We start from the raw sequence: 72089 nt of genomic DNA on the forward strand, positions 1-72089 counted from the left end.
TTTCTCCTGTCAGGGGTTTTATCTGTCTTGTGGTGAAGTGTTGAGCCTCAGCACCCAATATTTCACAGTCATGTGTCTGTTCTTAGCTGTAGCCCTCCTTCTGGGCTGTTAGACGCCCAATTGTTTTTGATAGCTTTGTACGTTGCTCTTTGTCCCGTGGTGCCAGGGCTTACCATGTCATTACTAAGAAGAAGCAGTTCCAGCTTAGAATGCTGCACAAAATGAAAATGACCATATACAGGGCACAAATGATTAGTTACAGGAATGAAATAGCGATCACATTAAAATTACAACTATTCAACTAAAAAAAAGAGCAATATGCATCCTGCCGTAGGAAATTAAAAATTGAATGTGCCTGGTGAAAAGGATAGCCTTTCCAAGTTTTGAAATAAGATTACAAAGTGTGAAGCTGGATGAACACAGCAGGCCAAGCAGCATCTCAGGAGCAGAAGAGCTGACGTCTCGGGCCTAGGCCCTTCAAGTTTTGAAATGTGTATTTGCAATGAATGACAAGAAATTAGAGTAAGACCATTTTTATATACTTTAGTGAAAAATACAATTACAGGCTTTTTAACAGTTTAGAAAATCAAGTCACTTCTAAGATGTGTTTATATACATCAATAACATTATTGTTAAGAGATAGAAATTAAAATTATTTACAAGACACGTTAAAAATATTTTCTGCAAATAATATATCTTCAGATAGAATGTGTTAATAAATCACAGCTGCTGTTAATATTAATACTACAAAATTATTTGCCGAGGAAGTGGTCATGAAGAGTTCCCAAGTATATATAATAAATGCCCAAATTACAAATATGGCTCACAATTTTATCTTAAATGACAAAATCTGGTCATAGATTTGCTCCGTCATTAAAATGTAAGATTTCTCAACAGCATCCAGGAAATACAATGGCTCAGTTATGATCCTGGGATTAAATGCTTCTTGTACCAAGCTAATTTTTTTTCTCTTGAAGGTTCCAGTCATCTCCATGGATTCCTAAGTTAAAATAAGGAAAATACAAATGATTTTAGTTTATTTAAGTATTTGAGGAAAGTCTCAACATCTACCTTCCATTATGAAATATTTTGAACTGCTACTACATATATCTCACTGCCTTTTTTTACCACAGCCATCAAAATTAAGGCCTATGATTCCATATGTACCTGGGACATGCTGCAATAATACGAATGAGACCAGGTGAAGTCTCAGTTTGAGAATATAATTGCTTAATATAAAAAATGTTTATGTCAGAATATCTTTAACAAGCAAACTAAACTTCCACATTCCTAACAAATATCAAAGAATTACCATGTAAATCATTATTGATGCACTTCATTAATGGCTTCTTTAAAAACTTGACAAATCCATTTTATTTCCTTTGAGCATATTTTCACAATCCTTGTTTCTAAAGGAAAGTAGGAGTTTCTTGATCCTTTGATCTCGGAGCTCAAAATATTTTACTTAACTGCTTCTCTTCCCCGTCCCTGGGTTTCTGCACATCTTTCATTTACCCTCCCCTCAGATCACCCATCATTATCTGTTTCTGCCCACCTTGATCCAACTGCAGCAGTCACTTTGGTCAAACAGTCCATTACCTCCAAAGGTTAGGTTTAGCTTCCCTCCATTCCTACTGGATGTAGTCACATAGTGGTTACGGTGCTGGATTAGTCGTGTAGATGTTACTTTGAGCAAGTTATATTGTGGCTAGTTATGAAACTGAGATATATTACACTGCCACTTTATTTGCCGGCAATATGAATTAGCCCTGAAATTTTGTTCAAATGACTCTAATAGTCTTCAAGGAAGGGACCTTTCATGCTCAGAGATAATGGAATTCTCCAGCATCTGCAGTTCCCAAGATAATAAAAAATGTGAGGCTGGATGAACACAGCAGGCCAAGCAGCATCTCAGGAGCACAAAAGCTGACGTTTCGGGCCTAGACCCTTCATCAGAGAGGGGGATGGGGGGAGGGAACTGGAATAAATAGGGAGAGAGGGGGAGGCGGACCGAAGATGGAGAGAAAAGAAGATAGGTGGAGAGAGTATAGGCGGGGAGGTAGGGAGGGGATAGGTCAGTCCAGGGAAGACGGACAGGTCAAGGAGGTGGGATGAGGTTAGTAGGTAGATGGGGGTGTGGCTTGGGGTGGGAGGAAGGGATGGGTGAGAGGAAGAACAGGTTAGGGAGGCAGAGACAGGTTGGACTGGTTTTGGGATGCAGTGGGTGGGGGGGGGGGGAGAGAAGAGCTGGGCTGGTTGTGTGGTGCAGTGGGGGGAGGGGACGAACTGGGCTGGTTTAGGGATGCAGTAGGGGAAGGGGAGATTTTGAAACTGGTGAAGTCCACATTGATACCATTAGGCTGCAGGGTTCCCAGGTGGAATATGAGTTGCTGTTCCTGCAACCTTTGGGTGGCATCATTGTGGCACTGCAGGAGGCCCATGACGGACATGTCATCTAGAGAATGCGAGGGGGAGTGGAAGTGGTTTGCGACTGTGAGGTGCAGTTGTTTGTTGCGAACTGAGCGGAGGTGTTCTGCAAAGCGGTCTCCAAGCCTCCGCTTGGTTTCCCCAATGTAGAGGAAGCCACACCGGGTACAGTGGATGCAGTATACCACATTGGCAGATGTGCAGGTGAACCTCTGCTTAATGTGGAATGTCATCTTGGGGCCTGGGATAGGGGTGAGGGAGGTGGTGTGGGGGCAAGTGTAGCATTTCCTCATGCTCATTGGCTCAATTCTACCCATATTGTCTCAGTTTATGTGGTAGTGGTAGTCTTTTAATGCTATCAGAAGAGAGGCGGCAGTAAAATTAGTCATCAGGGGAAATGTCTCAAGAACGAACTATAAAAAATATAAGATCCCTCAGCAGTGGTTCAAGGTTCCATCCTTGGCCCTAACTATTCCTAGTGTGGACCGTGCTCCTCATTACATTGACAGTAACCATAGCATTTGCTTTCGTGTACATGTAATTAATACTCAGCTCTACATCCTTAGCAGCACCTTCTAATCCACGACAGGGTTAAATTGCTCGTAACTCAAAGATGAGTTTTCTCAAAATGAACAATGACAAGACAAAAACAACTCTGCCGATATTACTGTTTAATGTCTGTTATGTTTTGGAGTTGGTCATTCTTTGATGTAGTCCTTTGTTATCAGATGTTACTGGAATTGAATCTAACACCAATTTTGAAGCAGGTACATGCTCAGCAACATCTATTGAAGTACTAGAGTGATTGAGGGATGTAATATTAGAATACCTTACATCTAAAGAGAATCTTTCTGAAGGTGAATATAGTGAAACGAGGCTAGTTTTGAATTGTGAAACTGTTTTACTTTGAAGTTATTGCTTTAACAATCATGATTGGGCATACTTAATTGAATGGATATAACTTTCCATTATATATCATGTGGTAGTGCCTGTGTTGGACTGGGGTGGACAAAGTCAGAAGTCACATGACACCAGGTTATAGTCGAACAGGTTTATTTGAAATCTCACAAGCTTTCGGAGTGCAGCTCCTTCGTCAGGTGCAGTGAGAAAGCAGGGCACACAGACACAGAGTTTATAGACAGGGAGATCAAGGGCAGAGGGATCAAAAGATCAAACAACTGGTGTGAGTGGATTGTCAGATAATAATTCTCTGTAGGTTACCAAGAGTGTTAGACAGTCAGTAAGGTTTATGTCAGTGCTGTGATGTCTTGACAATCAGGCAGAGCCACTGGAATATACAAAGGTGACATCTCAGGTCAGATACTGAATTGGAGGTATGAGGTCTTGTCCAGAATCTGTCTCAGGGTTTTAACCTAGAATCAGGCTGGTTTTATTCCAAAATTTATAAATTCCAGCTTTTGGAATAAAACTAGCATAATCCTACCTTAGATAACAAGGTGTAGAGCTTGATGAACGCAGCAGGCCAAGCAGCATCAGAGGAGCAGAAAAGCTGATGTTTCAGTTCTGAAGAAGGGTCTAGGCCCGAAACGTCAGCTTTCCTGCTTTTCTGATGCTGCTTGGCCTGCTGTGTTCATCCAGCTCTACACCTTGTTATCTCAGATTCTCCAGCATCTGCAGTTCCTACTATCTTTAATCCTACCTTAATTGCCTTTGCTATGCATCTTTATTGGAAAAACATTTTTGAACTGAAGATGACAGATTACCTGTAATACTTTGCTTTGGCAAAGTGTATAATGTTCATGTTTACTAAATTTAATAACTATTTAATGAGAACCCCAAACTTGTGAAGTATTAAATTGATGCAGAAATTTGTTAAGTACTGACCTGGATTCTTAGGAAGCGTGGGTAAGCATAGCTTGGTAGATGTTTCACAACATGATTGTATACCTTTTTACCATCAAACTCTTGACCTTGTTTCAGGATGACAGCTGCCATTCCTATCCTGCCTTCATACCCTGCAGTGGGGACATGTAAATATTTAATGAAAACCTGTTTAAATTTAGAAATTTTTGAAAATTGTAACTATGCATTTTTTTATATGCATAACATAGGTACAGGTCAGAAAATACACTGATTTGCTCACATTTAATTTACAATAAATTTGAATTCATTATCTCCCAACCAATTTTCATTCATGAATATGAAAACAATCATAATCCTCAAAATCCCTGGATGTCATCCACCAGGATCCCATAAACAGGTGAAGAGCTGCCTAACTAACAAGAACCAGAGGGGGGATAAACAGGCCAATTTCACTTTGACAACTGGCACCTGGTGAGTGTCACAAGGGTCAGTACTGGGGCTTTGATGATCTGTACGCGATATTCATGACTTGGATGAGGGATTGAAATGACTATGTCCACATTTATGCCTTGGTAATATTACTGGAGACAAGCATGAAAGTGCAGTTAAACCTACAATCAGATCATAAATGATCTTATTGATTGGCAGAAATTGCTGGAGAAACTCAATCGATCTGAAGAAGTCACCAGACTCGAAACCTTTACTGTTTCTCTCTCCACAGATACTGCCATACCTGCTAAATTTCTCCAGCAATTTGTTTTTATTTCAGATTTCCAACATTCAGTTCATTGTTTAATAATTTTGAATGCAAAGCAGACTCAAGGGTGTCAAATCCTGTTCCTATTTCTTGTGCTGCTACGTACTTTCCTGAAGTATTGATTTCCTGAAGTATTGATTTCCTAAAGTGACCTACCCATACATTTCCAGAAGTTCCACTGGTTCTCCTAATGGAATTAGAAGCCTCTTGAAATTTTCAGCCCAGTTTTTAAAATGAATTTGCAAGTTTTGCTCTGCAAAAGGATGTCATCAAGGTTACTTTTGTCTCTTGGTGATGCCTATGACAGTTTAGGCAAGCAGTTGATGAGTTAATTTCAGGATCATAACCACAATTGGTTCAAAGAGCAGGAGTAAACAGACAAATAAGAAAAAAATAGTACTGCATTGAAATAGGCCATTTGGCCCATCGAGTCTACACCAATGCATGATGCCTTTTCTTTTCACTCACTGTATCCCTTTATTTCCTGCCTTGTTATGCATCTGTCATAATGTTTGTTAAACACTGCTATTGCACCCACTTCTACCATCTCCTCTGGCAGTTTAAAGCAATAAGCTGCAGGTCAAGTTTCCTCAATTGCCCACCAATCTACTTCTCACTTGACCTGCCTCTGTAGTTCTAATGTTAAACTTAGCAGGAATAGCTGAAAAAAGTGCCAATGAAATTTAACCCTATATTCTCTAAAATTTGGTCAGAACCTCACTAGAGTTCTACACATTTTGTACTTTCAGAACCCACAAAAAAAAAATTTCCTTCAGCTGTGCAATATGGGTTCCCCATTTCAATTTCTGTTTTCCTTTCACTCATGTCTCTTCATCCAGTGTACATTTGAAAAATACGATACAATTAGCTAAGTTTAAATTACACCTGAATGTCATTAACTTTTTTTTAAAATCTGAAATGAATTAAAGACATTTTACATAACCATCCTTCACCTTGGACAGCTACTCCATAGACATTAGCTTCTTCTACAATGTCCAACATTCCCATCATTTCGGCCACCTCTGTGGTCGCAACGTTTTCCCCCTTCCACCTATAAATAAGGATATTCAGATCAGTGGTTACATTGCTAACATGGGAAAGACTGAGTTCACTTAAAGAGAAATTTCATGGCTGATTTTATTTTTCTGTGTGAAGCATTGAGTACTCATTTAATGTAGCCATATTTCTTTGAATGGTAAAACTTTTATTATTCTTTAAATGTACTAATCTTTGTTGAAATAAAATGATTTTTGAAGAAAGTGTCTAAGCTTGTTTCTGCTTCATGTAATGAAAGTAGATAGAACCTATTTCTGAATCTGTTTGTAGTCTGATTTTGCATGCTGGTGGGTGTGTGGAACGTGCTGCTGGCAGTGGTAGTGGAGTCAGATAATTTAGATACCTTTAAGCGACTCTTGGATAGGCACATGGAGGATAGTAAAATGTAGGGTATGCAATGTAGTTTGATCCGAGTAGGATAATAGGTCAGCACAACATTGTGGGCCGAATGGCCTGCACTGTGCTGTACTGTTCTATGTTCTTCTGGAAGTTATTGCATGGTTAGTTTTCATGTTCATAAAGTGTCAAATACCAATTCTATTTAAGGTAAGTTAACAAGGTCACGTAATCAAAGTAAATTTGCCCAAACCTGACAAGAACAGAAACTAAGGTAAAATCACAAGTTCAACCTAAATCAACAACCTGATCCTGCAGATTTGAAATGAAAGCTAGAAACTTCTGTTTGGCTACAAATATTGAACTCAAATGAACCACATTTTTCATCCTCAATGGAGTAAAAGATCAAGAGCAGGTAAATATTTCAGAACCCCCTCCCCCTCCCCCATTTCTGATGAAGGGTCTAGGCCCAAACGTCAGCCTTCCTGCTCCTCTGATGCTGCTTGGCCTGCTGTGTTCATCCAGCTCCACACTTTGTTATTTTGGATTCTCCAGCAGCTGCAGTTCCCATTATCTCTGATACTGCGAAGCCTCTTCTAAGGATGCCTAACCTGAAGAAGTTACCCTCCTCCCTCTAGACAAACCTCAGGGGATCTCTCTCCCGCTGCAACTTCTCTTCACCTATCTTCTCCTCTATCCACTTTTGATCCGCCTCCCCCTCTCTCCTATTTATTTCAGAACCCTCTTCTCCTCCCCCATTTCTGATGAAGGCTCTGGGCCCGAAACATTAGCCTTCCTGCTCCTATGATGCTGCTTGGCCGCTGTGTTCATCCAGCTCTACACCTTGTTATCTCCGATTCTCCAGCATCTACAGTTCCTACTAATTCTAAATATTAATTTGTTTACCTAAAGGTATCCCCAATCCGATCACGGAAGTAAACGTAGCCGTCCTGACTCTCAGACATGAGATCCCCGGTGTTGAAATACAGATCCCCTTTTTTAAATACGTCTTCCAACAGCTTCTGCTGTGAGAATTTCTTGTTTCCAGCGTAACCACTGAATGGGTTCCATTTAGTCACTGGAGAAATGAGGAGTCCAGTCTCCCCTAGCGTAGGACAAGAATAAATTGATCATATTAGTTTGTAACGATATGGCTAAGATACGACTACAGTGGAAAACGTAGAGCCAGCAGTGCATACCATCTAAACTCCTCCTGTTTTTAGTTGCCACACACTTATTATCAGTTTCAGGATGCTCCAACACAATACCTTTTCACTGTAATTGCTGTTGTAATATTTTTAAAAAGCATCCAATTTTCTTGCACAGCAAAGCCCCACAAGTGGAAATAGAAAATACAGCCCATTCATTTGAAATTTAAAAATACCGACTCACAAGCCTCAGTTTACCCTCTTCATTCTCAAGTATAATAATGGGAACTGACAATCCACAAGGATTCCAACTCTACCTTTAGATCATGCGATCCTGTAACCATAAGGATGATGACTTTGCATTTGATAAGACAACATGCAAGATAAATAATGATAGAGTCTGCATTTGTGTAAGATAGTATCTTTTAAGATATATCTGGACATTCTTGGGCAGGGAGCAAAAGGATACAGACCCTTAGAAAATAGATGACAGCTTTAGACAGAGGATCTTGATTAGTGTGGGCTTGGAGAGCTGAAGGGCCTGGTCCTGTGCTATAATTTTCTTTTCTCTTTTCTCTGATTCTCATGAACAAACCTATGTTGTGGAATAGCACGATATAGAAATTGAGCAGAGATCTAATGAAGTTATTCCACATTGTTCACAAAGCGCAGGTTACATCTATGGGTAACCTATCCAGAGGTCTGACTAATGATCTGAAAGTGGGGGTTTAAATTCCAGTCAACAAGACATTGGAGGGAATTTAAACTCAATCATTTAAATAAATCTGGAATTAAAAAAAGCTTGTATCAATAATGATTTCAATAAATTTCAATGTCAGATTGCCATGAGATTGTCTGGATTGCTCATATTCTTCAGATCAAGGGGAGGAAATGTGCTGGCTTTAGCCGTTCTACCCTATTGGTGATTTCAGACCCATGAGAGATAGCAGCGCAGGCTGGAGGGTGTTGGGAATTTTCAACATTCTTCACTTTGGATTCCATAAGTGTCATGGCATTTGGTGGTTCATGGGCAAGGAATGCAAGATGGCTGTCGGTACTCTTCCTCATGAATTATATTCCTTAACACTGAACATGAGCTGCCCGTGGCAGAGAATGTACTGTATTCAGAGGACTTCCATATCCATCACAAAGAATGGTTGGGCGGCATCATTATAGATTGAGTTGGTTGAATCTGGACAAACGTATTTATCAAGCTGGACCATTAGTAGCCAATGAGCGAACTCCTGAAAGGGAAATAAAAACTGAAGGAACTGCAGATGTTGTAAATCAAAGAAAAAATAGAGATTGCTAGACATTTCAGGTTGAGTGACTCTTCCTGAGAAAGGGTGACCAGACCCAAAACCTTAAGAGTTAAGTGGAGAGAAATCAGAGTTAAGGTTTCGGGTCGGGCCACCCTTTGAGGAAGAGTCACTCAACCTGAAATGTTAACTCTGATTTCTCTCCATGGATGCTGCTAGACCTGCTGAGCTTTTCCAGAAATTCCTACTTTGTCTAGCGAGAGGGAAAAACCAAATTGTCCTTATGTCCACTGATGCACCTGTAAGAAATGTATCAGTTCAGAAAAGTGTTGGTAGGGGTGACCACTGGACGGTCCTTGTCGAGTTGAAGGCCACTGAGTCAAAAGGAATAGATTCAGAACCAATCTAAATGCTTGAAACTTGATAACCACGATGTGCTGCAAATCATCACCTATTGCTGAAATATTTCCACCACAGTCTCACCAACAAAATTGTCCACATCCACACCATTACCACTGAGGGAGGGGATCAGCTCTGATTCAGTAAGCCGTGTAAGACAGCATGACAGGAACGACGCTAAGGATCCATGAAAATTATGTGCCAACCTGGAGAAGCTACTGCACAGGACAACATGCATGCAGTAAAAGTAAAACCAGCATTCTACAGTCAGAGCTAAATGTTCCACAACTAACAGACTAGATCAAAATCCCACCACAATAATTAATGAGTGGTAGTGGGCAGTGGGATCAGTAGTTAATGTAAAACATAGCAAATGCTGGTGATCTGAAATTAGAACAGAAAGTGGCAGAGAAACTCAGCAGATCCGACAGTATTTGAGGACAGAGAAACCAAATTAATGTTTTGAGTCCAACGACACTTCTTTGGAACTGCAGCAGAGAAATTCAGACATCTAATGACTCAATGAAAGCAAGAGGAGCAGGCTCTGTGGATGTCTTCATCCTCAACAATGGCAGAGATCAACAAAAGCATGAAAGACAAGGCTGAAGTGTTTGCAACCATCTTCAGCCAGAAAAGGCAAGAGATGATTAGTTTCACTCTTGTGAAGCCCGCAGTACAGGAGCCTCAATTCCGTCAATTCACTTCACTCCTCCCAGATATCACTGACTATATTGGACCTGGCAAAAGGCCATGGTATTGTTTGCTACAAAGCTGAAAACGTGTACTTCAGGCTAGCCTAGTACCTGGTCAAACAGTTACAATAATGGCTTTAACCCAGATTGTAATTGAATATAATTCTTCTGCTGCTGATGGCTTAAAGTGTCTTGTGTATGCCCAATTTTGACATTGTTACATTTATTCAAGCTGTTTCATTTAGCATAATGGTTCTGTACACAACACAATGGAGGGTCTGCATAAGGACTGTGCTCTCCTACCAACGGTTATTCCGAACATTACTGGCTTGGATAGCTTCATCTGGGACACGGTTACACATCAAGTAGATGATTCTCTCCTTTTGGTTCCTTTATCATTTGTTGCAGACCCAGTCCAGCAGCTATGTCCTTTAAACTCAGCTAGCTACCCCCAAGCCATTTTTGGTAAAGGACAGATATATACTCTGTCCTTGCTGCCTCACTGCTTCCTCCAAGCATGATTTTCCAGTACTCATTCCTCAGTTGAGATAGAGACAGAGTACGGGATATGTGATAATCAGCAGGAAAATTCCTAATCATGTGTGACCTGATGCCATGAAATCTCATGATGCCCAGAGTCAGTATTGAGGACCCTCAGGACAACTACTCCCTGGCTGTGCCACCAATGTTCTCACAAAGCTCTGAGACTGCATGGCCACTAGGAGGTTCCTCGTACACAATATACCAATGCACTGGCTGTAGTGCATGGCCTTTGGAGGTCTTGGATATCATTTTTAACGGGAATGTTGCAAATAGCTCTGGTGCTTCCGGTGGAACAGGGCCGCACCAAAGAATGGGAATGGTGGCGGTGTCTGGAACATTGTCTGTAAGATATCACTCTGTGAGAATGACTATTTTGGCATGTCTATGGGACAGCTTCTCTTAATTTTGACCCAATCTACTCAGATGTTAGTAAGAAATGGTTTGCTGTGCCTGCAGCTGCCACTGTGTCTTTGTTGAAGCTAGCAATCTGTCCATTCCATTCCTTTCTGCTTTGCATTATTATAATGGAATGGTTTGCCAGACTGCTCCAGACGGCTGAGATAGCAAGGTGTACAGCTGGATGAACAACAGCAGGCCAAGCAGCAGAGGAGCAGGATGGCTGACATTTCAGGCCTTTCTGAAGAAGGGTCTAGGCACGAAACGTCAGCCTTCCTGCTCGGCCTGCTGTGTTCATCCAGCTCTACACCTTGTTATCTCAGATTCTCCAGCATCTGCAGTTCCTGTTATCTCTGCTCCAGAGGGCTGTTAGGAGTGTGTGAACCTAGAGTCACACAATGACCAGACAGGGATAAACTAGCTTAGACATACATGGTGAGTTTTTTATGACAGTTAATAGTGGTTATGTGGTCACACAAGGTTAGCTTTTTAATTGTATATCTTCAGTGATCAAATTTGATTGAATATGTCTTGCCCCCAAAATGCTACTGAGCCAGTGACCCTTCAGCAGCGCCTCCAACCCCCACGTTGGTAAGCAAGGTAACTGACCCTTGAATTCACTTTGTTGCAGGACCCTCTGAAGAGCTCCTTCTGTTTTCCCTGAGTAAGTAATGCAGGTTATGCAGTTTGAGTTGTGTGATATCAGGATAGTGCCAAATCAGTGCTTCCTGGTGTATCCTGCAGAAAGTGGAGTGTTGTTGGGACACACTGCACCACACAAAGAAACCTTTCACCCTTGAGCTCCCCATCTAACTGCATTGTTGGTATGCGTACACCACATGGACTGAAGTGGTTCAAGGTAGCTTGCACTTAGGGATGGGTACCATATGCTGGCAGTGGCCACATTCTACATATGAATTAAAAAAGCTCCTGGCAAAGAACAGTTACAAAGCCTTTCCAGTTTTAAATGCATTTGCACTTAACATTTTGTTAGGTTATTTCACTACAGAGAGCTTTGAGACATTCTTCTATTTATTAGCACTGGATAATTTCACAGAAAAATAGATGTTTTGTGATACAGATGGAAGTTACTCAGCACTGCATGTCTGTACTGACAGGTAGTTGTTACCTTCTTTCAAAAAGGAGGTAATTCTCTTTAAACATACCTTTGCTGACCTTTTCACACCACCCTTGTTCATTTCTTATGGGTGTTTCCTTCTGAGCATCATATTTCACCAGTTTATATGACAGAAATGCCTGAAGAATAAAACAATGGGGAAGGAGTTACTTTTTGGTTTAATTATCTCTGAATGTTAAGATAACGTCACTCCTAACCCTCACTGGTCAGCCAAACAGTCTGGGCACATGTTCAAATTGCATCATGAGCGCTGTTGGAATTTAACTTTAATTAATCATTCTAGAATTGAAAACTCAAGAATGGCATGACATTAAAGTTAAGTCCAGCCATTATAATCCAGTCCAGTAACTTTGCTGGTGCGGAAAATTATAGAAACTATTGTTTAGAACACAATTAATGGTTACAAGTATGTTTGCCATTGACTGCGCAGAACTGATTACTGATCTATGATAGCACAAAGTAAGACAGTATGGAGTCAACACAGTTAGGAGCTGGAGGAACACAGCAGAGGAGCAGGAAAGTCAATGTTTCGGGCCGAGACCCTTCGTCAGGACTGTGGTAAGCACAAGGAAGTTTGGTGTACTTATGATCCTTGATGTCCAAATGGGCGGAGAAAAAGCATTGGTTGAGGATGTGGATCCAATGAAAAACAGTAGTGGTCCTTTGTAGGTCTAGGAGAGAGAAGCTCTGTGCTGGGGTAAGGCTGACTGTCATGAGAGAAGATGCCGGCACATAGCTGAGAGTGTGGAGCTGAGGGTCCACAGAGAAAACTGTTTCTAGAGGCTCTGGGGGTACTGTCAATAATGGTTATCACTGTTTGGTTCAACCTGGGATGGTCTAAATGTTGTTTGCAGTCCATGGGGAATGATCCAGCTGTGTTGGCAGGTAGTGAGAAAGGGGATGTGGCTGTAGTACCAGGTTTGTTTCAGTATGTGGTCAAAGAGCTTCGGGGCGAGGAGATCACCAGAGGGTTGTAGTGAGAGAGAGATCCACTGAGGTCTTTCGGGAGGGAGCAGGACGACTTCTTCAAGGTGGGTACCCTTAGAAGAGGGTCCTCTGATGCTGCCTGACCTGCTGTCTTCTTCCAGCTCCACACTGTATAGGCTCTGACTCCAACACCTGCAATTTTTGCTATCTCCAAGACTTGTACAGAGTTCAGGCAAGGGTTGGTAAGTGACAAAAACCAAAAGAACTGTGGGTGCTGTAAATCAGGAAGAAAAACAAAGTTGCTGGAAAAGCTCAGCAGGTCTGGCAGCGCCTATGAAGAAAAGAATCAGAGGTACCATTTCAGGTCCAGTGACCCTTCCTCAGAACTGAAACATTAACTGATTTTTTTTCTTCACAGATGCTGCCAAGTTGCTGAACTCTCCCAGCAACTTCTGTTTTTGTTCCTGATAAGTGACAATCCCCATTTCAGAGTCAGACAATGACTATCTCCAGCAAGAGAGAACATAACTATCTCCTACCGATGTCCAACAGCATTACCAACTGTGTCTGAACTCTTAAAATAGCCTGGGAGCATTCCACTGACTGGAAATGTAACTGGAAAATCATTTACACAAATGAATTGGATGAGGATTTAGGAAGGACGGTTAGTAAGTTTGTGGATGACACCAAGATTGGTAGTACAGTGGACAGTGAAGGCGGTTATCTGGGAATGTAGCGATATCTTGAACATCTGGGGCAGTGGGCCGAGGAACAGCAGATGGGATTTAATTCAGATAAATGTGAGGTGTTCCATTTTGGTAAGGCAAGCCAGGACAGGACTTAACACAGTCAATGGTAGGGCCCTGGGAGTGTTCCAGAACAAAGAGAACCAGGGTTAGAGGTCCACAGCTCCTTGAAAGTGGAGTCACAGGTGGACAGGGTGGTGAAGGAAGCATTCAGCTTCTAGCTTTCATCGGTCAGAGCGTGGAGTACTGGGGTCGGGACATCTTGTTGCAGCTGTACAAGATGTTGGTGAGGCCACATTCGGGATACCGCGTGCAGTTCTGGTCACCCTACTATAGAAAGGATATTGTTGCACTAGAAAAAGGTAATGCAGAAAAAATTTATGAGGATACTACCTGGACTGGAAGGTTTGAGTTATGAGGAGAGTCTGGATAGACTGGGACTTTATTCCCTGGAGCGTAGGACACTGTTGAGTGACCTTGTAGAGGTGTGTAAAATCATGTGAGGCATAGATAAGATAGATAGCTGACAGCATTTCCCCATGGTAGGGGAGCCTGAAATTAGAGGGTATACGTTTAAGGTGAGAGAGGAGAGATACAAAAGGGTCGAGAGGGGCAATTTTTTCCACACAGAGTGGTGGGTGTCTGGAGTAGGCTGCCAGAGATAGTGGTTGAGGCAAGTACAATTTTGTCATTTAAGAAACATTTAGATGGGTACATGGATGGGATAGGTATGGAGGGTTATGGGCCAAATTCAGACAAATGGGATTAGTTTAAATTGTGAAAATTGGACAGCATAGGCAAGTTGGGCCAAAGGGCCTGTTTCCATGTTGTTACCCTCTAAGGCTCTGTGAATCTAGATCAACCATGTAAGTACAGCAGCTACAACAGAATTCTTGAATTAGTAACTCACCCCCTGATTCTCAAAACTTCTATCATCCACATTGAGTTTGGCTGGAAGAAATTCAACAATATCTGAACAGCAAATGATAAACAGCTTAGTCTTCACTTAAAACATTCAATCCCTCCTCCAACACTGGAGCACAGTATCATGAGGGTATTACATTGACAAGACACACAGCAGCAACTCACTAAACCTCTTCCAGCACCAACATCCAAACCCTCTCTCTGTTTCTAGCTGCAATGGCTGATCTGAACTGGAAGCCCAAATACCTGTTCTCCCCTTCACTCCACCCCACTTTCAGATTGCTGAGGTCAGTCTCCAAAGATTTCAGTGTGCTGGTTCCAATCAAGCTGGCAACTGTCACAACAGCTAACTGATCTAAAAATTGATCCTGAGATCCTGTCCCTCTGCATGCTGTCCACATGGCCCAGATGATCACAGCCACAAAGCCTGGCTTGGTCACAAACTGAAGACTAGCCAACTGGATGGTAGCTGCCAAGGCTGTCAGCTACATTTTCCTACTTATTACCTGCAATTGGGTGAAAATCTAGTCTATTATCTCACCAAGGCTTTTCAACATGGCCAGACAAGAAGTGAATAGAGGAGACATACACAAAATACTTTCAGCTCCTCAACTGATGCTGTCACATTGAGTTTGTTTCAGAATGAGACTTCAGTAATATTATCTGGGTGAGCTGTTGGTGTTCCTTGATAATGCTGAGATGTAAACAAAACTGTTAAAAATAGTTAGCAGACAATGCAGCAATTTTAGAGGCAGAAATGAAGTTAGAGTTTAAATTGTTGGATGTGGGCATTGTTGGCTGGCCAGCAAGGGGAACTTGAGACAGCTACCTGTCTCAAGTTCCCCTTGAATATGATTGGAGATGTTAATCTGGTGCAAACAGGGAGCCCTGGCAGCCATAAAGAAAAGGGTGAGTGTCAGAGATGCAGTCACTCTGGTGTCTGGCTCTGTATAAGGCAGTATCATAGATAAGCACTGTTTGTGTGTAAATGAAGGGAGACTTGGTGACGGGATGGTGGAATTATCTCAGTGGCGATGGGATGGAACAGTATCAGTTTTAGTCACCAGTTCAAGGGCTGGGGAATCTGTATCAGGGTTTTTGATTAGGTTAAGACGGCTGGCAGAAGCCTTGAATTTGGTTTAACCCTGAATGAGATGCAGAGGCCATCTGGGATGTCAGTTTAATGACATAACTGTGCAAAAACACCGACTAGCTGAAGCCCAACTGAACTTCATTCAGGCGCTACAACTGGCTTTATAATTGGAAAACACAGCAAGTGGAGCATATACAGGGACCCTGTAGATTTTCAAAAGGCTTTTGACAAGGAGCCACACAAAAGGCTGCTACACAAGATAAAAATGCACAACGTTATGGGTTATCTATTAGCATGGATAGGTGATTGGTTAACTAACAGGAAGCAAAGACGAGGGATAAATGAGAGATTTTCTGATTGGCGATCAGTGACTGGTGGTGTGCCTCAGGGATCAGTTTGGGACCGCAATTGTTTACAATTTACACAAATGATTTGGAGTTGGGGACCACGTGTAATGTGTCAAAGTTTGCAGATAACACTACAATTATGGATAGAGCAAAGCGTGTAGAGGCCTCTGGAAGTTTGCAGAGGGATGTAGATAGTTTAAGTGAGTGGGCAAAGGGCTGGCAGATGGAGTGCAATGTTGATAAAGGTGAGGTCATCCATTTTGGTAGGAATAACAGGAAAAAGGACAATTATTTGAATGGTAAAAAAATTACAGCATGCTGCTGTGCAGAGGGAACTGGGTGTCCTTGTGCACGAATCACAGAAGGTTGGTTTGCTGTTACAGCAGGTAAATAAGAAGGCAAATGGAATGTTGTCCTTCATTGCTAGACAGAATGAGTTTAAAAGCAGAGACGTTATGTTGCAGCTGTTCATGGTGCTGGTGTGAGGCCACACCCGGAGTACCGAGTGCAGTTTCGGTCTCCTTATGTGAGAAAGGATGTCCTGGCACTGGTGGGGGTTTGAGGAGATTCATTAGATTGATTCTGGAGTTGAGAGGATTGGCTTACGAGGAAAGACTGAGTAGGCTGGGATTATATTCTTGGAATTTAGAAGAATGAACAGGCATCTTATGGAAACATATGAAATTATGATGAGAATATACAAGATAGAACAAGGAGGGTTGTTTCCACTTACAGGTGAAACAAGAGCAAGAAGGCAGTGCCTCAAAATAAGGGAGAGCAGATATGGACCTCAATTAAGGAGGAACTTCTTCATCCAAAGGGTTGGGGGTCTGTGGAATTCCCTGCCCAGTGAAGGAGTTGAGGATTCCTCATTGAATGTTTTTAAAGGCAAGATGGATAATTTTTTGAACAATAAAGGAATGAGGGTTATGGTGAGAGGGTGGGTAAGTAGAACTAAGGCCATGAAAAGGATCTTATTGAATGGTGGATTAGGTTTGAAGGACCTGATGGCCTATTCCAGCTCCTAATTCTTATGTTCTTATATGAGTTGCAAGGTAATCCAATGGAAGTGGACACCTTCGCCAGGCCGACTGAGCCTGGGAAATACCACTTGAATGTAGCTGATTGCATAGCCTCACTCAGGGCATACCCTAAACACAGGAATTTTAGGTCTAGCCCACAGCAAAACCCAAAAATAAAGCCAAGCTTCAGCCAAACTGTTAATATTTCCTTCAGGATATGGGCTAGGACGCCATTGAAGTTGTTGCCTATATGCGACTCAAGACAGCAAGTCCCGCTACGCCTCAACTGAACTAGAGAACTCATAGGCCGGTACCCAGGAGAGGGCAACCATGGAAATTCCATCTATATCCGGGTTGGAACACTTACATTGCTTAGCAATATCAAAATAAGAACCATTCACAATAAGCTTCTTGTTAAATGATTAAACAGCCAACAAACTGAGAAGGAGTTTATTGAAATGAAGGGTGCAATACAATGTCCACTGTCTGACATAACATTTCACTGTTATAAAACAAACAGGGCGGCACGTTGGCTCAGTGGTTAGCACTGCAGCCTCACAGCACCAGGGACCCGGGTTTGATTCCAGTCTCGGATAACTGCGTGGAGTTTGCACATTCTCCCCATGTCTGCGTGGGTTTCCTCCAGGTGCTCCGGTTTCCTCCCACAGTCCAAAGATGTGCAGGTTATGTGGATCGGCCATGCTAAATTGCCCATAGTGTTCAGGGTGTGTGGGTTATGGGGGTGGGTCTGGGTGGGATGCTTCAAGGGCTGGTGTGGACTTGTTGGGCTGAAGGACCTGTTTCTACACTGTAAGGAATCTAACCTAATCTAATATAAAACATTCGCAAAAGGCAGTAATGTCTCAGTAACACAATCCTATAAGTTCTGAGGATGCATAACAAAGAACATAGAACATTACAGCACGGTACAGGCCCTTCGACCCTCCACGTTGTGCCAACCTGTCATACCAATCTGAAGCCCATCTAACCTATACTATTCCACGTACGTCCATATGCTTATCCAATGACGACTTAAATGTACCTAAAGTTGGCGAATCTCCTACCGTTGCAGGCAAAGCATTCCATTCCCTTACTACTGTCCGAGTAAAGAAACCACCTCTGACATCTGTCCTATATCTTTCACCCCTCAATTTAAAGCTATGCCCCCTCATGCTCGCCGTCAACATCCTAGGAAAAAGGCACTCCCTATCCACCCTATCTAACCCTCTGATTATTTTATATGTTTCAATTAAGTCACCTCTCAACCTCCTTCTCTCTCATGAAAACAGCCTCAAGTCCCTCAGCCTTTCCTCGTAAGACCTTCCCTCCATACCAGGCAACATCCCAGTAAGGCTCCTCTGCACCCTTTCCAAAGCTTCCACATCCTTCTTATAATGCGGTGACCAGAACTGTACGCAATACTCCAAATGCGGCCGCACCAGAGTTTTGTACAGCTTCACCATAACCTCTTGGTTCTGGAACTCGATCCCTCTATTAATAAAAGCTAAAACACTGTATGCCTTCTTAACAGCACTGTCAACCTGGGTGGCAACTTTCAAGGATGTGTGTACGTGGATACCGAGATCTCCCTGCTCATCCTTTACCATTAGCCCAGTACTTTGCCTTCTGGTTACTCCTACCAAAGTGCATCACCTCACACTTGTCTGCATTAAACTCCATTTGCCACCTCTCAGCCCAGCTCTGCAGCTTATCTATGTCTCTCTGCAACCTACAGCATCCTTCGTCACTATAAATGTTGTTTAAAAAAAAAAAAAAAAAAGTTGCTTAATCACAAATCTAGCTGCTATCAGGTTATCGAGTACCTGTCAGTCCCATCTCTTGACTACATCAGCTCACTCAGCATAACCAGACTTCCTTTCTTCCTGTTGAGAAGAATTAAGTGACTGCTCCCCTTTTATAAGGTTGTAACCTTATTGCTGAGTCAAGTTCTGCAGTGCACAACAAACAATGACTATTCTTTCGACCCTGTCTGGCAACTACTGCAGTGCTCTTCCTGTCTGGTCTGGGTAATGGAAGTGTATTTTGAGACAAATTATCTGTTCAACAATGGTCGGAGTCGATACATTTGCTGTGCTGTGATAGTCTTCAGCATTAATCTGAGGGTTTACACTGAGGTCGTTAGCCATGCTTTTGGGTGTACCCATTGTCACCAGGTGCCAGCTCTCAATATGATGTGGGGCCATGGCGCAAACATCTGAAGAACCTGGGAGTCATGCAGAATGTTAGCTACATGGTGTCTCCCTGGATAGTGGGCTCCAGCTACAGGAAGTATGGCCTGTGGTCACAGTCTGAGGGACTGAAATTCCTTCTTATTCAGGAATCTGGCTGGATGATGGCAGCAAGCTCTGCGTGTCACATGGGTGCAGTTGATGAGAGTCCATTCACTCAAGCCATGTATTTTTCCCTGTTTATTTCTCTCTCTCTCTCCCCAGCCCACCTCCATCAGGCTGGACTGTTTCTTCATCAGCCTAACCAGTCTCTGGTTAGGAGAAGGTGAGAATGAGTTCTTGCACTCAGGCTTCATGCCAGAGGCTATTTCTTTGGATTTCTGTTGTCAGACATCAGGCCTTTGGTTGTTCCTGCCAGCTCTGCATTCTCTCCCGTTACTTTTGGTCAGACACTACAGTGGAAAATGTAATTGAGGCACTGGCCTGTTCCTCAGTTCAAATTCTCCCTGTGTACTTCCAACCCCAGTCCCAGCCTGCCTTTAGTTAAATTGAATCTAATGCATTACAAAATCTTCTCTGAAAAGAACATTTGTCTCAGAGTTTTGAGCCAAAACCAGGAGGCACAGCACAAGCTGACGCAAACAGCTGTGAACAATAACTGCCTTATAACTCCCTATCATAACACAATACTCAACTCATTTCTGGAGAAAGTGGAAAAACAAAATACACAACATGACTCTGTTGCTATCAGGTAATTCAACTGTGTTGGTCACACTATTTTCAAGCCACAGCATTAATTTTAAGTCATGTTTGAACAGTCAATCACAGGAGCACAGCAAACAGATACATAGCTAGTGGACACCCATTTGTTCAAAGCTGCAGGCGGTCAACAGAGCAGCTCACACGGCAAACATTAAAAATTGTGAATCATCAAACTTAAGATATCCCCAGGTAGTCTGAAGAAGGATCCCAACTCAAAATGTTAGCTTTCCTGCTCCTCTGATGCTGCCTGGGTTGCTGTGTTCCTCCAGCTCTACACTGTGTTATCTCAGACTCCAGCATCGGCAGTTCTTACTACCCAAGGTAGTCTGATATCTTAAGATTTCACTTTACCAGGCAAAAGAAGCATAACTGAAAATTTCGCATCACCCCACATGCCCAGCATACCCATGTAACTGACCCTTGTTAATATCCAGGCCACACATTCTGGTCAGGCATTTTTGTGTGGTTCCACATTTATTTGTGACTAGATGGACAGCAGTGTGGCTCAGTAGTTAGCACTGCTGCTGCACAGCGCCAGGGAACCCCCAGGTTCAGTTGCACCCTCGGGCAACAGTCTGTGTGGAGTCTGCACATTCTCTCGAAGTCTGCGTGCGTTTCCTCTGGGTGCTTCGGTTTCCTCCCAGGCTGGATGGATTGGGCATGGATAGTGCAGAGTGATAGGGTAGGGTGGTGATTCTGGGTGGGATGTTGTTTGGCAGGTCAGCATGGACTTGATGGGCTGAATTGCCTGCATCCACACTGTAGGAATTCCAGATGTTACTTAGTTATGCCAATAATGATAAACAACTGACCGTCCCTCAAACCTTTATTCCACGCAGTAAGCGACACTCTCAGATCTGACACCTTCAGGCAAAATGTAACAATCTCCAACTCTCAGAAGCTAACATGACAACACTGAGAATGTTAGAAGGGCAAAACTAAGTCATATCAGGTTTAATAGAAGAAATAAGCAGGCAGGATAAATTAAGACAGCGGGACAGGAAGAAAACGTAAGAAAAACAGCTAAAATGTTAAAAATGTCCAAGTACAATTTGCAGGAATGTGATTTCACAGTTTCGTTGTTTGCTTTCTAGGTGGGTGAGTGAAATTGCACAGCCAAATAGCTAATATTCAAACCTAATTTTGTGCATTGAATTCAATTCTGAACTTTTACATATGTTCAGTAATTTCTTGATACTCTTGGATAGTTGTCGATGAGCTGCTGTTTTCTGGTGCAAATTATCCATCAGAAACTCATCCTTATTCTTTCCTGCTGCATGACCATCCTGGGATCACACCCCGGGCAGCTTTCCCAAGCCCGACAGGAAACCGTTCCTGTCACATCGCTGACTATTTCCACACTATTGAAAGATTCTGCCCTCTGGTTCAGAGGCAGGAATCCACTCCTATCATGCACAAGGCCTCCTCATTCTGATGACTAATTCTCACCTTTCTGGCACTTGTCTCCAGTGCCATTACAATTCTTCTCAGTATCACATTCAATTCATGCTCTGCCACAATTAAATGCTCTTGGAAGTCCATGTCTCCTAATTGTCCTCACCAATTTCAATCCCTCCTTCTTGGTAAACTAATTTTTACTTTGCATCGAGCTCCAACCTTCTTCCAAGGTGCTTATAACCGAATAAAATATAGTACTCAGTATAATTTAAGGCAGTCTTATCTGTAACGGTTTTGCTGACAATGATCAGCTAAACATGTCCAAGCACAGCAAGCCATTAACTACCTAGTACATTACTCCCCAAGGAAAATTTCCAAGCTTAAAAGAAACAACACCAATTTCAACATTTTAATTAGCCACAAATGTTTACTTTCTTCCCTGCAAGATTGAATTTGGCCTTCAAATCCCCTGGGTGTTTGCATGTGGCATGATTTCAGCTGCTGTTTTTACCTGATTGAGCTCTGTCTTGTCTATACAACAGTAATCATTGAATTTCAAAAAGTAACTTAATGCACATAAAGTACATTGGGATATAATTGGGTACTTTTTACAAATATAACTTCTTTAGTTCTCTTGCACAGATACAAATGGGTCGCAAGTAGTCTCAAAATGCTAAGTCACAATTTTTATATTACATTTGTATATATCGTAATTGAAATTTAATTCCTTGCTTTCTCACTTTTGTTCAGTGCCACTTGCAGTTGATAGCCATCTTCCAAATGAACACTGAAGTGCATACACAAGTACAGCAAAAAACAGAGGGTGTAACTCCGTCAAAGGCAGCACGATTAGATGAAATTCCAATTATCTTGCAAACAGCAGATTCTCCGCCTCATCAAAATTCCCGCAAGGTATTGGTGGGTGAGCAGAGCACAGGACTATACACCAAAAAGCTGGAAAGTGAAAGTTACTCACTATGATGTAAGTCTACCATCATCAGATTTACTCCCAAAATACTTAGCATCTTTAGCAGATAGAGAATAAGCCAGGTCATCCAGAGAAATTCCAGCTTTTATATCTGTGACTAAATTTTTACTTACTTTATATAAGAAGTTTGTCCGTCCCACAGCTCCCAACTTCCCTGTGTAATTCATAAAGAAAATATTTCCTTCTGTTGCACCATAAAACTCGCACATCTTAATGTCACCAAATCGCTCAAGAAATTCTTTCCAGACCTCCGTCCTTATCCCATTTCCTACAGCCATTCGGACCTGGTGATTCTTCTCTCCTTCTACCTGAAAGAAACAAAATAAAAGTTAATGGTGAATATGGTCTAACAAAGTAACAGTAAGAAGGATACTACCACCAACATTTTGTTTTTATTTCATTTTAATATTTGGTCTAGAGGTGAATATGTTTCTTCAGGAGAATTTAATAGTAATAGCATACACACTTTTGTTGAACTAACTTACCTTCTTGTCACTCTTAAAGGAAAGGATTATTTATCAAGTTTAGGATATTGTGTCATCCTTTAGGATGATCCAACAGACTGAACAGTAAGCAAATGGAATTGATTCATTTTACAAAAACTTCATGATCTGGAGATGAGTTAGTCTGCTGAGAACATAGAAAATGGATGACCATACTACTTTTCAATTTACAGCTAATCCAAGGCACTTTTAAATTTAAGTGAAGAAATCAAGTTCAAATTTGTGAATGTAGTTTTAATGTTATATTTGGCTAGATTTAGAATTTACTGTCATTTTATTGAAGACTCTTCTCAAATCTCCGTAACTACAGAATAATTTAAATACTGAAATATTACAAATTGAGAACCTGTTTAATAAATGCAATGAAAGAAAGAATTACCTTTCCCATCATAGGGAATCATTCTTTTAAAGGCTTTGAACTCCAAACAGGCATAAATCAAAATCCACAAAGAGAGGAACAAAAGACACCTTGTAACACAGTTCCTTTAAGAAACTGTTACCATTAATCAGGCTTGTGGCAACACAGAAACACACCAGTTAAATTGAATTGCAAGACAGAGTGTAACCAAATCAAAATGATAGTGCAGTGGTGCAAACATCTGAAAAGTTCCCAAGTGATTACTTCTTCCAACTTTTCTTCAACTCCAAGACAGCTGAATAATGCCATGAGGAATTTTACACCTAAAGCTGGGCACCACTCTGTGTTTAATACCTTGGCTATTACATTCTTCACTGTTTTAAAGCAACATCTCCACATTGAACCTTTTTCCAGTTCATGCATCTTCCACTGTAGCTACTCAGCTCTTCCAATTACTCACATGCATAAGTCTTAATAATGTCTTCTTCCAAGTTATCAGCTTCATATCATCACACTATTCTTTCGGTCTCCTATGTCACCTGGCATACATTCCTCCAGTATCCTTACCCTCAATTGTTTTTATCTTATTGGGGGATAGATACTTCTACTCCAAGAGTAAGTCAGAGGCTGGAAATTTGGCAGTGAGTAACTCATTTCTGGACTACTTTATGTCTGACCACTATTCGCAAAGCACAAGTCAGGAGCGTGATGGAACACTCTCCACTTGCCTGGATGGGTACAGCTTCAATAACACAAGAATGTCAACACCATCCCGAACAAAACAGCCCACTTGACCGGTATGTCATTCATCAGCTTAAGCATTCTCTTCCTCCACCACTGATGCACAGTGGCAGCAGGATGTACCATCTGGAAGATGCACTGCTGCAACTTGCCAAGGGTCCTGGGAGAGCACCCACCAAGGCTGCTATCTCTGTCATCAAGAAGGACAAAGGAAGCAGACAGATTGGAACATCATCCCTGGAGAAGATACCCTCCATGTCACACACCATCCTAACCTGGAGCTACATTGCAGTTCCTTTACTGTTAATGCATTAAGAGCCTGGAACTCCCTTCCTCACAGCATTATGGGTGTACGTGCACCAGATGGATTTCTGCAGTTCAGGACAACACCTCACTACCACCTTCTCCACGGCAGTTAATTTGGGCAACAGATTGTGGCCCGGCCAATGACATCCACGTTCTACGAAAGAATAAAAGAACATTCTACTCAACACTATCCCATATTTAGTCTTATATTTCATAATATTGCACCTGTTCATCTGTACATTGAATTTATTTTGAATCTTTCCCTTTTAAGATCTTCCTACTTTTTCCCCTCAACATAAAATTGCACCTTAAACTTCTCTTAGCACTTTATCAATGCCGGTCTTCAAACCTTTCAGTCTAAGGCATCTTATTCTTCCATATGGCACTGTTTATCAGAATAGAAAAGTCAAATGATGTTTTAAAAAACTGAATAGCATCAAAACTGAGGTCAGTAAGCTCAACATACTAACAACAGACATTTTAAATAAACATAAAACATTGTTAATATCAATATAAGTAGCAAATAGTCACCAAATGAAACATCAGCTGCTAGGAATAAAGTCATTGGAAAGAAGTCAGAGTTAATTATTTTTGTGAGAAGTCACAAAAAAATCAAGGGTTTTGGGGATAAGGCAGGGACAGGATTCTGATTGTGGATGATCAGCCATGATCATAATGAATGGTAGTGCTGGCTTGAAGGGCTGAATGGCCTACTTCTGCACCTATTGTCTATTGTCAAAGAGCAGTTCTGAGTTCTTTTGGCAGAGGAAAGACAAAGATGCTTCAATTTCCTCCCACACCAGCTAACGACACAACTGAAACAGCGTTTGGAAAACTTGCTAAAACCACGGCTCTTTTCTATAATGTTACCTTTGGCTGATTGCACAGGTAGCGGCAGAGCTCTCCTATATATTGAAATACTGTAACATTGTACTCTCGACAGTCATTCCAGAACTGGCTAGCTGAGAATTTCTTCTTCAGCACCAATGTTGCACCTAGATGGACACAAAAATGCACCTTTCAAACATTTGAACAGTATCTATAAAACTGTTCATTCATATTCTGTCACTAACTTTGAGCTTCCATGGCAAATACAGTTGTAAAACAAGGATTTTGGATCAGCAGCAGAACACACACTATACGTATGGATGGGGTGAAACAGTGATGGAGCCATAGAATTTAACTATGTTATTTTCAAGCCTATATTTGGGGTTATCTGATCTCATTAGTTAAGTGTAGCAATTAATACAGCATTGACCCACACCAAACTGAAAATACATTGAAAGGTTGATGAACAGTTCAGGTTGAGACTTATTGTTAAAAATACTAAAGAACTGCAGATGCTAGAAATCACAAATTGCTGGAAAACTTCAGCAACTCCATTCCGATGAAGGGCCATTGGACCAAAATGTTAACTTTGCTTTCTCTCCACAGATGTTTCCAGATCTGATGAGTTTTCCCAGCAATTTGTGTTTGTTTGAGATGCAATGCTTTTTGCCTGCAAGAATGAGGTATCCAATCCAAAAATATTAACCAGTCCTTTATCTTTTCAGGTTTGGAGGTTTTACTTTGAATTCATGTCATTATTTTGGATCATAGTTTGCTTATTCTTTCTTTTCCCTCCCTAACTTACTTCCCTTTCCTCTTCTGAAAATGTTAAATCCTTGCTCAATGGGTAGGAGTTCACTTCAAGTACCTTATCCAAGTTAGCGTTATTTAATGATTATTCAGGAAGGAGTAAGTAAGGTGTATTGGCATATGGATATAATTTTTAATCTCTAACTATGCTGGATTAACAGACCTCAGTCTGAGGAATACTGCAAGTTCTACTTTGCTTATGTATCAAAACTCTTCAGAGAGAAAACATAGCCAACCAACACTTCAATTTCATATTGTTATCCACTCCATCCCACTGAGGACATGACTTTGTTGGGTTCGGTGTCAATGAGACTGCAGACCAAAAATTGAAATGCCGACGATCAGCGAGCTTCCTTCATCCGTACAACTACCCTTTAAAAGTTACGACCTAAGATCCCTTGACAACATTTACCATTTGCAGGGACTCCACAAATAATGACTTTTTAAAAAATCTTACTTATTCTTACGCAACTGATTTACTTTTGATCCAATTTACAATAAAGTTATGGGTTTTTAATATTCATCCAGATCATTAGATTAGACAAGCACCATCTACAAAGTATTGTTATTTGCAATTTATTCACATATTGGCACAATCAAAATTATAAGTAAAAATGGTTAGGAATAGACCCCATATTCTTACATCCTAATGTTTATGTTATTGACAGCACCAAATAAACCTTTGGGAAATGACAAGGCAAAAGAGTAATAGTGAGTAACTTGTTAAGAGGCAGCATGTTTTTCAGGCAGTAATTTAAGAGTCTGGAAGCAAACTTACCAAGCTCAATGCAGCCACAGATACCTAAAAGAGAAGCTGCACCATGATATAAAGGAAGTGGAACATAGATGATGTCATCCTCAGTGAATCCAAAGACCGAAAAGCCAGCACTAGCCCTCAAGGATTGGAGCTGGGTGATTACAGCAGCCTTTGGTAACCCTGGAAAATGTCCAAGATTCGATTTCACATGGCACAAATGGTAAAGAATTAACAATTATGGTAATATTACCGTAATTAAAGGAAAAACTCTTCAAATTGCTAAATTGTGACAAGGCCTACACACATGACATACTACACTTCTTTAACACAAAGACGTCCAAATTTTAATAGACATGACTTTAACTTCCATCTGTTACCAACTTGTATCTGTTCAGATTTGGTTACGGTTACTCAAATTATATTAAAATAAATTTTGTTCATTCACTGGTAGGTCGAGATGCTTTAAAACAGGTTGTTCTTGAGCCACCTTTGGTGAATTACAAAGGTTCAAGTGGTGAAGACATATAAATTAGATCATGTGATCTGATATGGCAGAGAATATGAACGTGGTTGTCGTTATTGTTCCAAGTGATAGAAGTCTTACGTTTGGAAGGCGTTGAAAAGTTGCTACAGTACCTCTCAGAGATGGAAAACAGTGAAGCAATGTTGCACGGCTGTGAGGAGAATGAATGAGTGGATAGCATACTAACCAAGCAGAATACTTTGCCCTGATAGGTGTCAGCATACCTGAGTACTGGTGGAGCTGTACCCATCCAACAAAGTGGTGACTATCCTGGCAGGCTGGGATGGGAATGTTTGAGAGTGGGTTGCAAGTTCTAACAGCTGTTGTCACTTTGGACATCAAGGAGTTGGCAGTATACCACTTTCTGCTTTTAACTTGACTGTGATCATCTGTGCATGAAAATCGCTGTGATACAGCTGTATCTGCTCTCCAATGATGTAAAGTGTGAATTATCCACTACTTTAACGGTGAATTTTGAAGTTAATAGTGCCCTCCTTGGTTTCCTGGAGCTTACCAGGAAAAACAAGATGAAATGGCAGTGGGAGTAGATGGGGCTGAGTAACTGACAAGCTAGTCTCCTTCCAAATGCAGAAATCGGACAACGATTTCCTCGCTTAAATGAGAAGCTTTTGCTAACAGGAGGGCACTATTAACTTCAAAATTCACCGTTAAAGTAGTGGATAATTCACACTTTACATCATTGGAGAGCAGATACAGCTGTATCACAGCGATTTTCAATATATTCCAGGTCATTTCTTGGAGATTTTTGGCTATCTGCTTTTCCCACTTAAGGTTTGGATTAGTATGGGGCCTTCTATACCACTTGACCATTGAGCTCAGGTAAAAAAACAAAGTGAACAGCAACATTAACACGAACTGAACAGCAGAAGCAACTTCCTGCTCACCAACCTGTCCCTCTCAAGGAATGCAGGTCTAGGAAGTGATATCACTGGGGAGCAGGGTTTACAGGCAGAGAAGAAATCTCACAGGGATGATTTAACACAGACAGCTGAGAGTTTCCTGTAAGGTGGCATTCACTATCTCCTGCCAAGATGAAGAGGTAGGCACCCACTACCAGTGGCAAACCACCTCTGTCCTTGCTTTCTTCACCTCTGGCTCCCTGCTGGGATCTCAGTGATACTTGTAGAACTTCACCAGTTGCCCTCCATGTTGACCAGTGTCAGTGTTTATCAGGTGCACAACCAAAGTTTCCTTTAAAATGATGCCTTTCTGTGCAGTCAGCTTCTCAATGCATAGTGCCTTTAATTATTTTTGCAGGCCCTTGTGGTATTTATCACATGACAAAGCTTGCATTGTAACACTGAGGCTGTGTAGCCACACCATCTCAGTTCATTAAGGTAAGAACAGATGGAAACTATTCCAGTCAGTGAAAAGATTAAGAAAACCAGAGGAGGCAGGTTGAAGGTAATTGGCAAAGGAACAATGACAGGATGAGGGAAAATGTTATCACACGGTGAGCATGCAGTCTCATTCAGCTGGCCTCCAATGACAGAAAGATCTTCATTCAGGGTCATATAGATTCCTTCCCTGACTCTGTAATGGAGGCAGGGTTAACCAGACCATTCAAAAGGCCATTTGGTCATTAACTGAAAAGGAAAAACGTGCAGGGCTTTGGGGAATAGCTGGATAGCGACAACGGGTGAATTGCTTTTACAGAGGGCTAGCAAAGATGCACTGTGTTGAATGGCCTCCATCTGTAAACATTCCATGATTCAAAATGCCCATAGAATGCTTCAAGTTTCTCTCTAGCCAGGTCGCTTTAAAGAATTGAGCCGAAGCAGACTGTTGTGGGTCCCGTCCTTCCCAGTTGACCAGAGTAGTGGAAGTCAGATGTTAATCCAGTGACTAGGTTTAAAACAGCTGATTGGCACACTTTAAAAACATGTGGTTTCCACATGCTTTTCTGGATAGTCCTGTGAGCAGTAGGTCAGAAAGTTATAAGTCCAGCCCATTGTCTTTCCTTATTCTTCCTCTCAATGGCGATAATAGATTACCGTACAATCTGCTGCTGTCACACAGCAGACTCTGAAGAAGTAGACAGAAACCAGCTAAACAGGTCTTTGTTTTAGCTGCTGTTTACAATGTGGTGCCTGCTCACTGATGGTTTTCAGCGTTATTGGATCCCACTGTTAAACAGTTAAATAAATTCACCATCATATCTGGCAATTTTAATTTTCCTTATGACTTCAGCAGTGCCTTACAGGAATCACCCAACAAATCTATAAAGGGCACATTCCATTTATGGTTGTATTTCCAACTCCCATCTCCCCCAGAAAATATCTGTGACTTCAAATTTCTAATGAGAACAAAACGTTTCATTCATTAGTGTATATTCAGCTGTAATACATTGTAGTGACCTTGCACTGATGTGTGCTTTCATCCTCACTTTTAACAACTCATTGTTAGCATATTCATGACTACAGAATGTCGAATAGTTTAAACTGCACAACAGCAGTGGAATGGTTCTTATCCAGGAGAGGGGCTGTAGATACGGCTGACCATCACTGCCCGGGCTCATTGACCCAAGAAACCTGTCAATCAGGAAGGTCCAAGGCGGTCAATCGCATACACCATCTCAGTTATTCTGCACAACAGTGATCAATGGTCACTGGCCACGTACTACGGACCAGAATCCTCTGATCCTTCATATCTCATTACTGCACGTTGGCACTGACACGAGGACTGTTCTACTACAGCCTCCTTTACGTCAGACCTTGCTCAAGGCTGACAGCGTGCAAGGTAAGGCAAAGGGCTTAATTCTTTGCCTTCACGCCAAACAGCCTTTCCCAACTCCTCCTTTTCATTGCCATGTGGCGTGTGGCCCTTCCCAACATGTCCTCACCTCATCTGTCCTGCTCCCTCTGGAGGCAAGCAGCTCTGCCAAACTCTTCTTCAAATGATATCAAATGAAGTGATCCTGCCAATCCACTTTCTACCACAGGAGCAACCATGATGTCTTTGAAAGCTTTCCATGATCACCTATTGTCACGATGTGATGGTCAGCCGTATCTACGGCCCCTCTCCTGGATAAGAACCATTCCACTGCTGTTGTGCAGTTTAAACTATTCGACATTCTGTAGTCATGAATATGCTAACAATGAGTTGTTAAAAGTGAGGATGAAAGCACACATCAGTGCAAGGTCACTACAATGTATTACAGCTGAATATACACTAATGAATGAAACGTTTTGTTCTCATTAGGAATTTGAAGTCACAGATATTTTCTGGGGGAGATGGGAGTTGGAAATACAACCATAAATGGAATGTGCCCTTTACTGACTTGTTAGGTGATTCCTGCAAGGCACTGCTGAAGTCATAAGGAAAATAAAATATAAAGACATAATCTCTACTTTGAAGCAAATGTATCTATGGGACTGATCTGTCAAATGAATGGAATAAGGAAAAACCCTGACTGGAACTAAGATGCCCAGGAGGAAATAGTGGGCATTAAATGTAACACAGTGTGTATTGTTACCTCAGGTAGAGGAGCGCTTAGGTATCAATAACATTCCAATGTTCACAATACAATAGTGTTACAGCAGTGAAAGAGAGTGAGTTTGAAAAAGAGTATGTGAAGAACAGTTGTGTGAGAGAATGAAAGAGTGGATGAGAGAGAGACGGGGAGAGAGAGAGAGGAGTGAGAGAGAGGGGGAGAGAGCATGGCAGACAGAGACAAATAGGGAGACTGACAGAGTGAGCGAGTGTGGGGAAGGGGGGGGGGGGGGTGAGTCTACCTCCACAGCTCCCTGTGGCAAGGATTTCCAAAACTCACAACCCACTGAGAGAAGAAATTCTTCCTCATCTCAGTCTTACATTGGCACCCCTTTATTCTGAGATTATGCCCTCTGGTCCCAGACTCTCCCCTGAAGGAAAACTTCCTCTCAGTATTTACCCTGTCAAGCTCCTTAAGAATCCTAAGTGCTTCAAAGAGAATAACTCTCATTCATCTAAATTGCAAAGGCCAATCTGTTTAGCCTCGGCTCCTAAGGCAATCCCTCCAAACGAGGGATCATCCGAATGAACCTTCTCTAACTGCCTCCAATTAAATAACACTTAAATTTGTTGGTGTCTCAACAAATGCTGCACAACCTGTTGAGAATGTCCTTCATTTTCTCCTTATGTTTCAGATTTCCAACATGTGTACTTTCTTCTCCTATTTTGTATACGTAATGTTGGGCATTTGTAAGCATGGTTATAAAATGTGAGGCTGGACGAACACAGCAGGCCAAGCAGCATCTCAGGAGCACAAAAGCTGACGTTTCGGGCCTAGACCCTTCATCAGAGAGGGGGATGGGGGGAGGGAACTGGAATAAATAGGGAGAGAGGGGGAGGCGGACCGAAGATGGAGAGTAAAGAAGATAGGTGGAGAGGGTGTAGGTGGGGAGGTAGGGAGGGGATAGGTCAGTCCAGGGAAGACGGACAGGTCAAGGAGGTGGGATGAGGTTAGTAGGTAGCTGGGGGTGCGGCTTGGGGTGGGAGGAAGGGATGGGTGAGAGGAAGAACCGGTTAGGGAGGCAGAGACAGGTTGGACTGGTTTTGGGATGCAGTGGGTGGGGGGGGGAAGAGCTGGGCTGGTTGTGTGGTGCAGTGGGGGGTGGGGACGAGCTGGGCTGGTTGAGGGATGCAGTAGGGGAAGGGGAGATTTTGAAACTGGTGAAGCCCACATTGATACCATATGGCTGCAGGGTTCCCAGGCGGAATATGAGTTGCTGTTCCTGCAACCTTCGGGTGGCATCATTGTGGCAGTGCAGGAGGCCCATGATGGACATGTCATCAAGAGAATGGGAGGGGGAGTGGAAATGGTTTGCGACTGGGAGGTGCAGTTGTTTTTTGCGAACTGAGCGGAGGTGTTCTGCAAAGCGGTCCCCAAGCCTCCGCTTGATTTCCCCAATGTAGAGGAAGCCGCACCGGGTACAGTGGATGCAGTATACCACATTGGCAGATGTGCAGGTGAACCTCTGCTTGATGTGGAATGTCATCTTGGGGCCTGGGATGGGGGTGAGGGAGGAGGTGTGGGGACAAGTGTAGCATTTCCTGCGGTTGCAGGGGAAGGTGCCGGGTGTGGTGGGGTTGGAGGGCAGTGTGGAGCGAACAAGGGAGTCACGGAGAGAGTGGTCTCTCCGGAAAGCAGACAGGGGAGGGGATGGAAAAATGTCTTGGGTGGTGGGGTCGGATTGTAAATGGCGGAAGTGTCGGAGGATAATGCGTTGTATCCGGAGGTTGGTAGGGTGGTGTGTGAGAACGAGGGGGATCCTCTTGGGGCGGTTGTGGCGGGGGCGGGGTGTGAGGGATGTGTCGCGGGAAATGCGGGACACGCGGTCAAGGGCGTTCTCGATCACCGTGGGGGGAAAGTTGCGGCCCTTAAAGAACTTGGACATCTGGGATGTGCGGGAGTGGAATGTCTTGTCGTGGGAGCAGATGCGGCGGAGGCGGAGGAATTGGGAATAGGGGATGGAATTTTTGCAGGAGGGTGGGTGGGAGGAGGTGTATTCTAGGTAGCTGTGGGAGTCGGTGGGCTTGAAATGGACATCAGTTACAAGCTGGTTGCCTGAGATGGAGACTGAGAGGTCCAGGAAGGTGAGGGATGTGCTGGAGATGGCCCAGGTGAACTGAAGGTTGGGGTGGAAGGTGTTGGTGAAGTGGATGAACTGTTCGAGCTCCTCTGGGGAGCAAGAGGCGGCGCCGATACAGTCATCAATGTACCGGAGGAAGAGGTGGGGTTTGGGGCCTGTGTAGGTGCGGAAGAGGGACTGTTCCACGTAACCTACAAAGAGGCAGGCATAGCTGGGGCCCATGCGGGTGCCCATGGCCACCCCCTTAGTCTGTAGGAAGTGGGAGGAGTCAAAAGAGAAGTTGTTGAGTGTGAGGACGGGTTCAGCTAGGCGGATGAGAGTGTCGGTGGAGGGGGACTGGTCGGGCCTGCGGGACAGGAAGAAACGGAGGGCCTTGAGGCCATCTCCATGCGGAATGCAGGTGTACACGGACTGGACGTCCATGGTGAATATGAGGTGTTGGGGGCCAGGGAATTGGAAGTCCTGGAGGAGGTGGAGGGCGTGGGTGGTGTCACGGACGTAGGTGGGGAGTTCCTGGACCAAAGGGGAGAAAATGGAGTCCAGATAGGTGGAGAGGAGTTCGGTGGGGCAGGAGCAGGCTGAGACGATGGGTCGACCAGGGCAGGCAGGTTTGTGGATTTTGGGAAGGAGATAGAAACGGGCCGTGCGGGGTTGGGGAACAATGAGGTTGGAGGCTGTGGGTGGGAGGTCCCCTGAGGTGATGAGGTCGTGAATGGTGTTGGAGATGATGGTTTGGTGCTCGGGTGTGGGGTTATGATCGAGGAGGCGGTAGGAGGTGGTGTCGGAGAGTTGGCGTCTGGCCTCGGCGATGTAGAGGTCAGTGCGCCATACTACCACTGCGCCACCCTGTGTCTGCGGGTTTGATGGTGAGGTTGGGGTTGGAGCGGAGGGAGCGGAGGGCAGCCCGTTCTGCGGGGGAGAGGTTGGAGTGGGTGAGAGGGGTGGAGAGGTTGAGGCGGTTGATGTCTCGACGGCAGTTGGAGATGAAGAGGTCGAGGGAGGGTAGGACGCCTGGGGGTGGTGTCCATGAGGAGGACTTGTGTTGGAAGCGGGTGAAGGGGTCAGTGGAAGGAGGGTTAGGTCCCGGTTTGAGAAGTAGGCATGGAGGCGAAGACGGCGGAAAAACTGCTCTATGTCCTCACACTCAACAACTTCTCTTTTGACTCCTCCCACTTCCTACAGACTAAGGGGGTGGCCATGGGCACCCGCATGGGCCCCAGCTATGCCTGCCTCTTTGTAGGTTACGTGGAACAGTCCCTCTTCCGCACCTACACAGGCCCCAAACCCCACCTCTTCCTCCGGTACATTGATGACTGTATCGGCGCCGCCTCTTGCTCCCCAGAGGAGCTCGAACAGTTCATCCACTTCACCAACACCTTCCACCCCAACCTTCAGTTCACCTGGGCCATCTCCAGCACATCCCTCACCTTCCTGGACCTCTCAGTCTCCATCTCAGGCAACCAGCTTGTAACTGATGTCCATTTCAAGCCCACCGACTCCCACAGCTACCTAGAATACACCTCCTCCCACCCACCCTCCTGCAAAAATTCCATCCCCTATTCCCAATTCCTCCGCCTCCGCCGCATCTGCTCCCACGACAAGACATTCCACTCCCGCACATCCCAGATGTCCAAGTTCTTCAAGGACCGCAACTTTCCCCCCACGGTGATCGAGAACGCCCTTGACCGCGTGTCCCGCGACACATCCCTCACACCCCGCCCCCGCCACAACCGCCCTAAGAGGATCCCCCTCGTTCTCACACACCACCCTACCAACCTCCGGATACAACGCATTATCCTCCGACACTTCCGCCATTTACAATCCGACCCCACCACCCAAGACATTTTTCCATCCCCTCCCCTGTCTGCTTTCCGGAGAGACCACTCTCTCCGTGACTCCCTTGTTCGCTCCACACTGCCCTCCAACCCCACCACACCCGGCACCTTCCCCTGCAACCGCAGGAAATGCTACACTTGTCCCCACACCTCCTCCCTCACTCCCATCCCAGGCCCCAAGATGACATTCCACATCAAGCAGAGGTTCACCTGCACATCTGCCAATGTGGTATACTGCATCCACTGTACCCGGTGCGGCTTGCTCTACATTGGGGAAACCAAGCGGAGGCTTGGGGACCGCTTTGCAGAACACCTCCGCTCAGTTCGCAAAAAACAACTGCACCTCCCAGTCGCAAACCATTTCCACTCCCCCTCCCATTCTCTTGATGACATGTCCATCATGGGCCTCCTGCACTGCCACAATGATGCCACCCGAAGGTTGCAGGAACAGCAACTCATATTCCGCCTGGGAACCCTGCAGCCATATGGTATCAATGTGGACTTCACCAGTTTCAAAATCTCCCCTTCCCCCACTGCATCCCTCAACCAGCCCAGCTCGTCCCCTCCCCCCACTGCACCACACAACCAGCCCAGCTCTTCCCCCCCACCCACTGCATCCCAAAACCAGTCCAACCTGTCTCTGCCTCCCTAACCGGTTCTTCCTCTCACCCATCCCTTCCTCCCACCCCAAGCCGCACCCCCAGCTACCTACTAACCTCATCCCACCTCCTTGACCTGTCCGTCTTCCCTGGACTGACCTATCCCCTCCCTACCTCCCCACCTACACTCTCTCCACCTATCTTCTTTACTCTCCATCTTCGGTCCGCCTCCCCCTCTCTCCCTATTTATTCCAGTTCCCTCCCCCCATCCCCCTCTCTGATGAAGGGTCTAGGCCTGAAACGTCAGCTTTTGTGCTCCTGAGATGCTGCTTGGCCTGCTGTGTTCATCCAGCCTCACATTTTATTATCTTGGAATCTCCAGCATCTGCAGTTCCCATTATCTCTGTAAGCATGGTTAGTTCACTTATCACTCAATGCGAAGTGTAATTCTTTTGTTAACAAACACAATTTGTATACAGTGACATAAAATATTATTGAGGTGAATTGGTTTGTACCGTCTGATTGGAGATTTGTAGTTCTAAAACTTAAATGAAACGAGGTGTCCTGTGCCAATAAACTATGTTCATTCTCATGTATACATAGCACTGTTATTAGAATACATTTGAGTTTCAAATCTTTTGGATTTTGCAGTCTTACTGAATAAAGCCAGATTCAAAAGAAGCAGAGCTGGTTGCATAATAATGACGAACCAAGCTGTTCTTAAGTGTCAGACAAAGCCATTGCTGTAATGAGTATCACTTGGAGAGCTGAGCTTTTAATGAGCTAATGAAAAGTGGCAGAGTATAAAACCAAATGGTTCTGTTGAACCTACATGAAACAGTTTAATTGCACTAGAACTAAGTTTAACAATTCAGTTCACCTGAATCATGTAAGCAGGAGGGTTAAAGGAGGAGTGATATCTCTGGCCCTGATGTAGACCATGTCAACTACATGACGCTGACAATAAAAACTAATTCTGGAATGTTGCATTGTATTTTACATGCAATTCGTAGCTGAAATGTGTTTTGAGAAAGAATATCCGAGCAAACAAAATAGAAAGAAACAATAATAAATATTAATTTTTCATGGTGCAGTCAAGTGTAGAAGAGATTTACTATGATAGAGGCACAATATAAACGCAAAATGCTTCTCTTGTAGCAATCTCCCTCAAAGAATACACACAAACTGCAGTAAGTCATGTTTTCTTAGGATCACGTGATACCCATTCACGCAATCTACTGTTCACACACAATATCCCCAGACCCTGACAAATGAAACTTAACATCTTTGTTTTCATTTTGAAATCCCTCCACAGCCCTGTCCCACTGATGATGCAAACTCCTTCCAGCCTTACTGATTTAGTACGTCTCTCCATCAACCTTCATGACATTAGCAGAGTGTTCCATCACAATCCCAAAACCCGTCCGCACACCTCTCCAACTTTCTTCTTTATTACCCAGGACTAAGGAACTTTGCCTTTTGGCCAAATCATTTGACACCTTTCCTCATTTCTCGATCCATGACTTACTGTATATTCCCTCGACTGCGTCCCCAAATTGTTTTCTTCTCTTAAAAATATTTTCATGGTTTTTTTTTAAAAGTCAAAGCAACTATATCAATGCAAGCTATTGTTCTGTAATATAGGAAGAAAACACATCACTTTTCAGTCTTCAAATCAAACAAATTTCAAAAAATTATCCAAACCAGAATCCTAAATACCTGTTGTCCCTGAAGTGAATATGTACAGAAAAGTAGATTTTAGATTGACTGTTGATTTCCATGTATCTGGCACAGGGCTGTCTGGTGCTTCTTCCACTTTATCTGCGAGAGTATTCACTCCATGGAGAGTACATGTTTTCCCCATAACCCAGACAGATATGTTATTCTCCTGGATATTGGTCAGAATGTCCCTCACAACATCAACTAGATCTGCAAGTTCAAAAAAACCATAAGTTTATAAATATGTAATTGAATATCACATAAGCAGTTTATAAAGAATAATATTTACTTACAAAATAATAATTGTATATTGACATAAAGTTCAGAATTACAGGTGAATACAACAGAGGAGAAAGGAATTCTACCCATCAAAAAGTGCCAGCTCTTTGACAGAGTCATGGAAATTGTCCCAGTCTTTTCGATAACAATACAGCAATATTCCTGTTCCTACTGTTAGTCTGACACACCTCTGAGGGTATTTCACCTTCTGTGAGACACTACAAAGGTCAGCTTTATTGCTGATCTCTAATTACCCTTGACAAGGTGGTGGCCAGCTGCCATCAGGAATCACTGCAGTGCATGAAGTATAGATACGCCTAAAGAGGAGAGTTCCAGATTTTATACATTGGGACAGTGTATAGTATCCAGTTAGAATTGTGTGTGACTTAGACAGGAACTTATACAAGGTAGTGTTCCCACTGTGGTCAGTTCCCAATTCTACCAAATGATGGGGGCTGTTTTTTTCGAAGATATTGTTGTCAGAGTCTTGTTCAGTTGCTACAATGTACACTAAAAATAAGTATGCACTTCTGCCTTTGAGCACAAGTGATAGAGGGAATAGTTGTTCCAGCTGATAGATAGGGTTACAATCAAATGTAAGATAATAAAATGTGAGGCTGGATGAACAGAGCAGGCCCAGCAGCATCTCAGGAGCACAAAAGCTGACGTTTCGGGCCTAGACCCTTCAGAGAAGGGGGTGGGGTGAGGGTTCTGGAATAAATAGGGAGAGAGGGGGAGGCGGACCGAAGATGGAGAGAAAAGAAGATAGGTGGAGAGGAGTGTATAGGTGGGGAGGTGGGGAGGGGATAGGTCAGTCCAGGGAAGATGGACAGGTCAAGGAGGTGGGATGAGGTTAGTAGGTAGGAGATGGAGGTGCGGCTTGAGGTGGGAGGAAGGGATGGGTGAGAGGAAGAATAGGTTAGGGAGGCAGAGACAGGCTGGACTGGTTTTGGGATGCAGTGGGTGGAGGGGAAGAACTGGGCTGGTTTTGGGATGTGGTGGGGGAAGGGGAGATTTTGAAGCTGGTGAAGTCCACATTGATACCATTGGGCTGCAGCGTTCCCAAGCGGAATATGAGTTGCTGTTCCTGCAACCTTCGGGTGGCATCATTGTGGCACTGCAGGAGGTCCGTGATGGACATGTCATGTAAAGAATGGGAGGGGGAGGGGAAATAGTTTGCGACTGGGAGGTGCAGTTGTTTATTGCGAACCGAGCGGAGGTGTTCTGCAAAGCGGTCCCCAAGCCTCCGCTTGGTTTCCCCAATGTAGAGGTAGCCACACCGGATACAATGGATACAGTATACCACATTGGCAGCTGTGCAGGTGAACATCTGCTTAATATGGAAAGTCACCTTGTGGCATGGGATGGGGGTGAGGGAGGAGATGTGGGGGCAAGTGTAGCATTTCGTGCGGTTGCAGGGGAAGGTGCCAGGTGTGTTGGGGTTGGAGGGCAGTGTGGAGCAAACAAGGGAGTCACGGAGAGAGTGGTCTCTCCGGAAAGCAGACAAGGGTGGGGATGGAAAACTGTCTTGGGTGGTGGGGTTAGGGTTAGGGTAACCCAGACTACAAATCAAATGTGCTGCTTTGTCCTGTCAGTGCTAGGTTTTTTTGAGTATCGTCAGGTAGCACTTCGATTGCATGCCTCTGTTGTGGCCTTTAGATGATGGGTAGGTTTTGGCCAATCAGAAGGTGATTTAATTACCATAAGATTCCCAGCCTGCATTTGTCGTCACTGTGTTTTTATTGATAAGTTGCAGGTCAATGGTAACTTGCAGGATGTTTTAGAGTTATACAGCACAGGAACAGACCTTTTTAGTCTGACTTGTCCATGCCAACCAAGTTTCCCAAATTAAACTAATCCCAATTACCTGTGTTTGGCCCATACCCCTCTAAACCTTTACTATTCATGTACCTGTCCAAATGTCTTTTAAATGTTAGAAATAACAAAATGTGGATCTGGATGAACACAGCAGGCCAAGCAGCATCTTAGGAGCACAAAAGCTGATGTTTCGGGCCTAGACCCTTCATCAGAGAGGGGGATGGGGAGAGGATTCTGAAATAAATAGGGAGAGGGGGAAGGCGGACCGAAGATGGATAGAGGAGAGGATAGGTGGAGAGGAGTGTGCCGGTGGGGAGGGGATAGGTCAGTCTGGGGAGGACAGACAGGTCAAGGGCACGGGATGAGGTTAGTAGGTAGGAAATGGAGGTGCAGCTTGAGGTGGGAGGAGGGGATAGGTGAGAGGAAGAACAGGTTAGGGAGGTGGGGACAAACTGGGCTGGTTTTGGGATGCAGTGGGGGGAGGGGAGAATTTTGAAGCTGGTGAAATCCACATAGATACCATTGAGCTGCAGGGTTCCCAAGCGGAATATGAGTTGCTGTTCCTGCAACCTTCGGGTGGCATCATTGTGGCACTGCAGGAGGCCCAGGATTGACATGTCATCTAAGGAATGGGAGGGGGAGTACCTGCAGCTACCACTGCCTCTGGCATCTCATTCCTCAAACACATAAACCACCCTCTCTGTGAAAAACTTGACCCTCAGGACCTTTTTAAACCTGTTTCCTCCCACCTCAAAAAACATGCTTTCCTCATTTTGATCTCCCCCATCCTAGGGAAAAGACCTTTGCTGTTCACCTTATATATATCCCTCATGATTTTATAAACCTCCAATGTTCCAGTGAGAAAAGTCCCAGCCTATCCATCTTCTCCTTGTAGCCCAAACCCTCCGTCACCAGCAAAATCCTCGTAAATCTTTTCTGAATCCTCTCCAATTTAATAATATCCATCATATAACAAGGCAACCAGAACTGTTATGAGAACATGTCTGTCAAACCAGAACACATCTCAGCAACGTACCGTACAGACTCAGCATGACATACCAATGGTCTGATCGATTATTGTTGAGGTTACATGCTCAAATAAAAGGAAAAAATTACTGCAAAATGCTACAGGATAACAAAGTGTGAAGCTGGATGAAAACAGCAGGCCAAGCAGCTTGTCAGGAGCACCCAGATGCTGCTCGGCCTGCTGCGTTCATCCAGATTCACACTTTGTTATCTTGGATTCTCCAGCATCTGCAGTTCGCATTATCTCTGATTGCAAATGCCACAGATCTGAATTAAACACACTAAATTCTGGAAAACCTCAGCAGGACTGCCAGCTTTTATGGAGAGAGAAACAGTTAATATTTTGAGTCTGGCAATGTTGTTGTTCAAAACAAAGACAAGTCATACAGGAAGAGTTTAGAAGAATTTGAATTAGCTAAATACTATGATGGTGAGAGTTTCCAGACGATGCTAAGATGTAAGAGTTACTTGACATGTCTGGACAAAGATGGTTGTAAATGCTCCAGCTTGTCTTTTTCACTAAAGATCAGCCTCAGCTATCATCGCAGAACAGGATGTTTTTTGGATCTGCTTCCTCTGGCTTTTTATTTAACTGTCCACCACCATTCATAACTGGAATGCAGTATTTTAATATTATCCACAAGTTGTGGGATTGTTTAATGTCTACTACTGAATGGTGCTTTTGATGTTTATGCCTGCAACTGTCCTTTGATGTAGCTTCAGCTGGTTAACATCTTATTTTTAGATTTGCCTTATGCTACTCTTGGCATGCTCTCCTAAATTTCCCACTAAACTAACAGCTGGTTTTCTGCCTAGACGGTAATGATAGGGTGATGGATCTACCAGGCCATGAGGTCTCATTGTGACTGGGTATAATTCTTTTCCATTTATTTATTCACTGGCTCAGTGTCACTGGCTCACCCAGCAGTTATTGCTTATCCCTAATTACCCAGAGGGCAATTAAAAGTCAATCACATTGCAGTGAGTTTGGAGTCACATGTGGGCCAAACCAGGTAAAGACAGCAGATTTCCTTCCCTCAAGGACATTAGTGAGCCAGATGTGTTCTTCCAATAGTCGACAATGGCACACAGTCGCCATCAGACTAGCTTTTTATTCAAGATTTTATTCAAGTCAAATTCCACGATTTGTTGTGGTGGGATTCCAGACACAAGACAGGCCATTGGCCTGGGGTTCAGGATTACTATTCTGGAGACATTACCCCTACACATTTAGCACAGTGTTGATGCCATATGCGCCTCAATATTGTTTCCACTGTTTGATGTCCTGTAGGTCACAGCGGTTTGTATAACAGCTACTGTATTCTGTCTTAATTCTGAGCAAAAACCTCAACTATTCACTCCTCAACTACAGCATCCTTTCCATTAATATAATACATTTTCTAAGCAATACTAACAGATTCCTTTTTTTTGCCTCCTTTGTTATCTTACCTGAATATGTTGTAGCCAGAATCTGACCCACAGACTGCAATCAGTGAAGACAGATAACTGCACCTCCTCCAAGATTATACACAACACTGCAGACCCCCAAAGCATGCATTCTCAGCCCCCTACTGTACTCCCTGTACACCCACAACTCTGTTGCCAAACTCCGAACAAACGCTATCTGCAAGTTCGCCGAAAACACCACAGCGATAGGAGAGATATCGAACAACGATGAGTCAAAATGATAGAAAGGAGATAGAGGGCTTGGTGGTGCAGTGGAATGAGAGCAAACTCTCTCTCAATGCTGGCAAAACTAAAGAACTGATCATTGATTTCAGAAAGGAAGGAGAAGAAATGTCCCCATCTACATCAATGGAGCTGAGGCTGAGAGGGTGGGCAGTGTCATGTTCCTAGGAGTGACAATAACCAACATCCTGCCCTGGACATACCATGTAGCTGTGATGATCAAGAAGGCACAACAATGTCTCTTCTTCTTCCTCAGGTGGCTCAGGAAATTTGGCCTGTCCATCAGGTCCCTCACCAACTTCTACAGATGTACCATAGAAAGCATCCTGTTTGGGTCCATAATGGCTTGGTACGGCAACTGCTCTGCCCAGGACCTTAAAGGAACTACAGAAGGTGGTTTGCACAGCCCAGACCATCATGGAAACCAACCTTCTATCCATGGACTCTATTTACATGGCCTGTTAACGTGGAAAGGCAGCCATCATCAAAGACCCATTGCATCCCAGTAATGAACTCCTACTACCTCTTCTGTCAGGTAGAAGATACAGAAGCTTGAACACACACATACCAGCAGGCTCAAGAGCAGCTTCTTCCCTGCTGTTATGAGAATGTTGAACGGACTCTCCCATTTCAAATAAAGTTGGTAATGTTGATCTCACCTAGCACACACCGTGTGACATAACTTATATGCCTCTGTGTAGCTTTTTTTCACCCTATGATCTATGTATCCTTATTCCTATGATCTGCCTGTACTGCTCGCAAAAAAAATCCTTCTCACTGTACTTAGGTACACATGACAATAAATCAAACAAAATCAAATCAAAAGTTCACATCCCTCCCTTTCTTATTGTAATTCTCTTCCAGTTGGTGCGTGACATCTGCTGAGACGGGCACAAGTCATTTTATCATGAGACCAAGAATTCCCGTGACACTGGGTCCATTTCTAGAACTCTACAGCAGCATCAGGTTTGAGTTCCAGTCAATATCTGTAATGGAAAAATGAAAGAGACAGGCAACGCAATTCCCCAAGAACTGACTAACCGACCTGTTGCAATCCCATCAATTTTCAAACAGAAAAGGAGTATACATTTATATGAATGAATGTATGAATCTGTTGCTTATATAACACTGACAGCATCCATGCCACCCACAAATATTGAAGTGACTGTAGTGAACTGTGTCAATGTGAAGGAAATGAGCCAGTTCTGTTTCTTTCCCACAATTATAGCATTAGACAGACTGATTAAAGCTATCCCCTCCCTACTTAATAATGTACCTCATTTCCAGTTTAGAAAAGACAATTTACTGCACTAATACTATATTTGTCTCTTCCTGCATTGCTTATTTTTATGACTGCGTTTAGTAATTTTGTCTTAAACAGATGTGGATTGTTTAATTGTGTCAGTGGTTCCTATTTGAGCCTTGAACAGCCCTGAAGGAAAGATGAATAGTTTAATAATCTTATGAAGACCTGGTTCAAAAAATATCCCATTTAGTTAAAACAAGAGTTTTGTTTTGGTTTATTTCCAGCTTCTTGCTATCTGAGCAGCTTTACTTTCAGGCTGATCCTGGCTCTGTAAGACTCATCCATTGGGACTGACCCTGGATAATACGTAAACTAATATTAAAGCACTTTCAATTGAGATGAACTTTTTGTTGTGAGTTTATCACATTAATTGAACTTTAAAAGCGATACATCTTTAGAAAAGTGTTGGTTCATTGCTTCGAACAGTACTTCATTCAATTTCAGATAAAAGTGAAAAAACTGAATGAGATCTCATGGTTCAGTGAAGAAAGAAATCAGCTCATGAAACTAACCTCTATTCAGACATCAGACACCATGGAAAAGCTAGAATAAGCTACCGTGCTCTGTTTTATTATGAATGCAAGAAAAAGGATCAGGAATAGGCTATTTAATCCCTCAAACCTCTAATGTTTTACAAAAAATGCAGATTCCTTTCTTTTGTGATTCAATAGTTTAGTGATTTCAATTATCATTAATTTAAAATAAAAAGAAAACTGTGCACTTCTATGAAGCCATTCCAAAGATTAATTAAGCCGTCAAGCCACTGGAGATTTGAAATAAAATTTGAAGGTGGTGGAACATACAGAACGTATTCATCATACCTAAAGTTGGAAAACAGTTAAGATTCCAACTGCAGAACTATGAAAGTTTCATGTCTGAAATGTCAACTCATTTCTTGCTGTTTACCTTTGCTCATTGAGCCCCATTTCTTTCTGGAGACCATTTGTAGTTTTGTTCTATTCATGAGCAAATGAGTTGGATCAGAAATTACTGTTTTCTTATATACATTTACACTGTATTCCTATAGTAACTCTATCTGTATAATAATCATTACATTAACTCTAACAGCACATGGTTTTGGTTATTAAGCTGCATTAAAGGAAAAACACTGACTCATGAAGGTTTACTGAACCCCAAACTAGACTTAGATACAAAGCAATCTTATTTGTTCAAACCCATGTCAATTTGTGGGATCAGGTTTTTTACAATTTCATGTCTCGTGTTTCCTCTTGTTTCCATCTTGACAGCACTGTGCACTGTAGATCTACAACAGCACTTTTGGAAAATGTGAATTCCCCAACGGTATAATGGGACATGCAACCAGGTGAAGCAGCACTGCTGGCAGTGCAGTGGATATTCTGGTTTGACAAAGCCATTGCAACGCTCCTTTAACCGATTGTGATTTTATTTTTTCTGATGGGTGTGAAGCATTGAAAAGGCTCACATGAGCTCTAATCACTGCCAACAACAGCTCTTGTAAAATAGGAGACATTCAGCATTTGTCTTATAAATAACTGCATGGAAGGTAGTATTCTGTTACCAATCACCCTTGATTTACACCTACATAGAACATGACACTGACCCAGCTAACTCAGAGATGTCTCCTAGACTGAACAGAACCCCTCACACTCCTGTTTATGGTTTTTATTATTAACCTATTTTTTCCCTATTCAACTTGTTCAGAAATGTTATCAAACACTCTGGAGGAGGTGGGACTTGAAAGCAGGCCTCTCAGTTCAGGAATAGGAATACTACCACTGCACATCAAGGGGTCCCGCACACTCCTGTTTATATCTGTTTTCCAGAGCTCCCTGAATGGACCAGGTTAACAATGCCCTGAGGGAGGGATTTCCAGGATTTGACCCAGCAACAGTGAAGGAACGTGATATATTTCCAAGTCAGGATGGCGAGTGGCTTGGAAGGGACCTTGTAGTGGTCCCATGTATCTGCTGCCCTTGTCCTTCTAGATGGAAGTGATCATGGGTTTTGAAAGTAAGATAACAAAGTGTGAAGCTGGATGAACACAGCAGGCCAAGCAGCATCTCAGGAGCGCAAAAGCTGACGTTTCGGGCCTAAACTCAGGCCCGAAACGTCAGCTTTTGTGCTCCTGAGATGCTGCTTAGCCTGCTGTGTTCATCCAGCTTCACATTTTATTATCTTGGATTCTCCAGCATCTGCAGTTCCCATTATCTCATGGGTTTTGAAAGTGCTGTCCAAAGAGAACTTCTGTAATGCATCTTCTAGATGCTGCTTTTGCCATTCAGCATCAGTGGTGAGGGAGTGGATGATCTCCAATATGGTACCAATCAAGTGGACTGCTTGTCCTGGCTGGCATCAAACACCTTGAATGGACGCATCCAGACAAGTCGGGAGCATTCCACCACACTCCTGACTTATGCTTTGTAGAATTATAGGTGTTAATGAAAAATGTACTCATTACATGACAATAACTACTATAATCTGGGAAATTGATAGTTCTGCAATGCAATAGTTTAATTCTATTACTGGCATATTGACACAGCCCATAGACTTTGTGTACCCAGTGACTTTGGCTATTTTTGATATCATGCACAGCGTAACAAATTAGCCGAGGACTGGCATCTATGGTGCTGAAAATCTCAAGGGAAAGCGAAGGTTAATCAACCATTGGCACTTCTGGCTGAAAATATTTGCAAATGCTTGTGCCCTAACCTTTACACTGGTGTGTTTGGCTCCTTCGTCATTGAGGATGGTAATATTTGTGGAGTATCCTCCACTGACTAATTGTTTCATGGTGCACCTTAATTTACAAACGCATGACGCAGGTCTGCAGAGTTTAGATCTAATCTATTGATTTTAAAATTTCTTATGAATGTTTATAACATGTTGCTTCTGCTAGTTGTGGCTTACTTTCAGCAGTCTGAAACCTTACTTTAAGGCTTTGACTCAATGATAGTTACCATGGATCTTCTAACATTTAACAGATGTTTATCTCACAAAAAAAACACAATTAAAGAAACTCAAATTCCAATTCAACCAATCTCTTCAAATGTTCCCTCCTCATGTAGCGCAGCTGATGAGACACAAGTCACTTGTTACACATATGTTGGTAAGAATGTGTAAAATATTACAGATTTTTCTTTGGTTTTTCATAAAATTAATGAAACTGTAAGCCAACGGTCATATGAAAAAAATTAGTAAAGACTTTGCATATTTCTCAGTTACTCTGGCAACTCTTTGTCCCATATTTGGCAGCATGGCAGTGCAGCATTAATTAAGAACCAATCTGCTGGAAACACAACTTTTAGTTTAGCATCTGGGCCGAGTAGAATTGTATCAAAACAAAAGCTTCCAATGACAATTGGTACAGACATTTTATCAGGTTTGTACCAAGTTGTCAAGAGAATTACAGAAGTTGATGAAAAATGTACTTGTTGCACAACAATAAATACTATAATCTATACATGTCAATTACAAATGCTTATGTATGGAACTGACACATGATAATAACATTCTGATCAGAGATAGTGAGAACTGCAGATGCTGGAGACTCCAAGATAACAAAGTATACACCTCCTCCCACCCACTCTCCTGCAAAAATTCCATCCCCTATTCCCAATTCCTTCGCCTCCGCCACATCTGCTCCCAGGATGAGGCATTCCACGAGGGCCACCAATAAAACCTGAGAGAAATTTGAGGCGGCACGGTGGCTCAGTGGTTAGCACTGCAGCCTCACAGTGCCAGGGACCCAGGTTCAATTCCAGCCTCGGGCAACTGTCTGTGTGGAGTTTGCACGTTCTCCCCGTGTCTCTAGGTGCTCTGGTTTCCTCCCACAGTCCAAAGATGTGCAGGCTAGGCGGACTGGCCAGGCTAAATTGCCTGTAGTGTTCAGGGGTGTGTGGGTTATAGGGGGATGGGTCTGGGTGGGATACTTCAAGGGGTGGTGTGGACTTGTTGGGCCGAAGGACCTGTTTCCACACTGTAAGGAATCTAATCCAAATCTAAATTCCGTATTCAAATAGTTGTGAAAGCTGAGGTGAATTTGTACGCAGCTGGATAAGGTTTACGTTGAAATTATACATGCATGCACGAATCATGAAAAAGTCGCACTTGCCAATGTAAAGCAAGTTTCAAACTTGCATCAACTTAATCACAAACATTATCACAACGATTAGGAGTGGAAATTACAGTGTTTATATAATCGTGACTAATTTTATGCAGAAAATGAATGGATAGTTTTTGAAAAAGGATTTGAGAACAAGGTAAATGAATGAGACGTGAGTGAATTTTGAGATCCCATCAGCCCTGGTGATGAGGCAGTATGCTGAACATCGCCCTTTAGGGCTGTGGTACTTAATGCTGTGATCTGGAATGTATTAACACAAACATTTGTGGAATCAGATTCAACAGTAACGTTTAAGTGAATTGAATGTATACTTGAAAAATAATTATTTACAGTTATAGGGAAGGAGTACTGGAGTGGATCTAATTAGATAGTTTACAGTTTTAATAGCCTTCCATTGTGCTGTAAAGTTCAATGATTTCCAGATTACAATTTAGATAGTTGCAAGTTGTAACACGTTTGAGAAATGCATCATTCTCGCTAAGCAGCAGCGAGATGCCAACCAATGGGGATTAACACTTGTTCAACACCTTTGGACAGCATAGCTCATCTCCTCAATATTCAGCTGTTTATCTTACTGAGCTCACCAAGGAAGCTAGACTTTGAGGAACTTTGACATGGAAACCAGAGAAAGTTCCATTCACCACTTGGTCTAAATGAATTCTAGGTTGAAGATGTGACACCAACATCTCTGGGCATCCCCAGTGGTCAGGAGTCACAGCCCACTCTACATCCAGAGACACTGCAACCCAGCATGACTCTAAATCCCTCACTTTCCATTTCCCAACCACTTCTATTAGGCTCCTGCCCTTCAATGCTGCCTCTTGGATTGCCCCAGTACCTCTCATTGTAACGCTGCAGCAAAGGCACTATGTACTCAGGGACACCCCACCCCCAGCTCAGGGGCTGCACTAGGCTGTAACTCCAGACTCCTCACTCACTGTTATCATACTCACTCGCTCTGAGCCTACTTGTATGCTCACAGCCTCCCTGCCTTGCAGTTTTATGGCTACCCTCTCAGCTAGAACATAGAACATAAGAGCACAGTACAGGCCCTTCGGCCCTTGATGTTGTGCCGACCTGTCATACCGATCTCAAGCCCATCTAACCTCCACTATTCCACGTACGTCCATATGCTTATCCAATGACGCCTTAAATGTACCTAAAGTTGGTGAATCTATTACGTAGAGATACTAGGTTCATACTACTGCTGTCTTAATGTGTAGCCACAAGACAGGGAACTGGTCATAGTTGTCAGCTGGCCTTTGCCAGGAATACTGGGCTAGGTTTGACTCAGGGCTCCCAACACAGTAAGTGGAGGGCGGCGTCTGATAGGAGTCCAGGCCCCACTGGGGACAGTCAGATGCTCTCCTCATAAACAGTGAGAAGCCATCAGCATTGAATCTTTCCGCTCCATTATGTGGGCTGCTTTCCTCCTGGGAGGGGGGAGGGGGGAGGGGGGAGGGGGGAGGGATGTGTTATGGGAGATAGAAGTGGTGGTACAGCTTTTATTGTTGGTGCAGGTGGGAATATGTCCCAAGCGAGTGCAAAGGTAGCGCAGAGGGCAGACTAGGTTCGTTTTATTAGAGCTTGCAGTGAGTGAGAGCAAATGGGCAAGATGTTGCAGGCAACAGTGAGAGTGACAGAGCAATGGGGCTTGGCTGGAGCTGGGTGACAGTAGTAGAGATAGAGTAAGTATGCGGAATCAGGGGAGGATTGTGGAAGTTACACAGACTGAGCGAAGGACATTGACATTCTCCCTATCATGCTGGGCATTCCCTCATGTCAACTCCTTTCTGCCATGTCCAGGGGAATTGTCAGCAACTGTGCAGGATAGCTCCAGACTGACTGGGACTGGGTGCATGACAGGCTTTCAAAGATTGCAGAGGTGTAAGGGATGCTGGTGAATTCTGGGATATCCAATGAGTGGTGAGTTGTGGCATGGTGTGTGGTATATTGGTAAGTTTGGTAAAATACACCAAGAGAACTTGATAGTGATGACAAACTTGCGAAAAACACTTGAGCAACTCACACTTGGCCAAAAAAAGCATTAGATTTATTGTGCATCCAGTTTGCGTCATCACCAAGAGGAGATCATTGTTCAGTTTTTTGAACGGCACCTCGCCTTTTAGAGTGTTGCTGTCTGATAATCCTTTGACCCTCTTAAGCAGTGACATTCAATGATTCATAGAACATTACAGCACAGTACAGGCCCTTTGGCCCTCCATGTTGTGCCAACCTGTCATACCGATCTCAAGCCCATCTAACCTACACTATTCCATGTATGTCCATATGCGTATCCAATGACGACTTAAATGTACCTGAAGTTGGCGAATCAACAACCGTTGCAGGCAAAGTGTTCCATTCCCTTACTACTCCGAGTAAAGAAACTACCTGACATCTGTCCTATATCTTTCACCCCTCAATTTAAAGCTATGCCCCCTTGTGCTCGGCATCACCATTCAGGTTTCAGTATAATTGATGCAGGGATTTTAGGTGACCACTGAATTTATACCTTCATTTGTTCTATTTACCTTTTCTTTCAAAAAAAAAGACACACTGCACTTAAATTTCCAAATTTCTGTAGGTAAGTTGGGGCTGCGATTCAGTTTCGTGACATGGAAGAAACTGGTTTGGGTCAGTATCAAATACAAAATAGTCACAAATGAAATGAAGAGGGAATTGAGATTATAAAAAAAACCCTCTTCACAAAGGGATAACACATTCTGGAGCTGGAGGAACACAGCAGGCCAGGCAGCATCAGAAGATCCTGAAGAAGGGTCCCGACCCGAAACATCAGCTTTCCTGCTCCTCTGATGCTGCCTGGCCTGCTGTGTTCCTCTAGCTCCACACTGTGTTATCTCTGACTCCAGCAACGGCAGTTCTTACTATCTCATTTCACACAGAGATTGGCTAAAATGTCAGACCCATTAACACAAGAAAGGGTTGAAATGAGTCACTTTTAAAGGAAAGCTAAATATATTCGTGAAAGCAAAAGGAACAAAGTGATACATTGCTGGGGTTAGATGAAGAGGAGTGAAAGAATGATTAAATGGAGCATAAATGCCAGTCTGGAGTTTTTGGCTAAATGGTCTATTTTCATGCTGTAAATAAATCGATTCATAAGTATCCTTCTCGCTGCTTTATCTATTTCTTGGTGATTAAAGCTTCAATACTTCAATGACTTCCTCCCCATCTTAAAGTCAAAAGTGGGGATGTTCACCAATTCACAACTCCTCATATACGCAAGCAGTCAATGTTCAAATGCAGAAAGGCCTAGACAATATCCAGGCTTGTGCTGACATGCTGCAAGTAACAGTCATGTCACACAACAGCCAGGCAATGACCATCTCCAGTAAGAGACAATCTAACCACCACCCTTGACATTCAATGACATTAACATCACTGACTTCTCAATATCAATATGCTGGAGGTTACCATGGACCAGAAACTCATCTGGATTCATCACATAAACACAGCGGCTACAACAGCAGGTCAGAGGATAGGAAGACTGCGGCGAGAAACTCACCTCCTGACTTGCCAAAGCCTGTCCACCATCTACGAGGCACGGGTTGTGGAGCACAGAAAATTCATGGGGGTGTACAGCACTGGATTGGTTGGCCATTGAGGTCTCCCTATGCCTAAATGAGCAATCATGCTCTTCTTTGGTTCATTCAAGAATGTTCTCCCTGTACAGAGTGAGGAATCTGCTGTCTGTCACCATCAGCCCAGCTGCTAGTCTGGGTAAAACTGGTGGAGTACCACAGTCCAAGGGACACTTCCTGGCTTGCAGCAGCTGAAGCATGTGTATGTGTAACTGGGCTTTAAATATGGCCTAGCGGCTTGCATATCAGGAGGCTTTAGCAGCAGCAAGCACTTCCATCTCTAGCACTGCAAGATTTCCTCAGAAAGTTGCCCAAATGCCCGGTTGCACAAACATTAAGGTGAAGAGCAGGTTGCTTAGAAAAGTCTCTGAGCTTTGGCAAACTGATTGTCACAAATCTGACAAAACATTAACTGAAAATGGAAAGATTAGGCACTTAAGGTTTTAGTAAACTAGGACAAACTGACACAGCATAGAACATACTGGTACGGCACAGGAACAGGCCCCCATGATACTGTTCTAAACCAATCCCACCTGACTGACATGGTCCATATGGCTGTATTCCCTACCTGTTCATGTCTCTGCCTAAATGCCTCATAAATATAGCTACTTCGACCACTTCCCCTGGCAACATGTTCCAGACACTACAATCTTCTATCTAAAACAACTGCCTCAGAAGTTTCCTTTAAATTCCCACCCACTTCCCCAAATCCCGCACCTTAAAACTTACGTCCCTTTGTACTTGACATTTCCACCTGGGAAAAAGACTCCCACTATCCACAAGTTTGATTGTTCTGATAGTTTGCCTGACGCAAGATGGCAGCAGAGTTGTAGTGCTGCGAGCAGGCTCCTGCCTGGGACCCATCCGCTCCCATCTACTTCCTTTCTTTGTCTTACTTTTGCTTTTGGTCTTTTCTTTTGGTCTTTGTTTTGGTCTTCTTTTCTGTGGGGTGGTGGGTTTGGCTTCTCCTGGCGAGACAGTGCGTTCTCTCACCATTCAGGGCCAGTGGCAGCGGCAGCGGCAGCAAAGCTCCTCCACCAATCAGGAATGGTGGTGCCAGCAGCAACAGACTCTTCAAGATGGTAGTGCCAGCAAGGTGAGATCTACAGCCAGAGCGTGACTCGTGGCCTGGTGTTGGAGCCAAGGACTCCTGGTTGCTGGGCGAGTGGGGGGGGGGGGGGGGGAGAAAATCAGTGGCGTCAGTGAAGTGGGCCCAGCGGCAACCAGATGGCACCTAACATGAGGCAAGTCCTACAGCAGTGGGTCTGGTGCAGGTGGTGGTGAGGTAGTGGAGGTCTTACTGGCATGGACTGGATCGGAAAGATCAATATTCTGAACTTTTTACTTCGTTATTTTTCAAACTTATTCCTATGACCTATAATGCTGGACAATTTATTTCCTATTTTTTCTAATTTTTTGTTGTTTCCTAGGAATTTGATCTTTACTATCTACACCTAGGTATTTTTGTGTCTTAAGTGGCGCTGTTATGCAGCAACGGTAAACTTTTCACTGTACTCGTGAGTACATATCACAATAAAGATAATTTAGTTCAATTCAATTAATATCTTGGTACAAAAACACTAAAGCAGCTTAGCATGCTATCAATTTGAAAGAAAACAAGTCAGCGTTATTTACCAAACACAACAAAGCCTACAAATGGATGATTTGAATATGTATCAGTGGAATTATCACTCTCAGGGGACTGGGAGGATGGTGAAAGGAAATGGAGAAGCAAGAAAGACTTTTTGTGCATAATTGGAGAATTTAAATAAAATGCCAATTCAAAATCTTTGCTTATTAGCCCACGTACTGCACTGAATTTCTGTTGAAAATTCAATTTTGTTCACTTGCTTTAAACTAATATATAAGAATTTGCTAAATGGGCTTGGTATAGAACTTTGCCCTCTTTTAGGTGAAACAGTATTACATGTCAAAAAACAAGTCATGAAACAAAATTTAGGTGGTTGATCCCATCTTTAGCTACGAAGTTCTGATTATAGGTTTAAACAAATTCATCATTTAGTATTTGCGTCAAACGACATCTACTATTAAGCAGAGGCAACGGCTTAGTGGTATTATTGCTGGACTATTAATCCAAGGACCCAGATAACGATCTGAGGACCTACGTTTGAATCCCACTGCAGCAGATGGTGGAATTCAATTCAATAAAAATCTGGCATAAGAAACTAATGATGACCATTGTTAATTGTTGGAAAAACACATCTGGTTCGCTATTGTCCTTTAGGGAAAGAAACTTCCATCCTTACCTAGTCTGGCCTATATGTGACACCAGACACACAGCAATGTGGTTGACTCTTAGCTGCCCACTGGGCAATAAATGCTGCTGGCCAGTGATGCCCTCATCCCGTGAATGAATAAAGGAACAAAAAAAATTAAAACATAGTCAATGTGTTTTATTGAAACATCCCATATATACCTTCTGTCAAAAGGGCAAACATAATCTCTATAAACTTGCAAATACGGGATAAAAAATTACTCCCCAGTAATCGTAGAAATTAGAGTAAGCCATTCTGCCCTTCAAACCTCCTCTCCATTTTAATTAGATCAAGATAGATCTGAATCTTAACTCCACTGAGCATATTGATTGGTGTGATGTGGGTGTCACTGGTAGATCAGTATTTATTTGTGTCTCCAACTGCCCTTGAGAATTTCTGCAATCATAATATACCAAAAGAATTCTATCAATCTTGTTTTGCAATTTTGAATTGATTATATCTCAACAGCTTTTTGGAGAAGAGAATTTCAGATTCCACTATTCTTCAACACTGGTTAATTATAACATGATACACCCTTGACCTGGACTTCCCTTCTGAAACAAAGAGCACTTTTTCTTATTGAGCTTATCAATTTCTTTTATCATGCTATACAACTCAAATGATTTACCCTTTTTATCTTCAATGCTTAAAGGAACACAATTTCACTCTACTCATAAAATAGAAGAGTGGCACTGTCTTTTTTAAACCTGAAAGTTATGCGAGACAAAGTCAAGCTGCTACAAAATGATTCAAATTATCCTACATTTCATCCTCAAAGTTGTTGTACAACCAAGCTAAGGTAGGTTCACTAGCAGTACAACACGGGAAGGTCACGGGACCTGAAACATTAGCTCTGTTCCTCCCTGCCCCACAGATGCTATCAGACCTGCTAAGTTTCTCCAGCAACTTCTGCTCAGCCTTTCAGATTTCCCAGGTAAATGTAACACGCCCCAGTGCAATGCAAAGCACATCAGAGGAGATCTGCCAGAGTCCCAGCTCACATGCACACTTTATCCAATACAATGCACTACCTGACCCACTGTTCCACATGAATACCGCGACTACGCTTTGATAAAATTATTTGACCGAGCACCAAGAGATCCGGCACATTTTGTCGCGACAACTTCTTCCTTACCTTCCCCCACAACCAGGGTGTTAGCTCCGGAGCTGCGCAGGCAGTGTAAGAGGGAGCGGGTGCGGAGGTTGGTGTTCAGGAAAGCCACAGCACAGCCCAGCTTGGACAAGCCGAACCACACACACACAAAGTCAGGCTCGTTACTCATCAGCAGAGCCACCGTGTCCCCCGCTGCCAAACCCGGTTGTTGCCCCAGGAACACCTGGGCCACCCGGTTACTGCGGTCATCCACCTGCCGGTAGGTGAAAGGTACACCCTGGTACAACAGGAAGGTTTTGTGTGGTTTCGTCTGTACCTGCTGGCTGAAGCGCTCCAGCACAGTGGGTACCCTCCTGTTCAGGTAAACCTTCAGCAGCTTCAGGCCGAATGTACTGGCTCGGAACAGAAAGCACACATCGTCAGCCAGGCACTGCAAGCTGGAGCTCAGCACAAAGCCTACAGCCAGGAGTCCTGCTAATGCTGCTACAGCTAGAGTTATCATCCTCCCAGAGGCCAGGCACACACCGACAGCAGCAATAATCTCTCTCTCTCTCTCTCTCTCTCTCTCCCCCACTGTACAGGGGGAGCTGGGGGGGGGGGGGGGTTCCCACTCTAACCCCTTCCAGTTACTTTCTCTGCTGAAGATTAACAACAAACTGCAGTGGGTATCCAACCAAATGCAACGTCTTTCAGCATCAAATAGGCGGGACATCCTGTACAGATGAGTCTTGGGTAAAAGATTGCCCAGCTGCTATGTTTTTTCCCACCACCAGCACTCCGATGTTAGTGTCAGTCACACTCCAAGATGTGACACATTAGCAATCAATGGGGTACAGGCTGAAAAAAAGTGCTGGCAGCTATGACTGCACATTGCCATCAGCTGGCAGGGATTGTGTCTGAGTCTCATTGAAATTCAACCGGTGAGCTGCCAACTCTAATGAAGAAAATCTTTGCACCGAGATAGCAGCGATCATAATCCCATGACATCTCGCAGCACACGAGGACGACTGAGCCTCTATTGTAAATTGGGACCTGTGATAGCTCCCACAGAGCATCGTGATAGTGTTGCACCTGTGTCAGACCTCCAGGCACACTGCCCAGCAGGGGGGAAAGGCTGGCTGTGCAGGATCAAGCCCGAAGATTGTTCTCAGGTACTCTGTTAGGGGAAATGCGCAGCAAAATGGAATTAAAGCGAACAGCCGTGATCATATCGTCGAGCAAGCTCAGGGGCACAATTGTCTACTCCTCCTAGTTCCTACTTTGAAAATCCGTAAACAGGGTGCAGCCTAACACTCCTGCCTCCTTGCAGGAGAGACTGCCAGTCAGTACAAGGAAGCATGTGAAACACAGAAAATAGGAGCAGGAGGAGGCCATTCGGCCCTACAATGTTCATGGCTGATTGTCCAACTCAACAGCCTAATCCTGCTTTCTCTCCATAACTTTTAACCGCATTCACCCCAAGTGCTCTATCTAGTCCACTGTTGAATATGTTCAATGTTTTGGCATCAACTCCTTCCTGTGGTAATGAATTCCACAGGCTCACCACTCTCTGGGTGAAGAAATGTCTCCTCATCTCCGTCCTAAACGGCCTACCCTGAATCCCCTGGCTGTGACCCCCTGTCTGGACACACCCACCATCAGGAATTTTCTCCCTGTGTCTACCCTGTCTAGCCCTGTTTGAATTTTTTATGTTTCTATGAGATCCTCCCCCATTCATCTGAATTCCTGCGAAAACTATCCCAACCTAGTCAATCTCTCCTCATACGTCAGACCTCCAGCCCCAGAATTAGCCTGGTAAACCTTCGCTGCACTCCCTCAAAAGCAACAGCATCCTTTCTCAGAAAGGGAGACCAAAGCCGCACACAATATTCTAGGTGTGATCTCACCAAGGCGCTGTATAACTGCAACAACACATCCCTGCTCCTGTATTCAGAACCTCTCGCTACGAAGGCCAACATACCATTTGCCTTCTTTACCACCTGCTGCACCTGCACGCTTACCTTCAGCAACTGGTGCACAAGGACACCCAGGTCCCACTGCACACTCCCCTCTCCCAACTTACAGCCATTCAGGTAGTAATCTGCCACCTTGTTTTTGCTTCCAAAGTGAATAAGTCATACCTTTATATTCCCTTGAGAGAAACTAATGAACATAAAGTAACTAAACAAATGATTAGCCAATAATGAAACAGAACATGAGGAGAAGTTGTGGAGAGAACTGATCTTGGAGAAAGTGACAAAATTAGCTGATGCTTGCCTGACTGTGCTGAACATTATGATGACTCCAAACATGTCTGAAGGGGTGTACATCGATGATGTTATTGGCAGGATGATCCAGTTCACCAAGTCCCAACTACAAAACACTCTGTACCCTCAGTATGGCTCGGGTCAGTGGCCATCATTAATGTCTCCACTTAAGTAGCAATTGGGGCACGGTGAGCTCTCAGCAGCTGTCCTATTGAATACACTGTGCACTGACAACTTGAGCTCCTTTTCCTTAGTAATGAGTTGCGAATTTTTCAAACTAAATCCATACTCAGAATTTGTGCCAAGTCGATGTGTTGAAAAATGGCTCTGGTTCTAAGCTGAAGCAAACCAGATGTTCAGACCTACTGAGCTCTCCTTATACTTCAAATGTGAATGCAACACTGAGGTGCATGAGCAAGATGAACATTTTCAAGTGTATGAAGAGAAAAACTTAGATTTTAGAGCACTTTTCACAACTTGAGACCCCCAAAATGTTTTACAGACTATTGAGTACTTTTAAAGTGCTTTTATTCATTGTTGGAATGTGGAGAGATGATACTTCCAATAGTGTGGTACTCCATTACTGCATGTCAGCCTACATTATAGGATCTGATTTCTACATTGAACCTTGAACAAAACACCTTTTGATTTGAAGGAACAAGTGCTAACACTGCTTAAATACTTCTGTTACCTTCCTTGTTTCAAGACCTTCGATTTCTTGTTGTGTCAATATGAAAATTCTAGATCAAAGTGCAGTCTGTGCCATTGCTGATAATGGGGAAGAGATTAAGGGACACGGACTGAACACACATTGGTCAGATGAATGAGAAGTTATAGGAAGGATATTATTCAGCTGGAGAGGGCTCAGAAGAAATTCATCACAATGCTGCAGGGAATGGAGGGGTTTGAGTTGTAAGGAGAGGCTGGATGGGCTGGGGCTTTCTTCACTGGAGTGTAGGAGGCTAAAGGATAACCTTATAGAAGTTTATAAAATCGTAAGGAATATAGATCAGATGAATGATGGGTGTCTTTTTCCTAGGGTGGGAGATTTCAACACTCGGGGGCATATTTTTAAGGTGTGAGGGGGAAGATTTAAAAAAGTCATGGGGGCAATTATTTTTTACACTGTGTATTTGGTGTGTGGAGGAAGTGGTGGAAACGGGTATAAATAGAACGTTTAAAAGGAATTTGGATAAGTACATGAATAAGAAAGATTTGGAGGAATATGGGCCAAGCACAGGCATTTCATTTTTTTATTCATTCACAGATTGAGGGTGTCTCAGGCTAGGCAGCATTTATTGCCTATTCCTAATTGCTCAGAGGGAAGTTAAGAGTCAACCACTTCACTGTGGATCTGGAGTCACATGCAAGCCAGGCCAGGTAAGCATGGCAGTTTCATTCCCTAAAGGACGTTAGTGACCCAGATGGGTTTTTCCAACAATCAGAAATGTATACATGGTCATCATTTGCGACTAGTTTAATTTGGGACGATGGTCGGCGTGAACTAGTTGGACCTGGAAGCATCTGTATCCATGCTGTATGACTTGATGACTCTGAAAGGAAATATTTCATTACAAATGGGCTAAAGAACCTCACTGATCTTGTTGAAGGGGCACCATAACTAAAACACAATGTTGTGTTGAAATATGTGGCTGCTTATCTGCCAATCCTTGCCCTTCTTTGTTCAACCTTTATTGCCTCCCTTTTTTTAGGCTCTTCTCAGCCCAGTGTAAGGACAATAGTGATCAAGAAGGCTGTCACCTTCTCAAGGACAACAATTGGGGCAATTAATGCTGATCCATCCATCAACATCCATGTCCTATGAGTAAAAGGAAAAAAAAAATCACCATGAAGTCACATGTTCTGATTGGGTACCTATCAAAAATGGACAGTTTTTTCTTTCTGACCCTTTCAATCATCAGCACAGTATCAGGACCCCAAATGGTATAGTTACTATGTTAGGTGGGGAGGAGGAAGGTGTCTGACTATGTGACTCACTGAATGCAGTGGAAGGACAGCCCAGAAACCAGCCTGCAGGAGAGCAAATACATATCTTAAACCGTCAAAGATTTTGGAGAAGTATGACAGTTTAAAATGATTAAAGATTTTTTTCATCCAAGAAATAGGTCTTGCTTCCCTGCTTAATGCAAGTATGAACTGCAGGCAAGCTAATGTAACTGATATCCCCTGTGGCTGCCTGAAATGAATTGTTTGCAAAGACGTTCTGGGGAGCAGAGAGGTCTCTGCAACAGCCAAAACTTGACTTTAGGTCTTTGGCGACATGCAGCTTATCAGTGAATGTTATTGTATAAGGTCTGCTCGGAGACTCATTTTATTTGCTTTTACAATCGCCATAATTCTGATTTGCTCCTCTCGCCTGCAGCTGTTGTTGCTCAGGTCTTTGCCAGATTGGATTCCATGAAGAAAAGATTGCATTGCCAGAAAACCCTAACAACCTTAAAATATATTACTACATTTGAAATCATTTTAAGTGGCAAAGCACATATTTTAATTCAAGCAACATGTGTCCCTAAAAGTCTGTTTCTGTTAAGAGCAGACAAGGATTCCTTTATAAAAAGCTACAAAATTCTTACATGGTTTGTAGTTATAGAAAAGAGTATTGGAACTGCAGTGATTGTAATGAGGTGGACTCACAGAATTTTGGGGCCGTTAATCTGGAGCCCTGGGTAACAGATAAGAACAGTAGTGTCTGACATCCTGCTCACTCTGAAAGCTGGTTCTGAGGGAGCTCAATCAGTGGCAAGGACTCTGCAAATGTAAATGTAAGGTGACTTGATGATGAGATACCAGCCTCCGTGGAGTTACTTCAGTAACAACATGAGCAGCAGCAAAAATAGTCCTGTTGGTCTCATGCCAACAGATTCCAAATCACCTACATTCACATTTTTCTCGTGTGAGTTCTGACCACCCATGTCAAGATCTGTGTACTTTAGTGGGCGCAAATGGAAACATATTATGATGAAAATGACCCGTATCAATCAAATATCTTCCTAAGCTTCATGCTATCTACCAAACAAGGCAGAATTTGTGATATATGATATATTGTTCCTGACAATGAAACAGGACATTTGGTAATATCCACTCTTAACCTTACCTGTTTCTCATGTGGCTACAATTCAAATTAAAGTGCTGGTGTCATGGACAGAGGACAGATGTGATTCCACAGTGCAAGATGGTTTTCAGTGGAGAAACTCACACAACTGACAATGCTGCAGTTAAAACCAAAGAGCTTCCTGGTCAAATAAGACCAGTAAAAACTTGGGTTGTAAAAAATGGGAGGGAATGGCCTTGTGGTAGTGTAACTAGATTGTTAATCCAGAGATCTGGGTAATGTTCTGGTGTCTTTGTTTGAATCTTGCCATGGCAGATGGTGGAATTTGAATTCAACAAAAATCTGGAATTAAGAGTCTAATGATGACCATGAATCCATTGTCGATTGTTGGAAAAACCCATCTGGTTCACTCATGTCCTTTCGGGAAGGAAACAGGCTACTAGACTAGGTGGGATTGAGGTTCACAAGGAAGAGGTATTAGAAATCCTACAGAGTGTGAAGATAGATAAGTCCCCTGGGCTGGATGGGATTTATCCTCGGATCCTCTGGGAAGCCTGGGAGGAGATTTCCGAGCTTTGGCATTGATCTTTAACTCGTCATTGTTGACAGGAATAGTGCTAGATGACTGGAGGATAACAAATGTGGTTCCCCTGTTCAAGAAGGGGAATAGAGACAACCCTGGTAATTATAGACCAGTAAGCCTTACCTCAGTTGTTGGTAAAGTGTTGGAAAAGGTTATAAGGGATAGGATTTATAATCATCTCGAAAAGAATAAATTGATTAGCGATAGTCAGCACGGTTTTGTGAAGGGAAGGTCATGCTTCACAAACCTTATTGAGTTCTCTGAGAAAGTGACCAAACAGGTAGATGAGAGTAAACCTGTTGATGTGGTGTATATGGATTTCAGCAAGGCGTTCGCTAAGGTTCCCCACAATAGGCTATTGTATAAAATGCGGATGAATGGAATTGTGGGAGATATAGCAGTTTGGATCAGGAATTGGCTTGCTGAAAGAAGACAGAGGGTGGTAGTTGATGGGAAATGTTCATCCTGGAGACCAGTTACTAGTGGTGTACCGCAAGGGTCGGTGTTGGGTCCACTGCTATTTGTCATTTTTATAAATGACCTGGATGAGGGTGTAGAAGGATGGGTTAGTAAATTTGCAGACGACACTAAGGTCAGTGGAGTTATGGATAGTGATGAAGGATGCTATAGGTTGCAGAGAGACATAGATAAGCTGCAGAGTTGGGCTGAGAGGTGGCAAATGGAGTTTAATGCGGACAAGTGTGAGGTGATGCACTTTGGTAGGAGTAACCGGAAGGCAAAGTACAGGGCCAATGGTAAGATTCTTAGTAGTGTAGATGAGCAGAGAGATCTTGGTGTCCATGTACACAGATCCTTGAAAGTTGCCACCCAGGTTGACAGGACTGTTAAGAAGGCATACAGTGTTTTAGCTTTTATTAACAGAGGGATCAAGTTCTGGAACCAAGAGGTTATGATGAAGCTGTACAAAACTCTGGTGCGGCCGCACTTGGAGTATTGTGTACAGTTCTGGTCACCGCATTATAAGAAGGATGTGGATGCTTTGGAAAGGGTGCAGAGGAGATTTACTAGGATGTTGCCTGGTATGGAGGGAAGGTCTTACGAGCAAAGGCTGAGGGACTTGAGGCTGTTTTCATTAGAGAGAAGAAGGTTGAGAGGTGACTTAATTGAAACATTTAAAATAATCAGAGGGTTAGATAGGGTGGATAGGGAGAGCCTTTTTCCTGGGATGGTGATGGCGAGCACGAGGGGGCATAGCTTTAAATTGAGGGGTGAAAGATATAGGACAGATGTCAGAGGTAGTTTCTTTACTCAGAGAGTAGTAAGGGAATGGAATGCTTTGCCTGCAATGGTAGTAGATTCACCAACTTTAGGTACATTTAAGTCGTCATTGGACAAGCATATGGACGTACATGGAATAGTGTAGGTTAGATGGGCTTGAGATTGGTATGGCAGGTTGGCACAACATGGAGGGCCGAAGGGCCTGTACTGTGCTGTAATGTTCTATGTTCTATGAAACTGCCATCCTTACCTGGTCTGGCCTACATGTGACTCCAGACCCACAGCAAAGTGGGTGATTCTTAACTGCCCTCTGGGTAATTAGCCATCAGTAACAAATGCTGGCCTAGTCAGTGATGCTCACATCCTGTGAATGAATACAAACAAAACTTTATGCCCAACTCCATCAGCATTAATATATGTCATATTGACAGCACAAAGCTGGGATGGCAGACTTTTATTACACATCCGAATTTAGTTTGCTCATAACTCACACTTCATGGATTTCACTTCATTCAACTGTGCACTATGCTTATTTCTTAAGATTGGCTTGATCCAAATACTAAATGGACTGGCCTGCCTCAATGTTGGCAATGCATTGAGGAATTGTGGACATTTCATCTTGTGTTAAAGAGATAATTTGTTTGTTCACTATTTATTGAAGTATACTTCAGAATCCAGGTTATATTCGCCACCATGTGTAGCATTGCTGAATTTGCAAGTTAACTGGCCTTTCTTCCTAAACATTGTAAGCAACATTGTCTGAGATCATTTTCAATGGGAATAATTGACTTGTTGGTCGGTGAACTCCAATGTCTCGCAGGACTCTGCCAGCCAGTAAGCTGTAGTAGACCCACTTTTCAGCAGCATGTTACCGACCTTTAGGTCCCTTGTCTTGTTAACTTGTCTGAAAATCTTCATCACCTCTCCAACATATCGTGGCCATCACACCACTCCCACTCCACTTCCCCATGTCCCCCACCTATTCTCTGTCCTCCAAATGGATACTGTTTTCACTGCATCATTCCCCTGATCAATGAGTGCATATACTCCCACCACCATAGACTTACATATACCTGCCCCAAGCTTCCACATTGTGCTGTAGGAAACAGCTGATCTCAGGCGCTACTGTACAAAGCTAACTGCTACAAACAACCATTAAACAAATATGAACCAGGTACAATGGGATTTGATGCACCAAAGCCTTTACTTTGAAGTTAGGACATTAGTAAAAAAAAATTGTGCTAATGAGTGTTCTCATCATGTATTCAAAGTACAAATCCAGTGCCAGCTAGCAGGAGGCACAACTCATCTCTAATGTGTCGCTGCCTTTATTTCTGTATCTCACCCCATGGTCAAGAAATTGAAACTTCACATTCTGCATAATTCAGTCACTTCCCTCATGCCATGCTTCCCAGTCTCATAGGAATCACAAAATCCTCCCAGCTCCAGGCTGGATTATATAACCACGCCTCTTACTGGTGCCTCATTCATCATCCTCCAACTCATGCCACTAGGTGAAGGTGGCCTGGACTGGCAAGTTTCCTGCCTAACTCAAATCCTACTGGAATTACCTGCAAATTGACCTACCACAAAAACTTTGCAGTTTACTGACTCATTGAAATATGTCACTGCCTTCAGTTCTTCCTGCCAAACCTGCTTCCAAGATCATCTTGCTTCCCCAACTGCTCCATTATTGTCAATTGAACACAGATAGACAGAATTTTGCCCAAAATGACCTCTCTTACCATCCAGATATCATCACCTCTTTCTGTTGGTCGAGCATCTATACAGTGTGCTTTCCCTACTCCATTTAAATCCAGCTCTGTTGTGACAACATTTGCGGTCATGGACCAACTTCTATCTGTAAACTAAAAACATTCTAGTTTTTCCTCCTCCATTGATCCATCATAAATTCAATGTCATCAGATTGACCTTCAAAGCTCACATCAAATGATCCAGAAATTCATCCAACTGAGTATTAATTAGGCCATAGCCATTGCCTTTCATGCCCAACATGAGTTATCCTCTCCCACATTGCCTTAATTCCCTTTCTCACTCAGTTTGAGCGAGACCATATAATGTTATAGCATCGGATTAACCCCCTAATGAGCTACAAACTCCAAAGTTTTTATATTACTAAGATCTTCGGTTCCACTGTTAGAGCATTGTCCATCAACATCTCTCCATCTATTCTGTCCACCCTGCTCATGATTTTGAAAACTTCTTTCAAATGTCCTCTCAGGCTCCTTTTCTACAAAGAGATCAGCCGCAAATTCTTCAATCCATCCTCATCACTGAAGTTTCTCTTTCCTAGAACCGTTCTTGTAAATCACTTACTCACTCTCTAATCCATATCTTTCCTATAATTTGGCACCCACAACAGTACACAGTGCTTCAGGTGAGCCCTAACAAGTGTACTATAATTCAATGTACTGTCGCTACGTTTGCAGATGACACCAATGTAGATGGGAAGGCAAAGGCGAAGTTGACAGAAAGAGTCTGCAGAAAGGTCAATTGAGTGGACACAAACTTGGCAGATGGGAGAGAGTGTTGGAAAATGTTTGTTATGAACTTTAGCAGGAAGAAGATGTGCTGAATATTACTTAAGCGAGGAAAGATGGCAGAAAGCAGCAACACAGAGGGATTTGGACTAGTAACCAGGTTCAGCAGGTAACAGGGAAGGCAAATGGAATGTTTGGCCTTTATGAAACAACTCTGTTCCTATCTGCACAGCTACTGCTAGATCTTGCCCAGCTCCCTTCAGCCCAGGACTGCATGAATTGGTATTAGGTTTGAGATTTATACTTTCAACATTTGACCCAACCTGAACCAATCCATTCCTGAGAGTTAAGACTCAGCCCTTCAGTTTAGATCAACTTGATCATTTCTCATGTTAACTTTGCCAATACAATTTTAGCATTTTAACTTCTTCTTTTAATGTCAGACTTAAACAAACATTTCTCTGTATTTCTTTCATGAATCTTTCTTTTCCACTGATTCATTTTCAAATATTCAGGCCAGTCAATGATTATTTCAGTCATAACAGTGGAATTGCCTGTATCAGAATGCAATCCAACTTAATACAAATAGTTTCATTAAGAGAAGGGAATTTCACAATCAGAGCCTTGGCCACAGTCTCTCCCCAAGTTAGGGCTTCACATGGACAGATCCTTAACCCTGAGTCACTGCTGCATAATCACAGTCATTGCAATAAACTGCGGTAATGGTGTAAAAGGAAGGCAAACCTTGGTTATTGAGTGCTCAGATAGCAAATACTGTAACCCTACTTCATAAAGTAGAAAGTAAGAGTCTATTCACTTTGTTCCCACCTTGACCTCCGTAATAGAGGAGACAATTTCCCTTAGCAAAGAGCAACAAGTAATCCTTCCTTGCGTACAAATCTGCATCCTTAGCAGTTACTTTTTGGCCAAGCATCTCTTCTCCAAGCTTCCTCCAGCAAACATAGTACATTTCTGTCCATCATTATCTCCAGTAATGTTGCCTCCTTCACCCAATCCCCTCCACAGCAATTATAAATTAAATCACCTCTACACCCACTCAATTAGCTCACCCACTTAAACTGCCTTCCCCAAAACAGCATTATTTCCAGAATGTAAACCTAATGCCATTGAGTCTGGAAGCCTGCTCACATCCAAAACTCCTCCAGCTGGGTACTGGGTGAATTAAGAGGGCCCAGAGTGAGGAATTGTGAGGTACGGGGAGAAAGGGAGCAAGGAGAAGGAGATAAAATGATAACAGGGTAAGCAATGTAGAAGAAGTAGGCATGCAGGTTTGGATGAAAATGAGGTGCATGCTGATGAAAGATGAAGTGGATCAGTATGAGGGGAATGAGGAAGGGGATATGGAAAAGAGAAATGGTAAAGACAGAGTGGCAGAACATTAGGAAGAAGGGGAGGAGGGAAGTTTTCCTAAAAATTACCCTATATTCTCAACTTGTTCCCCAATGAGCCACCAATTAAACATTTGAACACCTTCCCCTTTTTCTTTCACCCTTCACCCTTCTCCTTTCTTTTTCCTTTCCCCTGCTTTTGTCTCTCTGCCTCTTTGCATTCATCTCAACCTCACCTATGACTAACTCCCTGTAGTCCCCTCTCACTTTCCCTTCTGTTGTGTCTTGTAATGCTACTCTCCTTTAAGAAAGTGAGATCATCATAGAATCCCCACAGTGTGGAGGCAAGCCATTTGTCCACACCAACCCTCCAAAGAGCAACCCACCCTGACCCACCCCTTAGTCCATCCCTGCATTTCCTACCCTACACACTCTGGGCAATTTAGCATGGCCAATCCACCCTGCCTGCACATCTTTGGACTGTGGGAGGAAACTGGAGCACCCGGAGGAAACCCACACAAACACGTGGAGAATGTGCAAACTCCACATAGACAATTGCCCGAGGCTGGAATTGAACCCGGGTCCCTGGAACTGTGTGGCAGCTGTGCTAACTGCTGTGTCAACATACCAACATGAGGAAGAGATAAATACAAAGAGGAGAAGAAATAAAAACAAAAGCAATACTGCCTTGATAACAAAGTGTGGAGCTGGATGAACACAACAGGCCAAGCAGCACCTCAGGAGCACAAAAGCTGACGTTTCGGGCCTAGGCCCTAGTCCAGGCTGGCCCGCTTGTTTTTCCATGTCTTAGTTGGAATACACTTCAATGTTACTCATTTTGAGTTATGTTCATAGATTCATAGAGTCCTACAGCACAGAAATGGACCCTTCAGCCCAATCAGTCCATGCCAACCATAGACCCAAATTAAACCAGTCTCACTTGCCTGTGTTTGGTTCATATCCCTGCAAAACTTAGTAAGAACCAAAAGAACTGCATGCAGTAATTTAGAAACAAAAACAGAAGTTGCTGCAAAAGTTCAGCATGTCTGGCAGTATCTGGTCAGCAATCATAACACAGGTTAGAGTCCTCATCTCCACCTATCTGGACTCCATTTTCTCCCCCTTGGTCCAGGAACTCCCCACCTACGTCCATGACACCATCCATGCCCTCCACCTCCTCCAGGACTTCCAATTCCCTGGCCCCCAACGCCTCATTTTCACCATAGATGTCCAGTCCCTATACACCTGCATTCCTCATGCAGATGGCCTCAAGGCCCTCCACTTCTTCCTGTCCCGCAGGCCCGACCAGTCCCCCTCCACCGACACCCTCATCCGCCTAGCTGAACTTATCCTCACCCTCAACAACTTCTCTTTCGATTCCTCCCACTTCCTCCAGACAAAGGGGGTGGCCATGGGCACCTGCATGGGCCCCAGCTATGCCTGCCTCTTTGTAGGTTACGTGGAACAGTCCCTCTTCCACACCTACACTGGCTCCAAACCCCATCTCTTCCTCCGTTACATTGATGACTGTATCGGCGCCGCCTCTTGCTCCCAAGAGCTCGAACAGTTCATCCACTTCACCAACACCTTCTACCCCAACCTCAAGTTCACCTAGGTCATCGCCATTTTCCTGGACCTCTCTGTCTCCATCTCAGGCAACCAACTAGAAACGAATGTTCACTTCAAGCCTACCCACTCCGACAGCTACCTAGAATACACCTCCTGCCACCCACCCCCCTGCAAAAATTCCATCCCCTATTCCCAATTCCTTTGCCTCCGCCGCATCTGCTCCCAGGATGAGGTATTCCACTCCTGCACGTCCCAGATGGCCGTGTTCTCCAAGGACTGCCATCTCCCACCCGCAGTGGTTGAGAATGCCCTTGACCATGTTTCCCGGATTTCCCACCACACATCCCTCACACCCCGCCCCAGCCATAACCGCCCTAAGAGAATCCCCCTCGTCCTCACATACCACCCCACCAACCTCCGGATACAACGCATCATCCTCCAACACTTCCGCCATCTACAGTCCGACCCCAGACATTTTTCCATCCCCACCCTTGTCTGCCTTCCGGAGAGACTGCCTTGTCCAGTCCACACTCCCCTCCAACCCCACCACACCTGGCACCTTCCCCTGCAACCGCAGGAAGTGCTACACTTGCTCCCACACCTCCTACCTCACTCCCATCCCAGACCCCAAGATGACTTTCCATATCAAGCAGATGTTCACCTGCACAGCTGCCAATGTAGTACACTGTATCCATTGTACCCGGTGTGGCTTCCTCTACATTGGGGAAACCAAGAGGAGGCTTGGTGACCGCTTTGCTGAACACCTCCGCTCAGTTCGCAATAAACAACTGCACCTCCCAGTCATGAACCATTTTAACTCCCCCTCCCATTCCTTAGATGACATGTCCATCATGGGCCTCCTGCAGTGCCACAGTGATGCCACCTGAAGGTTGCAGGAACAGCGACTCATATTCCGCTTGGGAACCCTGCAGCCCAATGGCATCACTGTGGACTTCACAAGCTTCAAAATCTCCCCCTCCCCCCACTGCATCCCAAAACCAGCCCAGCTCGTCCCCGCCTCCCTCACCTGTTCTCCCTCTCACCCATCCCCTCCTCCCACCTCAAGACGCACCTCCATTTCCCACCTACCAACCTCATCCCACCTCCTTGACCTGTCCATCCTCCCCAGACTGACCTATCCCCTCCCAACCTCCCCACCTATACTTTCCTCTCCACCTATCTTCTCCTCTATCCATCTTCGGTCCGCCTCCCCCTCTCTCCCTATTTAGTTCAGAGCCCTCTCCCCACCCCCCTCTCTGATGAAGGGTCTAGGCCCGAAACGTCATCTTTTGTGCTCCTGAGATGCTGCTTGGCCTGCTGTGTTCATCCAGCTTCACACTTTGTTATCTTATTCAGGTTATAGTCCAACAGGTTTATTTGAAAACACAACCTTTTGGAGCCATGCTCCTTCTTCGGGTGTTAGTGAGAGAGACAGTATCAGACACAGAGTTTATAAGTTAACAACGAAAGGGTCACACCATTGATGAGGATGTACTGAACAAATTTAAAATGCTGTTTAACTTTTAATCAGTTTAGAAGATTTTAATTGATTAATATGTATATGTATATCCCTAAATTGCTTTGAAGGCACCATCCTGAGAGAATTAAAGATTTTATCAGAGTAAAGAAGAGGTGTCATTTTAGGTCAGACAATGCATGTTCGGTGCGAGGCCTTGTTTAGAACCTGTTTGTGTTTTGGTCTGAAGTCAAACTGGTTTTATTTCTAAATTAGGAATTTATAAAATGTTACATTTTTGGGGTCTTTGAATAAAATAGAATGTATCCGCAATTACAAATTCACCACATAGATGTGTGTGTGTGTGAGACAGAGTGTGCGTGTGTATCTGTATCTGTGTATGACAGTGTGTGTATGAGAGAGGATCAGTGTGTGTGTGGTGTGTGTGTGTGTGTGTGTATGTCTGTGTGTGTGTGTGTGTGTGTGTGTGTAAGCAAGTTTGTGTGTGTGTGTGTGTATGTGTGTGTGTGTGTGGTGTGTGTCGGTGTGTGGTGTGTGTGTGTGTGTGTGTGTGTGTATGTATGAGTTTGTGTAAGCAAGTTTGTGTGTATGTGCGTATGTTGCTGATAGCCAAGTTTGGTCCCCATGAGGACGGCCTCAACCGGGATCTTGGGTTCATATTGCACTGCAGCTGACCCCACCACACTGTACACTCTCTTACACACACACACACACACATACACAAACACTCATTCACCCAAACATACTCATATACACACTCTCACACAGATCCTCTCTCATACACACACTGTCCATCAAGTGCGCGCACACACACACACACACACACACACACACACACACACACACACAGATCCTTTCTCCTGCGCTCCAGTGAATAAGGTCCCAACCTATCCAGCCTCTCCTTATAACTCAAACTTCCCATTCCTGGCAATTTCTCATACATACACTGTCTCACAAGAGCACACACTCACACTCACACAGATCCTCTGTGGCATACACACTGTCTCTGTGACGTACACACACAGATCCTCTCTCATGCACACAAAAACTCTCTCTCCCTCACACAAACACTCTCCCTTTTTCTCACACACACACACACACACACACACACATTCTCCCCCACACGTACTCTCCCACTCTCTTCCACACGCACACATTCTCACTCTCCCTCACTCATACACACACACATATGTGAATCTATGGGGTGAATTTATATTTGCAGATACATTCTATTTTCTTCAAAAAGAACACAATTTCTTGACAATCAGTCAATGTGTCATTTTATAAATTCCTATTTTAGAAATAAACTCAGTCTGGCCTCCAAACCACAACATAAACAGATTCTAAACGAGGTCTCGCACCTAACTTCATTGTCTTACCCCAATTAAATCTTTAGTTCTCTCAGGACAGTGATTTCAAAGCTGTTTGGGGATTTCAATATACATATTAATCAATTAAAACCTTCTAACTGATTAAAGATTTAACAGCATCTCAGGTTTATTTAGTACATCCTCAAAAGTGGTGTGATCCTTTCATCATTTACTTATGAATTCTGTGTCTGATACTACCTCTGTCACTGACACCTGAAGAAGGGGTAAGACACCGAAAGCGTGTGTTTTCAAATAGACTGACCTTGTCCACCTCAGTCCAGCACCGGCACCTCTGCATCATGGCAGCATCTGGAAAGGGAAATCAGAGCTAATGCTTTGGGTCCAGTGTCCTTTCCTCAGAACTGTTCTGAAGAAGGGTCACCAGACCCAATACATTAACTCTGATTTCTCTTCACAGCTGCCGCCAGACCTGCTGAGATTTGCCAGCAACTTCTGTTTTTGTCCCTCCAAACCTTTTCTATTCATGTACTCATCTAAATGTCTTTTAAAAGTTATGACACCATTTGCTCAGGAAGTTCTTTCCACACATGAACCACCCTCTGTATTTAATAAAAATGCCCCCTTGTACTTTTTAAATCTATCTCCTCACACTTTTAAATTATGCCCCCTAGTCTTGAAATCCACCACTCTAGGAAAAGACACCTGCTATTCACCTTATCTATGCTCTTAATGACTTTATAAACCTCTATAAGGTAACCTTTCAACCTCCTGCACTCTAGTGAATAAGGTCCCAATCTATCCAGCCTCTCCTTATAACTCAGACTTCCCATTCCTGCCAATATCCTACATTGTATAAGAAAATACTAGACAAAAACTTAAAATGTACGAAAATTAGAATTGCTTTGAGTTTTGGCTTGTCGTTGCAATTGGGTAAAATTAGCTGAATCTGTACAAAACATTCAGTAATTTTAAATGAGAATTAAGAATTAGGTCCTGTTCATAAAAGTGGCAACTTGCCACATCAACTTCGAGATTCCACGTTTTGACCCAAACACATTTGTAGTCTTGGGTACATAAAATGTGTTCACGAAGAAAGTGATCCTCTACACCAATGACATGATCACCTGATCTGAGTACATTCTTATAATCTTCAATTATTTTACATCAGGGGTTACTGACTAGTGGAGGAGAGAACACGCTTACTAAAAATGTTTTTTGGTGATAAACTTATTTCCAGCAGTGCTAGTAAAACTGCACCAGATGAGGACTCTCAAATTAATCAGATTTATAATTAACTTACAATATTTTAATCGAAAGGAAAACATTCAAAAAATTGCACTGAGTTATGCATTGAATTCATTTAAGTTGCATATTTTTGATTATTTAAATTATTCTTATGGAAAATATGAAACCCTGCATTACCAGTGAAACTTAAAGTACATTTTGTCCACAGTTTGCTGAGTGCGCCCAAAGTGGAATCTCTACTTCATAATGTTGAGCAATATAGAACAACAAAAGGCTTTACATGTGATACACCCACTTACAGAATGTTTGGAATGATATTCAGTATAAAATTCAAGGTTACTGCTGTGTGATTACAAAACATATGTTAATATTTAAACGGCATTCTTTGCAGATTTATATAAACAGAGTGAACATTATAGCACAGTACAGGCCCTTCGGCCCTCGATGTTGTGCCGACATGTCATTCCGATCTCAAGCCCATCTAACCTACACTATTCCATGTACGTCCATGGTTGCCTTATGAAGAGAAATTGAGGAGACGTGAACTATACTCATTGGAATTTAGTAGAATGAGGCTGTTTTCTTGTCGAAACACATAAAAATATGAAGGCAGTAGATAGGATTGGAGCATTCAGTGGCCCTCAGAGCCTCCTACCCAGGCCTATCCTGCTATAACCCACCTAATCTGCATATCCCTGAACACTATGGGCATTTTAGCAATGCCAATCCACCCAGCCTGTACATCTTTAGACAGTGGGAGTAAACCGGAGCACCCAGAGGAAACCCACGCAGACGCAGGGAGAATGTGCAAACTCCACACAGACACCTGAGGCTGGAATCGAACCCAGATTCCTGGTGCTGTGAGGCAGCAGTGCCAACCACTGAGCCACCGTGCCGCTTTTTTAAAAGCATCGTTTACATGTTCTTAGCCCCCTTCTCCCACACTCCAGGTTCCCCAAGACAATTCATTGTTATTTGTTTATGAACCACATAAAAACTCCTGTTTCTGTTCTGAGGCTGATGCAAACTGCCAGATAGGGAAAGAATTGCTTTTCATTTTCGGAGCATCCAGAAGACAGTTACATTTTTGGATGAGGGGATTGAAGGATGGGTCAGCAAGTTTGCAGACGACACAAAGGTTGGAGGTGTCGTTGACAGTATAGCGGGCTGTTGTAGGCTGCAGCGGGACATTGACAGGATGCAGAGATGGGCTGAGAGGTGGCAGATGGAGTTCAACCTGGATAAATGCGAGGTGATGCATTTTGGAAGGTCGAATTTGAAAGCTGAGTACAGGATTAAGGATAGGATTCTTGGCAG

General features: G+C 43.4%; 1 protein-coding gene across 2 annotated transcripts; it reads right to left on the reverse strand.

Moving 5' to 3' along the window:
* Positions 1–517: 517 nt before the first annotated feature.
* Positions 518–54814, reverse strand: LOC125450678 (long-chain fatty acid transport protein 6-like). 2 transcript variants are annotated; one of them, XM_059642682.1, is made up of 10 exons: positions 54181–54796; positions 36945–37154; positions 26696–26854; positions 25150–25274; positions 22485–22679; positions 12004–12094; positions 7307–7505; positions 5962–6059; positions 4273–4403; positions 518–1000 (listed from the first exon to the last, which is right to left on the reverse strand). In XM_059642682.1, exons 1-10 carry the CDS (start codon positions 54659–54661, stop codon positions 824–826), a joined length of 1866 nt encoding a protein of 621 aa, XP_059498665.1. In that variant the 5' UTR covers positions 54662–54796; the 3' UTR covers positions 518–823. The 2 variants fall into 2 exon arrangements, with proteins under 2 accessions (XP_059498665.1, XP_059498669.1); XM_059642686.1 differs by lacking the exons at positions 5962–6059; positions 7307–7505 and having other exon boundaries at positions 54181–54814.
* Positions 54815–72089: the final 17275 nt, after the last annotated feature.

The sequence above is a fragment of the Stegostoma tigrinum genome, chromosome 3, assembly GCF_030684315.1.
Source record: "Stegostoma tigrinum isolate sSteTig4 chromosome 3, sSteTig4.hap1, whole genome shotgun sequence".
NCBI lineage: Eukaryota > Metazoa > Chordata > Chondrichthyes > Orectolobiformes > Stegostomatidae > Stegostoma > Stegostoma tigrinum.

Excerpts from the sequence above, each read along its gene's own strand:
- LOC125450678 (XM_059642682.1), bottom strand. The coding sequence starts at position 54,661 with ATGATAACTCTAGCTGTAGCAGCATTAGCAGGACTCCTGGCTGTAGGC. Across the intron at positions 12,095-22,484 it reads GGACAAACTTCTTATATAAA|GCATTTCTGTCATATAAACT; the intron begins GTAAGTAAAAAT and ends TTTATTCTTCAG. Across the intron at positions 1,001-4,272 it reads CACGCTTCCTAAGAATCCAG|GAATCCATGGAGATGACTGG; the intron begins GTCAGTACTTAA and ends ATTTTAACTTAG.